This window comes from Phodopus roborovskii, unplaced genomic scaffold (genome assembly GCF_943737965.1).
Source record: "Phodopus roborovskii unplaced genomic scaffold, PHOROB, whole genome shotgun sequence".
NCBI lineage: Eukaryota > Metazoa > Chordata > Mammalia > Rodentia > Cricetidae > Phodopus > Phodopus roborovskii.
The window spans coordinates 31,363,920-31,435,357 of NW_026126571.1; the positions used below are offsets into that span (position 1 = coordinate 31,363,920).

The 71,438-nt window shown below is 44.9% G+C and overlaps 3 protein-coding genes and 1 pseudogene across 5 annotated transcripts; 1 reads left to right on the forward strand and 3 right to left on the reverse strand.

The window, feature by feature from the left end:
* Nucleotides 1-11,570: 11,570 nt before the first annotated feature.
* Nucleotides 11,571-12,541, reverse strand: LOC127235678 (transcriptional coactivator YAP1-like; annotated as a pseudogene).
* A 10,829-nt stretch (nt 12,542-23,370) lies between these two features.
* LOC127235677 (GTPase IMAP family member 3) lies at nt 23,371-29,759 on the forward strand. 3 transcript variants are annotated; one of them, XM_051203035.1, is made up of 4 exons: nt 23,371-23,567; nt 26,722-26,853; nt 26,953-27,833; nt 28,365-29,759. In XM_051203035.1, the coding sequence occupies exons 3-4, from the start codon at nt 27,791-27,793 to the stop codon at nt 29,237-29,239; spliced, it is 918 nt and encodes a 305-aa protein (XP_051058992.1). In that variant the 5' UTR covers nt 23,371-23,567; nt 26,722-26,853; nt 26,953-27,790; the 3' UTR covers nt 29,240-29,759. The 3 variants fall into 3 exon arrangements, with proteins under 3 accessions (XP_051058992.1, XP_051058994.1, XP_051058993.1); XM_051203037.1 differs by having other exon boundaries at nt 27,782-27,833; XM_051203036.1 differs by lacking the exon at nt 23,371-23,567 and adding an exon at nt 26,005-26,135.
* Nucleotides 29,760-31,102: 1,343 nt separating this feature from the next.
* LOC127235628 (uncharacterized) lies at nt 31,103-46,345 on the reverse strand. The gene is made up of 7 exons (XM_051202977.1): nt 45,980-46,345; nt 44,420-44,508; nt 42,514-43,372; nt 40,666-40,763; nt 39,716-39,921; nt 36,659-36,707; nt 31,103-35,670 (listed from the first exon to the last, which is right to left on the reverse strand). Exons 1-7 carry the CDS (start codon nt 45,982-45,984, stop codon nt 34,790-34,792), a joined length of 2,187 nt encoding a protein of 728 aa, XP_051058934.1. The 5' UTR covers nt 45,985-46,345; the 3' UTR covers nt 31,103-34,789.
* A 10,214-nt stretch (nt 46,346-56,559) lies between these two features.
* On the reverse strand, nt 56,560-57,880 carry LOC127235676 (GTPase IMAP family member 7). Its single transcript, XM_051203034.1, has one exon. The coding sequence runs from the start codon at nt 57,850-57,852 to the stop codon at nt 56,923-56,925; it is 930 nt and encodes a 309-aa protein (XP_051058991.1). The 5' UTR covers nt 57,853-57,880; the 3' UTR covers nt 56,560-56,922.
* Between the last annotated feature and the right edge of the window lie 13,558 nt (nt 57,881-71,438).

Here is a 71,438-nt window from a genome sequence, read left to right on the forward strand (position 1 = left end):
CCCCAAAGGGGTCATGACCCACAGGTAGAGAAATGAGTTAGAGCCAATGATACAAGGAAGGAGTTATGGAATCTCCATCCACAACTAAAGAAAGCTGTTGAGGCCAGGCATGTGGCAGGAGTGTCTGTTCATGGAGGTCCAAAGAAGCCAATGCATGAAGTTGAATAAACAAACTATTATTATTATTAAGTCTTTGAGAATCTCATACAAAGTATTCTGATCTTATTTACCCCACACTACTCCCCCTGACTGCTTCCAGATCTATCCACAGCTCCTACCCCTAGCTTTGTGTCCTCATTTTTAAAAAAGAAAAGAATCCTTTATCTCTCATAGGAGCTGCCCATGTACTGCCAGGTATGGGGCCACCAACTAGAGTATATTAAACCAACCAGGGCTGTACCCTTAAAGAAAACTAGCTCCTTCTGCAGAAGCTATCAACTATCCACAGCTCTTCAGCTAGGGGTTAGGGCACATGAGCCCCTCCCCCACCTGTGCTGGAATCCAGGTCTTATAAAGGTAGCCACAGATGCTGTGTGCAGCAATCTGGTCATGCCGAGTAGAAACTGTCAGAAACACGAAGCTATAGGTCCTGATAGAAATTAGGCTAGCTGAAAAGTGACACAAATGTTCAGCTAAACTGAGAACCACACACAATTGTGAGTTTCAACATAGAATTAACACATCAGTATACCATTTGATGCTAGTGCAGGAAATTTAAAATTATTTCCACTTTTTCTAATTCCGGGATTCTAATCAGGTTTGGTCAAACTTTGTCCTTCAGCCCTAAAGGAAGGTCATGCTTTGGGTAGAGAGGTCAATTTCTCATAGTAATGTACAATACAAGTCTGTCTATGCCCAAATATTGCTACATATAGCCTGTGTTCCATAGTGGATGGCCAGCAGTACTTACATTGAGCCCATGGGAAGGACAGCAAATACAACAGCGGCTACTCCTTCACCGGCTTTTGCAAGCCTGTCCTTCCATCAGACACTCTGACTCCCCACAACCTCCCACAGTGTCCTCATGCTCATGAGTCATTGACATGGGAGGCTGTCTGAATGCAAACACACAGTGGGGCTCCCTTAAAACGTCCTCCTGCCAGAAGTTTCATTTTCTGTCTCCAAGGACAGAGCCAGACAAATTCAGCCAAAGGTTTCAAGCTTTTCACAATTAATGGCTGAGCCTTACAACATTTTGAGTCTACACAGGATGTACAGTAGCCCCATGGCCAGATTGGCCAGAAGTCCCCTTGTTGGGTATCACTCATGCTTTACATTTGCCATCCCTTCATGAGAAACACTGGAAACCTGAGAGACTGCAGTTCCAGCACAGCGAAAGCACAGACTTGGCAGAGTACCGGATCAGAGCAGGGCTAACCGAGCCTGCCCACCGCTGCAGAACCTGCAAGCACAAGGAGACAAAGGGCTTGGCACATTTCCAGACAGCTTGATCATTTATGCACACAGTTCTTTGGGTGAAAGTTTAGCTGATAAAGGGCCAAGGAAAAGCAGGTGCTTCCAGGAGTCTCTGTACCTCACAGGGTGGGCTCTGCCTGCAACTCGATCTATTTTGATTCATCCATGCTGTATGTATTTATTCATTTTTTCATCTATGCATTTTTGTGCTGTTCATTATAAAACCCAGGGCCACAGGAATGCCAGGCAAGTACTAGCTAATAACCCACAACCCAACTCAAGCTAAAAGATTAATGATGCAGAGAGTTAAGGTATAAAATAAGATATAATGTTGGAGCCAGACAGAAAAGGCAGAAGATGGTACCCTACAGGCTGAGTGACAGCAATAAACCATGATGCCTATGGAGAATCTGTGATGATGAGGCAGAGTGTGAGTTCAGACACTAGAGCTGAGGAAGCAGCATTCTCAACTGTGTACCTTCTCTCAAGGGTGATGGTACCAGTGGGGAGATGGAGGGATGGCAGGGGATACCCATGGCTGATCCCCAGGGAAACGTCTCTGAAACACTTCTAGCTACTTCTCCAAAGCTAGGTGCTTCCAAGGATGCTTGCACATAGGTTGGTAAAGAACAAGGATAGGCCATGCTGGGACAGAACTGAGGCCTGGATGTCCTCTGTGATTCTCAGAATGAGGTGAGGTGAGGCCTCTGTGACCTCACGGGATAGATCAATGCCCTAGTAACAGTAGTAGTCTCGGCCTGAGGATAACTCAGTCCAGCAAGGAGGGCTGGAAGTTAGAGCAAGCCCATGTGTCTGGGTAGGATTTGACTGTTTTCTGGGATGGACACTACCTGAAATTAATCATGTGAGTGACTCACTCACTGTGAGGTCCTTCTTTATTGAGACCTTAAACAGGGACACTGAAACATAGTGAGAAACTTGAAATGTCCCAGCCTGAGGACAGCTTATCCTGAGAACTAGAAATAGCAGGAGTCAGAAGTCTCATAGCAGTGGGGACTGGCCACTCAAGACCACATGGAGAGAAACCCCTCCACTCACCAGGGAGAGAGGCCTTGGAATGAATCCACATAGGTGGACCTAGACCAGGACTCCAGCCTCTGACCTAGGTAAGAAGGATGGAGGGTTCCTGTTTGTATGCCCACATTTGACCATCACACGTAGCTTGTCCAGGGAAGGTGGGCAAAGCATCCCTGGCACCGATGTCTGATCTTCCCTGAGAACGCTAGTCCCTGGTGGTAACAACATTTTCATTTGTACTCAGATAGCTGCCACAATATGGGAACAAACACCAACATCACCACCATAGGGAAACCATGGCAGTACTCTCCTCTCTCATTCTGTGCTGATACACGTTTTCATTTGGATGCGTATGCTTCTGCCTGCAGGTTAATATCCATGTGTGAAAGTGCGTGCAGATGATACTGAGTAATATCACACATCTTCCTCTACCAACATGTAGGAGACGTTCATGCTCAGGCTTTGTTAATATGATGATATGACCACATGACAACACCCACTTTGCTGGGACTGTGCTCAGCACAGGTGGGAAAGCATGACTCCTCCTCATGCTACACTCAGGTACATAGGAAGAAACTGGACAGAGCTGTGCTCAGGCCTCTGTCACCTCATATAATAGGACATTGTCATGGTAAAGGCTGTGGCTTTGTTGCGAGAATAGGCTGGGATTCAGAAATAATTGGAGGTGTAGAGGGAGGTTTAGGCTCTGTGGAGGAAGAAATACAGGATTCCTAGGATGAAGGCCTAATTTAACCTCACTGTGCTATACTGGGAGGTGGGGGTGATAATGGACATGAGGCACAATGTGTCCTTGAAGTGACCTTTATCAGGACCTATGCTATAGCAGTAGAAAGAGCTTCAGTAAATACCAGTGAGATGTGCGGCAGAACTAGTCAAACAAGGACTCAGGGAGATGATAGCCACAAGTCAGCGGAATGAGGCCATGGATGTCCACACCCAGCCTGTATCACACGAAGACCACAGGCTCCAGACTGATGCAGGATGAAGCTCTGCTGTTGTGGCCATGTCAGCGGAGAAAGCCCACACTGCCAGGGGAGCTAGGGGAGGCGCCAGACTCCTGCTGCAGGTGTCTGAAGGAACTGTGCTTCTTCACAGCGCTATCCCTGTCTTTGCTGCCTAAGTTGTGCCCAGCATGGCTGAAGTCAGGGTACAATATGAAACAGAACTACAGCCATTTCCCTAACTTATCCACATTTAAATTTAAATCGTGTGTTAAAATTTGATGAAGAGAGGTCTCTGGAAGAAAGTGAGTGTCGAGTCAGTGCATGGCTTTAGCCTACAGAATGTTAAGGATGAGCTACTTACACTGCCCACATGTTTGTGACATCCCAACAGGAGGCACATGCTTCACAGGTAGGAGTCGTCTCTAGACACGAACCTTCCTGGGAATCTTTGTATTCAGCTCATAGGCCCTTCCCAGACCGGCCACAGATGCTGATGTCTGTCTCCACCTAATTTTCAAACTTTTACTTATGAAACCTATGTTAAAATATTTGTGGTTGAATCTCTCTCTCTCTCTCTCTCTCTCTCTCTCTCTCTCTCTCTCTCTCTGTGTGTGTGTGTGTGTGTGTGTGTGTGTGTTGTGTCAGTTTTCTTCTACTAACCTCCACCTGTGTTTGTGAGAAAAGATGACAGCAGCTGAGGCAGAGTCAACAGTTTCCAAACTGTGACCGGATGGAACTCTGAAATTTTGCTGTTCTCCAGAGTGACATTCTCAGAATGTCATTGACTGATATGGCAGGACCAGGTAGGGAAATTTCATGACATCCTGCTTTCTGGGCAATCCTCCTGAGAGCTATGTTTAATGGTGGTAATGGGAGGGTCGCACCCCAAAATTTTCAATCAGCTTACTACCCAAAATTCTGCAGATGGCACACTTAAAATCTCATGACAAGAAAAACTTGCTGATAAACTGAGCAGCACAAATGAGAGACCAACATGTGAACTTTTCACATTAGGGCTGAGTATGACCCATCCCCCCCAGGAGGAGGAAGACAGGATGTGAGCTTGTCCCCAAGAAATGATCTTAAGAAAAGCCTGCAGGCATTTCCCCTAAGTGTCAGTCCAAAAGACACCTGTGTGCATAGACAGACTTTGAGCTTTTTCAGACAGAGTGAGGCCTGACCTCTGTGACCTCACATGAGGGTCACTGTCATAGTTCTGAAAGCAGCAAAATCCATTATGGTGGGGTAGGATTTAACCAAGGAAAAGGTGGGCAGGAATCCATTTTAGGCAAATCAGTGCAGAAAATTCTTTTGTGTGAAGAAGTGATCTCATACCAGTATATGTATTTGGCAGGGAGCTCTCTTGAAAGGTTGACAAAGACACGATTCAGTGTCTGAGGGGTTTTTGATGGACAAGACAGATGTGATCTTGAGAAGGGTTGCATTAGCAAGGATCAGAGAAACACATACACTGAACATGGCCATGTGTGACATACAGAGAGAGGACACCATCCTCACACAGGAAAGAGTTCTTGGGAAGATCTGCATAGCTCCAACGCCTTAGCAAAGCACCCTCTAGATGTTGTTTCTCTTAAATATCAGACCACAGGAAGGAAATACACCATGGTGTCTTAGTGTGTGTCACAACTTAGAACAAGTCTTTCCGAATGATCTCATGGACGCCCCCTCTCCACCACAGACACAGCCAGCTGTGGGGCAGGAAGGGCTTTCCCAACCTACATATTTCATCTTTGTTTGTATATATATATATACATACATTATACAATAATATAATGTATATTATATACAGTAATAATATAATGTATATTATTTCATGTAAACTGTGGGCTGTATGTGTCTGTGTCTGTGCATGCTTCCCTGAGGACAGGTCAGTTATGTTCTGAGTACATTTAATTAAGATGCTAGTGTTTTCCACTGTCAAAGTTCACCTGACTTTTTTTTTTTTCACAAATGCTGACAGTAGACTAAGACTTAAGTCAAAGATTTTGACAAGCATGGACTCAAAAGGATTCACAAATTCTACCTTAAAGAAAAACAGGTATCCTGATCCTGAAAATGCCTGGGCCCAAAATCAGAAGAGATGTGAACCCAGGCAAATCCCTGACCCTAAAGAAGCTCGGACCCAATTAGAGAGGAAATGTGGGCCTGGGCCAATCAAATGAAAGAGGCCCAGGGCCAAACCAAGAAAATGAGTGTGCTCAGGCCAGTCCTGGTCCTGGAGAAGCCCGGGCCCAAAGCGAGAAGAGATGTGGGCCTGGGCCAATCAAATCAAAGGGGCCCAGGCCAAACTGGGAAAAATGAGTGTTCCCAGGCCAGTGCTGGCTCTGTAGAAGCCCAGGCCCAAAGCGAGAAGAGATGTGTGGGCTTGGGCCAATCCCTGACCCTAGAGAAGCCTGGCCCCCAAAGTGAAGATATGAGGGCCTCTGACAGTCCCTCTAGAGAAAGCAGCCAGGGCCAAAATAAGAAAATGAGTGTTCCCCAGCCTCACCCTGACCCTGAAGAGGCCCAGGCCCAAAGTGAGAAAAGATGAAGGCTTGGGCCTTCCCTGGACCAGAGAATCCCTGGTAGAAACCAGGAGAGAATTCCAGATGGTAAATAAGTCCAGGGCCAAACAGAGAAAATATGGGGGCCTGAAGCCCAGGCTCACAGCAAACAGAGATGTGACCCTGGGCCAGTCCTTCAACCCGAAGAAACCTGAGCCAAAACAAGAAGAGATGTGAGGCCTGGGCTAGTCCCTCAAAAGGAAACGGGCCCAGCTGTGACACTGAAGAAGTTTGGGCACAAAACTGAATGTGACATTAGCTTAGATTAACTCTCTCCCAAAGAGGCCTGAACCCAAATAAATAAGTTTGCCTGGGGCCAAACTAAAGTGAAACAATGCCATAGTTAGTTTGTACCACGAGGCCCTCTGATTAAGGCCTTAATTTCAATTCTTATTTTACAAATAACCAAGACCAGTGCAGACACATTCCATTGATAGACTTGAACTAACCCTTGATACTTCCTATACTGATTGATATAAGCTGACATCCTGAGTGCCAAATGTGTGGATCATTCGATCCAGACATCCTCAACATGTGAACAAGGATGGCACCATTGTCATAATGTGCCAAAGGCTCACCTAAATAATTCAATAAATGGCTGTACCTTATCAAAAATGCTGTTACACTGTACCCTGCACCTTATCTTGACTTACTTTTATTTTTTTTTAAGAATAAGCATTTCTCACACGTAACTCTAGCCATAGCCTGCTCACCAAGAATTTTGAATCTATGCCATGTTCACTAGAAATTTGTACTCACCCACAACCATTCTTGCACTGATGTTTGGCATCACATCATAGGCCATGAACTCTCATCAATGCTAATCTAGAATCTTCTTTGTGTTATCCCTATATATTGTGGAATGTACCTGCTATTCCTCCAACACAGGCAGCAGACATTCTCACATCAGGTGTGTTAAGACATCATTGCTTTCAAGTAATCTGGGCCCCACAGGAATGTCAACTAAGAACACAGCCTGGGATCAAGGGTGTGTGGGCCACACCCAGAAAGTCCTCTATGCCAAGGTCGTCTTGTGTGAGGATTTCCAGAGAGCAAGGAGAAAAAGTTGACTTCAAGTGTGAAGGTTGGACACACTGTAGTACCATGAGGTGGTCATCTGAAGAATGACATAAGAGATAAGGTCATAGAGTGACATCAATGGGGCCCTGCATTCTTTCTGAGTACCTAGTACTCTGGGTTTAGTTTAAATTCAGTGGTGTGTGGACCACACCCTCTTTCCATATGACCCATATGCTCACAGCAAGGGAGCAAGAACCACACAATGACCTTAAATGGGACAAGGATCCATGTTCCTTAAATCACCAAACATGTTGGTTATACCTTAATATCAAGAAGAATTAGATGGCCCAAGGCCTTATTGTGACTCACCTGATTTCCCCTCCAGGCTATATTCTGTTCATCAAAAATCTTGGATTTATAAGCAAGGCTTCTGAAGCTGATGACTGACAGACAATTGAGATTAGTATGAGCTGGGGACTAACTTACCACCAAGAAGCCAGGGTCAAATTTAACTTCAAGCATTGTGGACCTCACCCACTTTTCATCACACCTAGGAGATTTGCTCAACTTGGAGGACGCAGGACCACAAACCATGGCCTTCAGGATATCTGGGCCACACCAGAGAAACAATCCGGGCAGACATTGGCATGATGGGTGTGTGGGCCGCACCCAGGAGTCATCATATGCCCAGCTGCTACCTGGTCTTCAAGAGATCCAAGACAAGATGATCTCAGAGGAAGCTGGCATCACCACAAGGACCAGCATTAGTGGTCTGATATGTGACATCATCCTTACAAACTTCAAGACTGTGGTCCAAACCCCTAGCCACTTCGTTGACCGTGGCCCTCAACTTGGCCTTTCCATTAACCTTGACCCTCAACTTGATCTGATTAAAAACATCAAGTAACTTAAAATGTGATGACCCTGGAGTACAGACACAGTTTTAATGCAAATGTGTAGTAGAAAACCCTGAAACCAGAACCTACCTAGAAGAAACCAGACTTATACCCGGATTTCTATAGTTTTCTGCCTTTTTTTTTCATGTCAAGATTATAAAAATTGGTTTATTATAAAAGAAATTCAAGAATAACCAGTTAAATTCTTACCCGCATGCTACCCACTACAGCCAGGAAACATTAAACACTTTTACATCAGCAAGGACACAACAAGAAAGAGGACATTGAGGCCATGATTCGGGAAGGGAAGGGTGCTCATGTTCTCACAGTCAGCACAATGGGTGTGGTAAGGCCAGAGAGCTGTCAATATGCCCCAAGGGCTGCTGGACACTGAGGTATTACCAGGCAAACGATCTCCAGGGAAAGAAGATGGCACACCTCACTTTGTGGGAGAGCTTAAGCAACTCAGTTTAAGAACAACTTCTTTACTAATGGCAAGGTGTGAGCTAAGTCTTTACTGAAGAGAAAGAAGTTCATAAAAGCTAGCCTCAGCAGCCTACCTTCCCACCCTCCAATCACACCAGCGCCAGTCTGCACACACAGACGATGTAAGTCTTATTCCATGGCTTCCTGGCAAATTGTAGGTACTCACCAGTGCCCTATGGTCTGCACACTCACCACACACTATTAAATTAGAACAGAATTTCATTTTTGTTCCAAAGTAAATCCTCCTGGTGGCCATTTCCCCAGGCCCAATTCAAGGGTAAATACTCAGCTAGTTTCTTAGTAAAAGCCTTAGGGTTGATGGCTAAAATGACCAGGAATGTATAACTGAATCTGGCTATGAAACATGTAGGATACACTGATTGTATTTTCTGAGCACCCAAAGTACTAAATAAAACTTTGCTACTTCCATTCCTGTGCTACACTAAAAGCGCCAACAGATTTCCACCTTCTTAAGCTGAGGCTTTCCATGGCAGTTTATGCCAGGGAAATATTTTTTTTTTTTTTTTTTTTTTTGCTCATTAAAACCACTTGAAAATAAGGGATTCTTCTAAAAGCATTCAAAGACTCTTAAATGACAGAGGTGCTAGCTGGTGCCACTACAATTCATAACCAACTATTACATGTCATAGCTTATATTGAAAAAGTTAATTCATGCTTATTTTGTTCCTTTAAAACATACTCTTTGGAAGCCATCATTACTCTTGAAGACAAATACTCCAGTAATCTCTCTTGCAAAAATAAAAGCATACTCATGCTAATTTCTAGCTCTTTGCTAAGTTCAACTACCTCCACACATTTACTAGTCTGATCACTTTACCAGCCAACCCATGACTTCACAGTCTTCTACACACTCCCCCAGGGTCCATTCAGCAGAAAGGTGTGAGCAGGTTTTGTAAGAATGACCTTGTAGGTGATACCCAATCTGCTCTTCACTGTGATCATGACAAATGAGAACTAAAGTACCTGAGTTCACGCCCGAAACTGAGGTGAAGGTAAAAGGAAGGGTTGCTTCGAAAGCTCACTCCTGCTCAGGGTCTGCCCAGTCGAAAGCTCACTCCTGCTCAGGGTCTGCCCAGTGCGAACTCGTCCCAGGGGGAGTGAGGCCACTGGTTTGCCTCAATCCCAGTCACCAAAGTATACAGAGGGCAAGAGAGCTGCTCTAGGCTTCACCACAAGAGCCCTTTCTAGAACAATGCCCTACCTTGAACACCTACAGGTTGCCAACAAGAACTTAAACTATTTGTGAAACATGAACTACTAGTCATAAAAAAAAAAAAAAAAAAAAAAAAAAAAAACTGGATAGGCTCAGGAGATCTTGTTCCTTTCCCCTTCTGTGAGGGACCTTGTATAAATCTCTTAGGTTCCTTCTTGTATCCTAGTTTCTCTGGCAGTGTGAATTATAGGCTGGTGATCCTTTGCTCTATGCCTAAAATCCATATATGAGTGAGTACATACCATATTGGGGGTGGGGGGCAGTGAGTGGAGAGGGAGTTAGGAGAAAGAGGAAGGGGAGGAGAGGAGAACATGTGGGACTAGGAAGATTGAGTCGGGGGATGAATAGATGAGAGAGAGGGAGGGAGAAAGAGAGAGAGAGACAGAGACAGAGAGACAGAGAGAGAGAGAATAAAAGAGGGAGCCATTAGAGGTTTGAAGAGAAAACTGACTCTAGAGAAATGTCCAGAGACCTACAAGACTGACCCCAACTAACAATCTGAGCAACAGTGGAAAAGCTACCTTAAATGTCATTCCCTGATAATGAGATTGATGACTAACTTATCCATCATAGAGCCTTCATCTAGTAGCTGATGAAAACAGAAGCAGACACCCACAGCTAAGCACTGAGCCAAACTGGAATCCAGATGTAGAGAGGGAGGACAAGACCAGGCTACAGAAACACATAGACAGCGGACCTGAACAAGGGGGAGCTAATGGATCCCCAGACTGATAGCTGGGACACCAGCATTGGACTGACTCAGACCCCCTGAACATGGGTCTCAGAAGGCCTGGGCAGTCTAAGGGACCTCTGACAGTGGAACCAGGATGGATCCCTGGTGTGCAAAAGGACTTTGGGAGCACATTCCCCATGGAGGGATACTCCCTTAGCCTAGAGGCAAGAGGGGGGCCTAGTCCATACTCCAAATGACAGATTTTGTTGATCCCTCCTAGAAGGCATTACTCTCCCTGTGGAGTGGGGGGGGGATGGGGGAGGACGGTGGGGGGCATGGGAGGGAGGGGAGGAAGAGACAGATGGAGGGAGGGAGGGAGGGAGGGAGGGGGAACTGCGATCGATATGTAAAATAAAAAAAAAAAAACTGGGAAGGAGGGAAACCTTTAAAAAGATACATTGTGCTACCAGACTACCATAGATTAAGTGTGTGTGCATATGTAGAAATGAGATAACCAAGATTTAAATAACATGCTAAAAAGCCAGGAAATAGATTTCCTGCCCCCCAAAAGAACAGTATTACCCACCCAAGCTATAGCCATAAACAACTTTGTTAATTTGCCTACATTCCAACAAAACTAATCACCTAAGAAAGAAAATATGAAAGAAAGGAAGACCCACAAGCACCCACAAAAATACCCACTCAAACCTAGCCTAGAGTATGTGGCAACAATTAAAATATTTCTATGGAAACTGCCTCATGCCTTATAAGCTTCTAAAATAAAATCCAGGTCTAATGGTGTCACTAAAGAAGAAATAACAAGTCTACCAGTTTTCCAGATCTCCCGATCGGCACTGAGTACTTGACATCAGATGCCGTCCATGTTTTTGAATTGTTGGACCAGAGGACCAAAGGCAGTGGAAGAAACCACCTCTTGAACAAATGCTCTGACACGAAGCATTTCAGTTCCCAGTCTGAGTGTTCAGTTAAAATGATGGGTGAAGACACCACCAGGTAAAAGGAAGAACATCCATCACCTAAACAGGATATCCCCCAGCAACCCTAGAGAGCAGTAGTAATTAGAGCAAAAGAAACCAAAGGGGTTTTGTTTTGTGTGGTTCTGCTTCTTTAGGAAGGCTGTGAACAGGTCAGCAACATTAACAGCAGTGATGGGCAGAGAAGAGCAGAACAGTGGATGGGAGATCCCTGCTGGGCATTTGTTCATCTGTTTTCTGTGTTAGCCAGAGACTCCACCACTGGCTTATCTCAGTTTCAGGGATGCCCATCTTAGGCGCTGTGGATCCTTCACAGACTTGGAGAGTGGCTTCCTGGCAGCTCTATAACCATGTGAGAAAGCTTTCTTTATCTAGCTTGGTGGCAGGCAACACAGACTCCATGTCATTGAGGATGCAGGAACTCAGTGCTACCTGTAGGCTGGGCATCTGCTTCTCCCCTTCTGTGTTCATCGCATCTCCTTCCAGTGTCCCAAGGTCCACATTTGTCCCAGGGATGGCTTCAAGGTAGTCTGGGAAATGACTCTGCTGTGAAGGCAGGGGCTATGGTTGATAGTGTCACCTGTTTTATCCATTTCATCAACACTGTTCAGGAAGTCATCCGGGGTCCGAGGGACACTGTAGCTACTCATGCTGAGGTCACTGTCTGTGCTCTCATCTCTAGAGTGATAGGTGCCACTGTTAAGAAAGGGGTCTGAACTATTGGTTGTCATTGTCCTCAGTTCCTGAGACATGGGAGAAGACACGGCATTCTGAGTTCCTCTGTCCTGCTCCAGTGTGGGCAACTGGCTTTGGAGAGCTAATTCCTGCCGCAGTAATTATTGCTATTTCAACCGCAGTCTCTCCTCCTCCATCTGCAGCTGCTGCGGTTGCATCTGCTGGTGCTAGCTGGAGTTGCCACCACCCAGGACACCTTGGCTCTGGGGAGCCAAGGGTGGCAGCTGCTTCACTGGAGCACTCTGTGTGATTCTCTGGTTCATGGCAAAAGAAGGATCAAGCCAGGGTGTGGTCTTGTTCTTATGTTTTATGTAGTAAACGTCTCCATCCTGAGTCATGGCTTGCTCCCATCCACCAGGAAGAGGTCCTGAGGTTGGAGTTCATCAGGGTCTGGGGCACTGCTGTGTTGGCAGGTGTAGGGACACTCAGCTGGGAGAGCATGGAATTCCTGGGATCCTGCCATGTTGTCTGATAGATGTGATTTAAGAAGTATCTCTGACCAGACGATGTCTTGGCCATCATCAGGGATCTCAAAGGAAGATTGTGAGATGCTGTGCTGCAGGGGTAGTGGCTGGACCAGAGGCCACAGTGGGGGGGGGTGAGAGTCCCAGGAGAAACAGCCCCCAGCTGCAGGGAAGCTGGAGAGCAGTGAGCCCAGACATGCTGCGGGAGTCGGACCTCCTGCAGTGCCTGCATCAGTACTAGCCTTTAATCACAGTTGAGCCAGGCAGGACTCTGCCTAAGAGTCACTGCAACACACTATCAAAGGCGGGCGTCAGTTCTCTGCCTTTATCTTATGTACATAACACAGTTCTGAAGCCTTGTAATCTTACATTATTCTTTATCAAGTATTTCATGCCCTACCATTGTATATATTGTCTTCAATAAATATAAAGTTCATTTGTGTCTTTTGGTTTCTATTGCTGTGAAGGGACACCATGGCCATGGCAACTCTTACAAATGGAAGTATGTAATTAGCGTGATTCACTTAACAGTTTCAGAGGGTCAGTCCACTATCATCATGGCAGGAAGCATGGCAGCATGCAGGCAGATGTGCTGGAGGAGCAGCTAAGGGTCCTGCATCTTTCAGGCAATAGGAAGTCGACTGACACTGGGTGGGGTCCTGAGCATAGTAAACCTCAAAGTCCACCTCTACAATGACACACTCCTTCCAACAAGGCCATACCCACTCCACCAAAGCCACCTAATAGTAGCACTCCCTATGAAATTATGGGGACTAATAACACTTAAACTACCACAATCTTCTACCATGGTTTATCTGGAAATCTGCATTTTGGCCCTTTCCCTCTGTTTTTGACTGATGGTTTTCAATCATTGAATTGATAAGATCAGGCTGTGACGTGGGTAGCTAGCACATCTTTCTAACTTGTCTCTATGTGTATGGCATCTATCTGTATGCTCAGATCTCATGAAGATCAGTGCACTCTGTCCACTGTTGGTATATTTGCCATTAGTTGGATTCTCCCACAGAAAACTAAACCATGGGTCTTAGTAGCCAGGATCCCTCGCCCAGTCATGAAATCACAGGGTTAAAATTTCTAACAAGCTCTTCCAGTGCCCAAATCAGATTAGCACCAATTTCTAGAGAGTTACTGATAAAGATCTGGGAGGCAGGGGAGGAACAGGTTCAGTGTGGATCACAGGGCACCAGGTGTCCAGAGTTTTCCAGAAGACTCCACATGAAGATGAATGGACCACCAGGGACATCCCATGCATGGAATCTAAATAGAGGCACAGATTCATGTTACAGTATATGGGTGTGACATTGGAACTTGAGGCTCTGGTGGATGTGCTGGGGGTACCTGAGGTACAGGGAGAACATTATTACAGCCTTTAGGCTTCAGTATTTCTGACTGAACATATCTTCTCTGGATTGTCCCTGAGTTCATGCATTGCAAAGGGGAAGGGACAGTTAGGGACAGTTGCAGCGGGTTTTATCTCACCATATCACATAAGACAATGACACACAACTGTAATCTCCGCACTCAGGTGGTTTTCTAGCATTCTACTGCCCTAAGTCTTTTTTCTAAAAATGCTCTGACACGTGGACTTGTAATGGTTTCTTCAAAGCACTGACTGATCTATATAGCTTCTATGCATTTACTAAAGCAATTGTTAAATCTAATTTTTTTCACCAAGAACATTTGCAAAGGATACAATTTCTAAAGCATTCTGTAGATGTTAACATATTAAAAATATATTTTAAAACATATTTTCCAAATACTACAAATGCATAGAAATTTAAAACTCTCTGCTATTTAAAAACACCATGAGCATGTTGTCTTATAGTAGGATTTTACGCTGTCTTTCCTTTTTCTCCCTTTCACACCCTAGAGTCTTGCCACAGCTCCTGCCCCTTTTCTCTTTGGTTGCACATTTAGTTTCCCACAGAATTTTATCTGGTTGTAATGGGATTTTATATTTGGAAGTCTGATTACCTTACTACACAACTGTACAATAAAAAATATATTAACATTAAAACATTTTCCGTGACCTTATGTCTTTAACTGTGAATTTTTCCTCATATTATTAGTTAATACCCAATTGATCAAAATGACAAAATTTATGAGAACATTTGTAAAATAATTTGTCAAAAACTTTCAAGTATCTATCAATGGCTTCTTCAACACACGAATTCATACTATTCTGGAATGAGACAATGTTTGGCATTAACGCTATTCCTGTTTTTTCCTCTTGGTTTGATCAGTGCTGGCACTGAGCAATCTTTTCCACATAAATAAATCAGCAGGAATGGGAACAATCTTGCTATGGTGATGCCAGTCAGTTCTTTGCACTCCTTTAAGATAAGATAAATGCCCCAGACAGTATGGAGGCCTACCATTAATTTTTAATGGTCCATTAGTGGATATACCTGACTTCCTTTTTGTTGAAAATAAGATGGTGGAAACTGCTTGGCTTGCAGAAGGATTCATTAGACAGCCATTAGAGCCTGTCTATCAGTATCTGGGCTGTATACCAAAATCATTATCTTAAGCTAAACACTCTAAAATGCCTGGGAAATTTGAAGTACTGTGTTTTAATAGTTGCTATGAATCTGTCTAGAAAATTCCCTGGTTAGTTGTCAATTTGATTCAACCAAGAGTGACCTGGGAAGAGGGGCCCTCAACTGAAGAACTGTCTTCACTTGATTAGATTGGCCTTTGAGTATATCTGTGGCAATCTTCTAGATGGATAAGGATGTATGGGAGACCAGCCCACTGTTGGGGGGGGGCACCACCCTGGGGTGTATGATAAAGCTAGCAGAGCAGAAGTCAGAGAGTAAGCTAGCATTTTGTAGTTCCCAGGACAATTGGATCCTTAACTTTACAGCTTCACACAATGGCCTCTCTACTAGGCCTCCATTCAGGCACAACCCTGACATGTGCCTGGCTTTAGCAGCTTCTTCCTTCTATTCTTAACTCTAAACCCAGAAGCATGTAACCAAAGCTGCCAAGTTCTGCTGCTTGCTGAGCCTGGAAGATGGTCCCCTCATTCAATTACATCTTCACCAGCTTTCTGTCTTTCACTGCATAAGCTTGGCTGTCCTGAAACTTGCTCTGTAGATCAGGCTGACCTCAAACTCAGAGATCTTCCAACCTTTGCCTTCCCAGTGTTGGGATTAAACCACACCCAGTTCTAAATTTTTTCTTTAGTTTCTTTCCACAAGTTGGAAACTTAGCTGGGTGGGATCCTGCCCTGAGGTCACCACTCTCTTTATTCCATTTCTTTTTTTTAAAGATTTATTTATTTATATATTTAATATGCATTGAGGTTTTGCCTGTGTGTATGTATGAGGGTATCAGATCCCCTGGAACTGGAGTTGCAGAGAGCTGTGAGCTGCTATGTGGGTGCTGGGAATTGAACCCAGGTCTTTTGGAAGAACAACCAGTACTTTTAATCACTGAGCCACCTCTCCAGCTCCCTTTATTCCATTTCTTAATCTGTTTATCTCTTTGAACACAGGATTTGGCTCCATTCTACTTGCTGGTACTCTTTTTCTCCTCCAAATTTACTTTTTTTTTTTTTGTAATTTACCCAGCTCAGTTCACTCCTTCTCATTATCAGTCTTCTTTAGAGTTACCACTAGTACCTACACAACAGAGTGTATAGATAATGGGCTGTTTTGAGATTTATTCTACCAATGGAATTAATCCAAAACTCTCTACTTTAGTCTCAGGTGAGTTCTTTAAACAAGGGTAAAAGGCAGCTACTCTCTTCACCAAAATATCACAAGAATGACCTCTAGGTAACACACTAAATTTCTTCTCCTCTGGAACCTGAATTAAGAACCCACAAAAGTGTGATAACCAATTTATTAAGTGCAATGAAAAGACAACTCACAGATGCAGAGTAAAGCAGATGCCACAGTTGATCCTGCCCCACCAAGCCAAGCTTGAGCCAGAGCAGGAGAGTGGGTGCACTTCCCTCCAGCTTACCAGTTGTCAGGTAGCAGACAGCTGCTATCCCAAGGCTGTTGGTGGAATGAGTCCCCCAACCTCTGACTTTCATTCTCCTAATAGTCTGGCCCATTAAGCAGTGCTTAAAGCCTTTCATTGCTGCCATAACACAAAGTACTAAAATCCAAATTCCTTCAAACACACACATGGTGGAGCCTATCACAGCAATGACCCAGTCACTGGACCCAACTTCAGTGTCATTTAGGGTTTTCTACTGATGTGAAAAGAAACCATGATCACGACTCTGACAAAGAAAATATTAAATTGGGGTGGCTCACTTAGTTTCAGAGGTTCAGGCCATGATGGTCATGACAGGGAGGCAGTGCAGGCAGACATGTGCTGGAATGGAGAGAGACTGCTACATTCTGCAGGCAACAGGAAGTCAACTTAGACATTGGACAGTATCCTGAGCATAGGAACCCTCAAAGCCCATCCCCGCAGCGACACACTCCCTCAGACAAGGGCCATAATCATTCCAACAAAGACACACCTCCCAATAGTGCTACTCCCTATGAGACTATGGGAGCCAATTACGTTCAAACAACTGCCACACTTGTCTTACCACATTTTCACAGATCACTACTTTCCATCCAAGCCAGTATTCATGTATTGATGCTGACTGCTCTAAGTCTTCAGTTCCTCAGGAAGGTACACTCTGGATAAAACTACATTGACTACATTTGCATCATTTCCCTCTTCTTAGCTATCTTATGTCAATTTAATTCAGGTCCTGCTGTGGGAGGGAGGACTGAGTTAAAGATTTGCCTTTCTTTATAAGTTCTTTTGACACATCCCCTTCCTTTTCAGGCTGTTGTTTTTGTTTACAATCTGCAAAGTAATCAATTCTACAGTTGTTGTGTATTGGTTTTTCCTCATCTATCCTTGGAATCATCCCATGCCTTTAGTTCTTTAGGGATGTTAAGTACCAAGTGTGGACTGTACTCACTGCTACAGGGCCTTTGTTTCTGGAGTCAGTAGACCGAGCTAGAAAATGCATGAGTATGTGCTGACAGCTACACATACAAACACTGTATTGCTTTCTCTCCAGGGCAACAGAACCAAGAGAATATGATCATATGATCAAAACAGTGGATTTGTTAAGTTGATCAGAGAAAGAATTCCATAGAAGCTGCCTGAAGGCTACACATAGACAAAACCAGAATAACTGGGGCCAACAATGTAGCCCCAGAATCCAAGTTAAGAGTTTGCAATCTCCTGGAAAAAGAAGGCGCAAGGTCAATGGCTAAGGAATCTGGAGTCTGATACCCATGGGTCATAACAGCATCAAAACACACTTCTGTCCAAAGACCCCATTTGTGTCTATGCCAACTTTTTGCTTCTACTTTTTCATTTCATTGTGGTCCTGCCCTGCTGGATGCTCTGCTAACGTTCAGTTTGTTGTCTACCTGCCAATGACCCTCTGGAAAACCTTCACTGGCATGCCTAGAAAGAGGGCTTAACTCCTTTCCAGGTGTCCCTTGGTCCAATCAAGATGACAATCAAATTGCTCTAGTCCAATACCAGAATTTATTATAGCATTAGCCCTTTGCTTATCTATAACTTCTTTCTCTGGCAGCTATCATCTGCATTATGCTAGCTTACCTGTTGTGATAGTTTTGTAAGTTTGTGGAAACCAATCTACCTACTAGAATTTGGTATTTTATATAAAGTTAATCTAGTCTCCAGCCATATAATCAATTTCCAAATTTGGGAGAATTGACCTGGATTAGTCCTCCCTCTTCACTATAAACTTATTCAATTTTTACATTCCCATTGACAGTGGGTGGCAATTCCACTTATCGCCTCATCTGTGTTAGCCTTCCATCACTAAAACAAAATGCCTGAGGTAATCAACTTAAGAAGGGGACAGGCTTATTTTATTTTGTTTTTTTACTCACCATTTAGGAAGTTCTGATCTATAGCCATTGCCTTTGAACCAGTTGGGGCAGGACAGACAGCATGGCAGGGACATATGGTCAAGGAAATCTATTTCCGCATGGACAATATGAAGAGAGAAGAAGGGTTGGGACCCACAATCCACTTCAAAGGAATGTCCTAATGACCTGCTGATATCTCACAAGGCCTTGCCTCTTAGAGGGTCTGCCATCTCTGCTGTAGTTTGCAAACATATGACACAATTTCTGTTCTCTCATATTTGTGAAAGCTTATTTTATCACCCAGAGTATGATCTGTTGGAAATTCCATGGGAATAGAGTGTTCTGCTGACAGTGGTTGGGGTGATGGGGTGTCTCATAAACAGCAATAAGTCATATTGGTCACTAGTAATGTTCAAGCCATTTACATACAAACTTGATTTCCTGCCTGCTTGCTCTACCCATTACTGAGAAAAGTGTTCCCATATTTTTAACCTTTAAAGTGGAAGTTCAGAGGCATCATATAAATGGGTCCTGTTTTCTAATACTCTAACAAACTATGTTTTAAAATATTCTGACTATTCATTTAATGAAACTATTGCTACTGTTAAAATCATCTTCCTGTAGCTATTTTTAATCTTTCTAGGTTTTTCTACCTAGAAAGATTTTGCCTTGATTGAGCAATTTTGTGATTCCATTTTACCATTTCTATTGAATTATTATTAATCATTGTTATTATCATTTTATTTAGTCAGAATCTCACTTTTCAGCTCTGGCTGACATAGAGCTCAATCTGTAGAATAGGCTGGCAACAAGCTCATAGATGTCTGCCTCTCAGGTGCTAGGAATAAAGGCCCAGTATGTTGACTTACTATTTTTATCTCTTAAAAATTTTTTATACATCATTAGTATAGGAGCTAAACATTTTGATTAGTAGGTAAATTATTAAATAATACTGTGCACACAATCTAAGGCTTCGAAACATCAAAGGCCCACTTGCCTGTTGCTATGTATGCTACATTTATTTCCATGAAATGTATCTCTCATTATACATCTAACCTATTCATATATGATCTGTTATCTTCTGCCTATGAATTAAACAGGAGATCAGAGAAGCTAGAGGCAGCTTTTGCAAGCAACAAACCCATGTAACCAGGTGAAGAGCACAGCGTTAGGCAAGTCATGGTGGGATAAAAGCCTTTCCTTTGACATAAGCCACAGTGGGCAGCAATGGGAAGAAGCATCAGTGTCTCGTGTTAGAATCAGGCCTTCATGGTCATTTACGACTAATGAATGGAGCTGGAGAGATGGCTGCTTGGTTAAGAGTGCTTTCTGCTCTTCCTGAGGAAACTCCAGATCAGCTCACAACATCCTGCAAGTCCAGCTCCAGGTGATCTGGTGCCTTCCTCTGGCTTCCTCTGTCACCTTTAGTCACATACACATACGCTCACAGATGTACATTGTGGTGGTTTGAAAGAAAATGTCCCCCAAAGGAGTGACACTTTTAGGAGGCATGGCCTTGTTGGAGTAGGTGTGGCCTTGCTGGAGGAAATGTGACGCCATGGAGCTGGGCTTTGAAGTCTCATATGTGTTCAAGCCATACTCCACGAGGCCGACCACTTCCTCTTGCCTTTGGGTCAAGATGTAGACTTCTCAGCTACCTCTTCAACACCATGTCTACCTCTATGCCGCCATGTCTACCTGTATGCCTCCACGTCCCTCCATGGTGATAATGGACTGAACCTCCAAACTGTAAGCCAGCCCAACTAAATGCTTTCCTTTGTAAGAGTTGCCATGATCACAGCAATAGAAACCCCAATTAAGGCACATATACACGTAAATTATTAAACCTTTTTATGAGAGCTCTCTCCACCTTTCCCATCACCTAGAGCATGGTCAGCTGGTGGCAGCTTGCTTATCTTGTCACATGCAAATGGCAACTGTTGTCATCCCACTCTCCTGTCTTTATTTTCCTCTTCTCTCTCATTCTCATCCCTTCTCAACTCCACGTTCTCACCATTTCATCTCCTTTACCCTGCTCCTTGCCTTCTTGCCCTAACTCATCTCTTTTAATTGACTTTATTAAAAGTCAGTTTTTACAAATATTCTTTTTAAGCCTATATTTTGTTTTTCTTTTTTAATGTGTATGGATGGTATTGTCTACATGTATGTCTGTGTGCCACGTGCATGCAGTGCTCTCAGAGGCCAGAAGAGGGCACTGTGACTAGAGTTCCAGATGGTTGTGAGCAGCCATAAGGGTGCTGGGAATTGAATCCAGATTTTTCTGAAAGAGCAGCCAGTGCTTTTAACTGCAGAGCCATCTCTCCAGCTGCAACAGTTTGGATTTACAGAAAATGTGAGGAGAAAGTAGAAAGGCACTATGACCTCCTCACCTTGGCCTCCAGTTTCTCCTGTCAGCAACGTTGCATTAGTGTAGCATTGTTGCTGTCAATAAAATTGTATTCATGTGTTTTATTAACTAAAGTCTACAACTTTACACCAGGGGTCACTCGAGGTGTTTTACATTCTGTGGGCCCTGATCAGCATGGATATAGGCTTCCTCTGGGGCTCTGTGCATCTGAATAACTCATTTCCTTTTAGTTCTATTATCTAGATGTGTCCCTTTATCCAGCATCCATCCACCTACTAGAATGTATCTGTGTGGCTTCTGCATTTGTACATTGTGAACAAAACTGACAGGCATTCCTGTTTGGATTCTTGTGTAGGCACAGTAATAGGTTTTTAAACAAGGAATGAGAAAGAAGGACTCTCTAGAATAACAAGTCATGAAGAAAACATTTGTTGGGGCTTGGGAGATAAGTATTAGCTCTCAGTGGGTAAGAGCAGTTGCTGTGCAAACGTGGGGACCTGAGTTCAAATCCTCAGCACCTAAATAAAAATCTGGTGAGACTGCTTGTGCCTGTAATGCCAGCACCAGGCAGCAGAGACTGGCAGATCCTGGAGCTCCTGGCAGCCAGGCTAACAGAGAACAATTCAGTAAAAGACCCTGTCTCAAGGGCAAAGGGTGGAACAGTATAGAAGATGCCTTCAGTCAGCTTTCTTCTGGCCTCCCTGTGTTCACTCAGAAGCACACAAATGACCATGTGTGCACTTACACACACACACACACACTCACACACACCAAAACCAAACAGACCAAAAAAAAAAAGCCCAAAACATTGTTCAACATTTTCAGACTAGGCAAAAAGCAACACAGCAAACTCAAGAGCTAACCAGCAGAGGGCAGTGTTTGCAAGACATGGACAACAGTAACAAAGTAGTTTCCAATTCTTTAATTCCTTCACTATACTGCTCATTTTTTTAAATTTTCTCTCTCTCTCTCCCCCTTTCTCCCTACCTGCCTCTGTGCATCTCTCTCTCTCTCTCTGTCCCTCTCTCTCTCTCTCTCTCTCTCTCTCTCTCTCTGTGTGTGTGTGTGTGTATGTCTGAAATGTGTGCAGGTACAGGACACTAGCAGTAGGTATTGGAGTTTCTGGGACTGCCCCCGGGTCCTATATACTTGCTGAAGGTCAGCAAGTATTCTTGACCACTACAGCATCTCTTAAGTCCTATTTTTTCTTAATTATTTCACAGGCATGTTCTCTTGGGATTTGTCTAGAAATCTCTTATATTAAACTTGCCACAACAGCCACAACAGCGTGGTTGGGGGAAGAGCTGCTTCCGTGTCATAGAGTTACAGTTTTGAGCTCCAGGCTCTCATAGAAGTAATTTGTGCTGATTTTCCTCATTGGATGCAGGGGCCTGGTTTCTGTTGCACATTGCAGACAGCCCCTTCGCAGCAGAATATATACCTTTGCTTTGAAGGCCGGCACCAGAATTCTACAGTGAACATTGACCAAGTAAGAGTTCGAAACAGCCACAGGCTCTGACTGCAAGGAAGAAAGGGAGCTGGGTGGGCACGACCTGGGGTAGATAATATTTACACCTATAAAACACAGGACTTTCAGGAACCAATTGGAAAATACCTGTAATTTAATAGGGGGAGGAACCCAGCTCTGAACTTGAACATGCTCTAGGAAAGGCATCCATTCATCTGCCCCAAATAGATGTCATTTCCTGTGTGCCCAGAGAGCAGCGAAAGCCTGGACTAGAGACAGCATCATCGTGTTTCCTTTAGGTTGCCTTTTAACTGATGTACAGACAGCTGTGGCTCAAGGTCCATGGACTTCTCTCTGTGGCTCAGACACATAAGGATTAGCCTGCAGGTGTTGGAAGGCTGCTGAACTTACCTCCTCTGTGGAGGTCCAGTGGAAGCTCCAACACCTTCAAAGCTTTCTCTACTTCTACGAAGTATTTATAAAATACATTCAGAGGAACGTGTTCATGATAAACCCATGCATATTATTTCTATTTTAGAGCTGATCTTTGTGGATTGACACAAATAAGAGACTAGAAGATGTTCTGCAGTTTGTTGTGGGTTATTTTGATCTCACTCTGACACTCCTTGAGACTAACAATGAAGTTTGCTTAGAATCAGAGGGTAGAGCTAGCTACTAACTGACCGAAATGAGCTATAGAGATTTTGGAGTATGGTGGACTACTGCTTGGGTAGCTAGCTCTGTGGTTCTATGGAGGTGAGACCTGCCCAGGTGAGAAAATCTAAGCCTTGACCTTCCACATTCTCCCCATCGCCTGGCTCAAGCATGGTGCCTGTTGGTTTACCCAGTGAGCCCTGGAGAGCCACTTTAGTCTCCACTGAAGGGCAGACTGGAATAGTGGGGGCAGGGAGATGCAAGCTGTCTGCCTGGCCCAGAGCGGAGAAGCTAGAGGGTTGGGGTGCTGTGCCTCGAGGCTTCTCTGTTCTCTTAGTCCTTTAGAGAACGTGTTCTTCACAAAATCATCTCAGTAGTTTGAGCAGTGAGGGTGGGGCAGGAAAGCGAACTGGTTTTTATTTTTTAAAAAGGAAACAACGTCTTCCTCTGGCTGCCCTCTTCAGTCGTCCTCTGAGCACTGCTTTGCCGAGGAACCCGTACACATCGCTCTTTTCTGTGTCCCCAGGGACACCATCTTCTAGCCCCTGGCAGACTGCTTTTGTGAGCTGTTTTTCTCATCTTGTAACTCTTATTTTCATGAAGAGATTAAAAACCAATGTAAGAGGCTGCCTAGGACAGGAAGGTGCTCCACAGTGCATGTAGACCTTGAGTTGAAAGATCCTCCACCAGCGTCCACCAGGTAACGGTGTGTGTGCGCGCGCGCGCGTGTGTGTGTGTGTGTGTGTGTGTGTGTGAGAGAGAGAGAGAGAGAGAGAGAGAGAGAGAGAGGAGAGAGAGAGCGTGCTCCTTTTCACTTTTCACCCTTGAATGTACTAGTAACAATTAGTATCAACTTGAAGGGCAGGACCCTTGATCTCTGTATTTAGGAAGAGTTGTAGAGGTCATAGCTTCTTGTGTCCCAAGGATTCTCTCCGAGGCTGCTAGCCTGACTGTGGAACATCAGTGACAACCTGACAAGTCTAATAACCAACTCAGAACTCAGGGGAGGGGGACTCTTAGAGATTCTGTTTCCTGCCAGGAATTTCCAAGGAGGGAGAGGAATCAGCAAACTTTCTAAAGTAACCCCCCCCACACTGCCCAGCCAGGCTGTGTTCAGTGTCTGGAGGCTAGAGAGGAGCCAGCGGGAGGGAGGCCATTCTTCAGGGTGGGGTATCCATACTTCCTGTGGCCTGAGAAATTAGTGTTGGGGCATGAAGATGGAGCACTGGCCTCATGAGTGATTTCAAGTTCCCACACTACCCATCATCCAGAAGGAACCCCAGCCTCCCTTAGGACCATTTACTTCAGCCAGTCAGATTCAGAAGCCCATCCATGGGTAAGAACTGTCCTGAGGCTTCTGCTCCATAGCCTTGGGTCCTCACCACAAGAGAGCAAGGGGGCATCTCATATCTTCCTCCATCAATCACTCTCTACCTGAATTTTTGGCACAGACTCACTTGGTCGGCTGCACTCGCTGACTGGCTAGATTGGCTAGTGGGATCTAGATGAGCCCCAGGGATTTGCCTGCCTCTATGCCACCCCATTCCTCCAGTGCCAGGGCTATAGATGAACCCAATTACACTCATCTCCTCTGTGGGTTCTGAGAATACAAACTCTACTCCTCAGTCTTTCTGTAGTATCTATTGAAACAAGGTCTCACTAAATCCAGTACTCACCAATCAGCTGGGCTGGCTCTCCCAACTCCCTATCCCCTAGAGTTTTAATCTTATTTCTTTCCCATTACTTTTCTGTGTCTATTCACAGTGCTGGACAGGAGGGAAATTGCTTTCATTTTAAAGATGGAAATGGATGTCAGGGTACCACTCGGGTTGATCTGTTCACAACACATTTGCTTTTTTGTGTTTTGGATAAAGTAATACATTTTAAAAAAAACCGGCCAAAGCAAACAGAATGAAGTTATAAGCAGTAAAGACTGTTGCTGGAAATGACCCCCATGACATAGTAGTTTATCTTCATGGCAGCATGTCATGTTTTTTTTTTGACCAGGGACCATTTGTGTTTAAGATACTATGGTAAAGGATAAGGGAAAGAATGGTATAATTACTTTTGTCAGATGAGACTAAGATAATCTACTCAAGACCATGAAGGGCTTAAGACCACTTCACGATTGTTTCTGTGCATGTCCTGCACTGGCTTTCTCCTCCAGTCTCTTCCAATCCTGCACAACAACGGGCTGTACAACCTAGGAGTGGAATGAGGAAGCTCTTTCACTTTTTCTAGCCCTGAGGTCCAACCAGGGGCAGGAAATACCTGATGCACACCCACCGATCCTTCCACTGAATACTTTAAAATGAGTGGAAGAATTGATGGCTGTGAGGTGGGTGGGGCTGGTTGATGATTGACTCCCAGTGGGCTGGAAGAGGACACAGTGCTGTCCCAAGAGGGTGGTGGCTAAAATAAGATACCCCAAAGGGGACAGGATGCAAAAGGGGTGCAACCTGGAAACAGAAAATGTGACAATCATTTTACTGGGAGTGTGTGGGTTCCAACTAGAGAAAGCACAGGAGAGGGAAATGTCTAAACATTTGAGACATTCTCAAACCTAAAGAAGGCTTGAGAAATGAGAAAGCCCCGATGCCCCCAGCCTTGCTTTCATCCCTCTTTCTGACCAGGCTGGATCCTGAGATAGCAGCAGTTTAAGGCACTCACTTTGGGGGAATGGCCTGCCACCTGTTGCTTGGCCAAAGGCATCCTGTGAGTAGTCCTGCCTGAGAGACCATTTGTCTCTAGGAACAAAAGACAGTATGGAGGGAGAGCTGGCCCTATCAGCGTAAGTTGGGGGCACACTGCCTGGGAAGCTGCGATGGTGTTTCCCTTGCTCTTCCATGCAGTGCTGTGCAGCCTGGTTCCGCCTATCCTCCAGAGTCCTGGTCTCCTCACAGGAGGGTAAAGCAGCAGGGGCCTCCAGAAACATGGACACCCTCTCCCTCCACTGCTTTCTGCAGCCTCTTACCCAGTCTCGAACTACCAGACACTGCTGTACTGTGAAGTGCATACAGTTCCTGTGGTGGCACTCCATTTCTATGCGATCAAACTGGTGGCCCAGAGGGCAGGAGACAGACTGTCCTCAGGACCAGGTCTCCACGTGAAAGCCCAAGCCTGAGATAGCCAGCAATTTTTGTGAGAATTGTGAATGTTCTGGGCATCTGTGTGGACCAGATTAGTTTGGTTTCTGTGGGACTGGTTACAGAGCAGAGTCTAAGAGACAGGGAGTTACTGACCCAAAGGAAAAAGATCCAAGAAATGGGTAAGTGTGATGTAATCATAAGGACAGACACAGAGTCACCACAGCTTGTCTTCTGGAGCTAAAAGCATCTCCAGTGTGAAAAGACAAAGAAGTTACTGGGACAAATGCTGGGTGGTGACATTTGGTATCAAAACTTAAGGACTCCAATATTTGTTTATTAATTTGTGTTTTTTGCTAAGTTGCTTTCTGGACAGTTTCATATGTAGAGGAGCATCTAGGAAATCCATTTGTTCACAAGTGCTCAAGTGGTTTGTTCCCAAAAAGTGTTTTGACTCACCAGAGACCCTGAGATTCTGTAATTAGACATTCATTTTGAGGCCTATGTTGATTAGTCTTGGTTGTCAACTTGACTACATGTGGAATTAAATAAAATCCAAATTGCTGGGCACACATGTGAGGGATTTTTTTCTTAATTAAATTCTTTAATTTATATCTAATCTGGATCTTTGAGGTGGAAAGATCACCTTTAATCTGGGCTATGCTTTCTGCTGGCATGTCCTGTATAAAGGACATGGAAGGAGGAAACATTCTCTTTGCCTGTTAGACCTGTCCTCAACTAACAAATCTATTCTTTCTTTGGCATTAGAGCCTGCTTCTTCTGGATTCCAGTGTATACTGAAGACCAACTGAGAAATTCAGCCTCAAGACTGAAGAACTATTAGATTCTTGGACTTTCCACTGGTAGACAGTTATTGTTGGACTAGCTGGACTATAGCCTGTAAGCTATTCTAATAAGTTCCCTTCTTCTCTCCCCCCCCACACACAGTAGAATATATGTGTCTAATATGTATATGTTTTATCATTTCTGCTCCTCTAGAGAACCCTGACTAATACAAGGCCTGCTCCTGGGCCATGCATTGCCTTTGAAGGTCTGTGCAGCTAGCTATCTTCCAGTAAGGAAACTGGGAAGTAATTGGTGGGTAGAGTGGGCAGGACAAGGATCAAAAGAAAGGCTGTGAGAAACAGGGCATAAGGAAAGAAAGGCCCCTGGAAGAGAGATACTCTCAAGGTGTCTGCAATCCAGGACTGAGATGGAAACAGGGATGCTGTGAGCTCAGGAGCACAGCACATTGACTATGTCCCCTCAGGACTTAGGCTTTCTTTCCCTCTGCTTCCCAGGTACATCCAACCACTCCCCAAACTGGTCCTGCAACAGACCCTTACTCCTGGGTGAGCAGCTGGTCCTGGTTTGCCCAGAGCTTTCCCAGTTTGGGCAGAGCAAGTCCTGTGGTCTGGACCCAGCTAAGCCCCAGGCAGAGCAGGAGGGACCATTGCCAGAAAACAAGGAAAGAATTGTGTCTCTTGGTGATGCTGGGGGTTGGGAGCATCCTCTAGTACTAGGTTCCCAAAGAACCTCAGACAGCCATTCAGTAGGAAATAACTGACCCGCTTAGTTAACTGTTCTTGTGGGTACACAGCCCACTTTCATTCTGCCTGTGGGCTGAAGGAATTGGTGGCAGTGTCCATGTGATCACATTACATGTACTCAGGGTCTTTCTTCTTTGGGTCATTTAGAACTATCTGAAGTATGTATGTGTGACTCCAGCAGCTCTTTCTCTTAGGCTTAGTGTTCCTTTCTACAAGATGCTGTGTTTGGTGTTGCATGTTATATTCAAATCCAACTCTTTGTATATTTTCCCTTCTAGAAACAAAAAATGGAAATCCTTCAGACAGGTGTGAAAGGTATCTTCCCCACAGGTAAGAAGACTACTGTGGGTGGGACTCTTTTCACCAGTCAAGGACCACTGCTCAGTGCCTAGAAAGGGACAAACTTCCCTCCAGGCACCTACAGTAAGGCAAATGTACCACCAGATAATTGAATATATTAGGCCATTAACTGTCAGAGTCTCCAAAGCAAGGGCAAGTTCTGCAAGATAATAACCTTCCATTGTGTAAAACAGAGGCCAGGGAGGGTGGGAGGAGATGAAGATAAAGAGATAGATGGACAGAATGGCCTGCCCGAGACTACCTGAGCATTCTACATTGACTTACCACTTCAGACTTGGACAGAAAGTAGGTTCTGGGAGAATGGAAAAATTGGATCGATGAATCCCCAGGGAAAAGATGCCTTGGGCTCTGACCATCGGGGCACTTTATCCCACAACCCTGGCAGTTGTGTGGTGATTAAAGCAGAGGGGTGAATCCTAATTGGTTTGCACCAATTCCTGTCAGTTTTAATCCTCCTCTTCATAAATATTTCTTACACCTGAGCCTCCCTTACTCCCAAAGACAGAAAGAAAGATGGCTGCATCCCAGGGTCACCACCACTGAGGATCCTCCTGGTGGGCAAATCTGGCTGCGGGAAAAGCGCCACAGGGAACAGCATCCTCTGCCGACAAGCATTCGAGTCCAGGCTCGGAGCCCAGTCAGTGACCAGGACCAGCCAGGCAGAGGTGGGCACATGGAAGGGAAGGAGCTTCCTAGTGGTGGACACGCCTCCCATCTTTGAGTCAAAGGCCCAGAACCAAGACAAGGACATTGGAGACTGCTACCTGCTGTGTGCCCCAGGCCCCCATGTACTGCTGTTGGTGACCCAGCTGGGACGCTTCACAGCCCAGGACACCACAGCCGTGAGGAGGGTGAAGGAGATCTTCGGGGCGGGAGTCATGAGGCACATGATCATCCTCTTCACACACAAGGAAGACCTGGCCAATGAGACCTTGGATGAGTTTGTGACCCACACTGACAACCACAGCCTGCGCAGCCTGGTCCAGGAGTGTGGGAGGAGGTACTGTGCCTTTAATAACAGGGCCTCTGGGGAAGAGCAGCAGGGACAGCTGGCAGAGCTCATGGCCCTGGTGAGGGGGCTGGAGCAGGAGTGTGAGGGCTCCTTCCACAGCAATGACCTCTTCTTTCATGCCCAGGAGTTCCTTAGTGGTGGCAACATTGAGCGCCAGGAAGCCTACAGGTGCTACCTGGTCAAAGTGAGGCAGGAGGTAGAGAGGCAGAGGCGGGAGCTGGAGGAGCAGGAGGGCAGCTGGGCCCTCAAGGTGCTTCTCAGGGGCTCAGAGTGTATGGCTGCACACTTTTGGACCTGTGCTGCTTTTGCATTGTCAATACTAATCTTCCTTGTTATTATTTTGCTCATAATTTTTAATGTTTGATGCTCTGTACTTCATAGATATTTCTAAAGTGTCATGTCAGGATGCTTTGCCATAAACATCACCTTCAGAAAACCACTCTCTTGTTCTGTGAGGCACTGCGGCTCTGAGCCTCTTCTGTTTCCCCTTTAGGATTCTGGTTTGGATTATGCAGAGCTCAGGGAGCCTGCAGAGTAGGAGCAGGAAGGATCAGAGGAACCAGAGGGGTCAGGGACACCAACAGAGAGAACATAGCCCACATAATCAACTGACCAGGATTCATGGGGGCTCACAGAGATCAGGGAGCCAGTAGGGGTCTGACCTAGGTTCCCTGCATGTATGTTATGGCCCAGTAGTTTGGTGTTCTGTGGGACCCCTAACAGTGGGGGTGGGGGGGCTGTCTCTGACTCTTTTACCTACTGGGTTACCTCATCCAGCCTTAATAGGATAGTATGTGTCTTGTCTTATTTCAGCTTGTTATGCAGTGTTTGGTTGATGCCCCTAGGAGGCCTGCTCTTTTCTGAGGGAGGCGGGAGGGTGGATCTAGAGTAGAGGGAAGGTGTGGGGGGGACAGACAATACGGGGAGGGGAGGGACAGGAAACTGCGGTTGGCATGTAATTATGAGAGAAGAATTTAAAAAAATAAATTAATTTTAAAAAAGAAGGAAAGCATTCTGGTTTAGTACCGGCTTCTATCCCCAGTTCTGGTAGAAACTTTCCCATTCTCTACTGATGGATTCAGAAGAGAGCTTGCAGCCCATGCCAACCAATGAAAAGTGACTAAAGGTCTCGGGGGTGGGGGGGAGGAAAGGCAGGGAAAGCCACAGGAAGAGACAAACCCTTGCTCTGAACATTGATGAGATGGAGGAAACCGAGCTCCCCTAGGGTCCGGCTCTAAAGCTGCCTGGTTTCTATATTGTCAATATGTTGGCCAATAACCTCCCCATTGTGTAAGTGATTTGAATTTCAAATCTCTTTACAAACATCTAAAAACATTTTAAATAATGAAGTCTTCATATTGCCTTTATTTCTATCAATTTTAAAAATAACATTTAAAGTTTGTAAATTTATCATACGTAACACTGGTTTTGGAAAGACGATTTTGTTTTTTTATACATTTTTAAAATTTAAATTAGAAACACTCTTATTTTACATATCAACCCCAGTCCCTCTCCCTCCCATCCTCCCATGCCCCCCACCAACCCCTTATCCCCTCTCCTTTCTGCTCTCCTGGGAGGGTGAGGTCTTCCATGGGGGACCATCAAAGTCTGTCAAATCATTTGGGACAGGGCCTAGGCCCTCCGCCATGTGTCTAGGCTGAGAGAGTATCCCTCCATGGGGAATGGGCTCTCAAAGGCCATTCATACTGCACGAAGTCCAAAGCCTGCACGAGCGTCCCAGCTGACCACCTACATTCAGGGTGTTGGTTTAGTCCTAGAAAGAATATTTTCATGTGTCTACAATGTACTTTTAGCACGTCCCCCCATTCCCTACCTGTCTTCCTCCTCTTATTAGTCCCTCTGTTCCCCTAGACAATTTCACTTCTTCCATGTCAGATATCCATACATACATGCATACATACATAGTTTTCATTTATCTATATGAAATCTAGAATCTGCAAAAGATATGCAATATTTGTCTGAAGCTGACTAAATTTGCTTAGTGTAATTAACTCCAGTAGCATCTATTTCCTGACATAGTTTCATTGCTTTTCATAGTAAATAAAATCCTATTGTGATGTGCACAGGTGTTGTGTCCTGTATGGTTTAGGCAACCATATTTACCAAGAGAGAGAGTCAGTCTTCTTCAAGGACAAACTTCCCAATAGGTTCTACAATCCCATGTAGTCATCACTAGACACATATACATATTGGCCACACTAGATGGACTCAGCAGGTAGTATTTATTTGTACACTAGGACACATATGTATAATAACGAAAGGATTAGAGGCCATGGAGCTGAGAGGGAATAAGAAAGACCTAGGAGACATTGGAGGGGTAGAAATGATGTAACTATAGTTGTCATGCTTGAAGAATGAAATAAGCAGAAAAAGGTTCCATTGTCACCACACTTTACTTTTCATTTTCCGATTTTAGATCATTTAGGTTCAATAATTGAGCTGTTGTTAGCAATGCTTAGTGCCGCCATAGACACTGATGTGTGGTTGTCTCTGTGGTGTGAATATGGATGAATATGCATGAACATAGCAACCTGTGTACTTCCCCTATATCAGGGCACAGAGTAAACATTCCCATTTCCAAAGGAAGAACAGGAGGACAGTATGGAAACACTGGACCAAAACCGAGGAAATCAGATGCCTTGTCATTCTATATGCTATAGCTGGGTTACATGGTCTATCTATTTTTAGTTTCCTAAAGATGCTAATTTCCATGGTAGCTGAACTAGTTTACATCCACACCCGCAGTGTATAAGTATCCTCCTTTTCCCTGCATCCTCTCCAGAAGAGGGTTCCAGGCCCCTTAGACCTGGAGTTACAGGCAGTTGAGAATTGCTTGATGTGATTTCTGGGAAACCAACTCTGGTCCTCTGAAACACACTCACTCTTAACTGCTGAGCCATCCTTCCAACCCCTCAAGAAATTTGCATTTTTCTAATGGTTAGTAATGCAGACATTTTTTTCTTATGCTTTTTGGTCATTTGCAGTCCATCTTTTGAGAAATGTCTGAGTGTTTGAGTGTGATCAATCCTTTCATCTCCTGTTTCTTCCTCTGTCTTACACTTTTCATTGTAGAGTTTTTCATTTTCTTGGAAGCTTTACTCCAAAGCATTTCTCTCACTCATCCTGGAGCTGCCTTTTCCACTAGACTGGCTGGCCAGAGAGACCCTGGGATCCGCTTGCATCCCTTTCCCTCCAGTTCTGGAATCACAGATGTGCACCACTGAGCTTTGGTTTTATATGGACACATGTTTGGTGTTGGGCAAGTACTTTACCCACCACCCCAAATCCATCTTCCTAATCTGATTTTCACACACACACACACACACACACACACACACACACACACACAGACTAATTTTATTTCTATTTGTGTGTGTGCATGTGTGTCTGTATGGAAATGTGCACGTGTGAGTGCAGCGCCGCTGGAGGCCACAAAAGGGCATAGGACTACCTCGAGCTGCAGTCACAGGCTATTGTGAGCTGCCTGGTGTGGCTGCTGGGATTCAAACTCTGGTTTTGGAGAAGAGCAATATGCGATCTTATCCCTTGAGCCGGTTCTCCAACTCATTTTCACCGTTTTCTTTTTGTATTTTAAGACAGGGCTTCTCTGTGTAGCTTTGTAGACCAGGCTGGCCTCAAACTCACAGAGATCTGCCTGCCTCTGCCTCTGCCTCCTGAATTCTGGGATTAAAGGCATGTGCCACCACCACCCAGCCCACCTTTTGTTTATTTTTTTAAAATGGCTGAAGAATTAAGGAGAATAATGTTATAGCTTCACACATGGAAATTATATGTGATTTAAAATTCAGTGCTCATCAAATTTTATGAATATGTAGCCTCTTGATCATAGTGGCTTTTGTGTCTATGCTGTCTACTATACAATCTTCCAAGCCCAAGATACGCATCTTCAGGCCTTTTAATCACTGACCTTAGATTCTCTTCTTCCTGTGTTTCTTGACTGCTCACATTGTGTTCCTTGGGGTGAGACCCACGCTGCTCTTATGACCTCTTCACCCAGTTCCCACTCATGCCCAAGCCTCTTGACTTCATTCTCTTCTATACTCAGAGCCCCCTGCTTCAGACACACTGCCCTTATCCTTTCTTGGGGTTGGAGAGATGATGGAGACATATATAAATTATATATATATATATATATAATTTAAATTAGAAACAATTAATTTACCTATCAGTCCCAGTTCCCTCTCCCTCCCATCCTCCCATGCCCCACACCAACACACCAACCTCCCATCCACTCCCCAGGGAGGGTGAGACCTTCCATGGGGGATCATCAAAGTCTGTCATATCATTTGTGGAAGGGCCTAGTCGCCACCCCCCCAAGGCTCTAGGCTAAGGGAGGAAGTCCATTCATGAGAAATTGGCTTCCAAAATCCATTTGTGTACTAGGGATAAATACTGATTCCACTGCCAGAGACCTCGTAGACTGCCCAGGTCTCCTAACTGACACCCACATTCAGGGGCCTGGTTCCATTCTATGCTGGTTCCCCAGCTGTCAGACTGGGGTTCATGAGCTTCCACTTGCTCAGGGGACCTGACTTTCACAGCCTCTTTATTCTCTTGCTTTTATTCTGATCCTCCTGTCTTACTTCTTATGTCTTACTTCTAGCTTTTTCCAGATTCTTCTCTATCTAGTTTCAAAACTGTCTTTCTCTCAGGAGACTTGAAGCAATAAAGAAAATACAAAAGTTGTTTCTCATTGCTCAAAAGAACATTCCTAGGGCAAGGGACAAGGAGTTAAGCCATTACCATGGCAACACAAGGGCCCAAGGTTACCATGACATTGGGGGGGGGGGCATACAGTGAGATAAGCTTTGAGACATAAATAAGCCTTTTGTTAACACACTGGCAAGGGAAGAATTGGCATGATTTTCCTGATAGCCTTGGTTGGACATCTATGACTCTGACTTTGCGAAAGCTGTAAAGTTTTAAATTTATGTTCTACTTAGTCTAGTTTGAATGTGCTTTGAGGAAAAGGTGAGCTAATTGTGTGTTGTTAGTCTAAGCCAAAAGGAACAGAGCAGGCTTTTAAGCATCTATAGCCCTCATGGGACAAAAAGATCTAATTATGAAGCATGCCCTAGTATACATTCTATATGTAAAAACCATACAGCTAAATGAAAAGTCACCTAACTACCCACAGACATACGTGCCCATAAGACTGAGATGCAATCATGAGATTACATACTACAATGCAGGTATTGGGGAGACACCAAACTGCTTTAGCAAAGTGAGCAACAGTTTCCAGAGTTGATGGTTCTGCAGATCTTGTTTGGACAGGATTAACTGTTGCCAGGACTTCTCTTGTCCTGCAAGGTCCTGCTGCTGCTTCAGCCCCAAATAAACACAGAGACACTATATTAGTTATAAAATGGTTGGCTGATGGGCTAGGGCTTCTTATTGGCTAGCTCTGTCTTAATTATTAACCCATTACTACTAATCTATGTACTTCTACATGGTCTTATCTTACCAGAGAATGTTTGGTGTGTCCTTTCTTCCCAGTCCCTACATGGCCTCTTCTCCCAGTCTCTCTCTGCCTACCTTTCCCAGAATTCTCATCTTCTAGTTGTGCCTATCTTCCTGCCTCTATTGGCCAAACTATTTTATTAATCAACCAATAAGAAAAAACATATATACAGAAGGACATCCCTCATCATTTACCCTCCATCAGATAACCATTCCTCTGCTGGGTTGACATCTGAACACGAGTTGTCACCTACTGTAACTCTCACAGCCCCTGGCAATTTACATAATGTTATTAATAAGAAAACTGGTTTATCTGATTCCAGGGAGTCAATGAGAGTGCAACTGAGGTCCCCAGCATAGTCAGAGATGGGGGGAAGGGGAAGGGCTGATGGCAGAAATCCCCTGAAGAGGCTCAGTGCCCCTGGGTAATATACAAGTTAATTAAAATAGCTATAATAATCAAACCACACATAATCAGAACGGTGACTGCTACGATGTGGGAACACGTGCACGCTTTGACTCTGCAAAGCTTCTTAGCCGCCCAGCTGCCCTCCTGCTCCTCCAGCTCCCGCCTCTGCCTCTCTACCTCCTGCCTCACTTTGACCAGGTAGCACCTGTAGGCTTCCTGGCGCTCACTGTTGCCACCACTGAGGAACACATGGGCATGCAAGAAGAGGTCATTGCTGTGGAAGGAGCCCTCACACTCCTGCTCCAGCCCCCTCACCAGGGCCATGAGCTCTGCCAGCTGTCCCTGCTGCTCTTCCCCAGAGGCCCTGTTATTAAAGGCACAGTACCTCCTCCCACACTCCTGGACCAGGCTGCGCAGGCTGTGGTTGTCAGTGTGGGTCACAAACTCATCCAAGGTCTCATTGGCCAGGTCTTCCTTGTGTGTGAAGAGGATGATCATGTGCCTCATGACTCCCGCCCCGAAGATCTCCTTCACCCTCCTCACGGCTGTGGTGTCCTGGGCTGTGAAGCGTCCCAGCTGGGTCACCAACAGCAGTACATGGGGGCCTGGGGCACACAGCAGGTAGCAGTCTCCAATGTCCTTGTCTTGGTTCTGGGCCTTTGACTCAAAGATGGGAGGCGTGTCCACCACTAGGAAGCTCCTTCCCTTCCATGTGCCCACTTCTGCCTGGCTGGTCCTGGTCACTGACTGGGCTCCGAGCCTGGACTCGAATGCTTGTCGGCAGAGGATGCTGTTCCCTGTGGCGCTTTTCCCGCAGCCAGATTTGCCCACCAGGAGGATCCTCAGCCAGCAGGATTCTGCTACATAGCAGGCTTCCCTGCTCCCTGTGGGCAAGAGATGGTTTGTGCCTCACTTAGTAATTCTTCAGGCTGTGATGGTTGTGGGTCCTTGCAGATAGCTCCCCGTTCCCAGAAAAATAGGTGTCATTCAAATGTTCCCAACTCTGCCTATAATTTTAGGTGGTTCTTGACTTTGAAGTCCCTGTTGGGAGCCCATCCTAGGACACACAGGCAGGGGGTGGGACTGCCCGGGAAGAAGAGGTTCCATCTGAACCACAAAAATTTGTAATTTCTGAAGATAAGGTCCTTGTGCTCTCCTCAGGAGGAGAGCACTGGGATTTGAGATGTCTGGGAAATGCTACAGAGTGGGCTGCTGAAGAAGGGTGGAAGAGATGATGGCTGGAAACACTTAGAACTAGACATGCTAGAGAGGCCGTCTATCTGCCGGGTGTGGCCCAGGGCCTATAACAAAAGCAGTGCTGGAGGACCCCATGAAGCCAGAGTTCAAATCTCCAGCATGGAAGGGCTCAGGATCTGGGACTGGCTTATGAGTCCAAATGAATTTTAAGTGCACTATAGACGCCGTTTGGGGGAAGCTGAGGGTGTGGCTCAGTTGTAGAATGCCCATTCAGCAGGTGTGAGGCTAAGTATTCTCAGTGTCACAGAAAATAAAATCTGTTAAAATTTATTTTACTCCTTTTACTCTGTCTCTCCCTTAGTGTTTTGAAGCATTTTGTAAGAAATAGTAGCTTTAGGGACTCTTTCTTTCTTCCTTTTTTTTTCTTTTGCACAGCTGAGAGGGGATGAGGGAAGAAAGAGAAACTATGTGAGCACATGTGTATGTATGTGTACATATATGTACATTAAAACAACAGTGGCTTGGACACAAGAGATTTGGTGACAAGGGAAACAGCAGTGGCCTTTTTCTTCTTGATCTTAACAGAGTGTCTGACCCTGGTCCCCCAAGAGGTGGGATAAGGGACAGTGGCTCCTTCCCATTCTTAATTTCTTCAGGGCCTTGGTGCTTTCTTACCTTCAGCTATGGTTCCATACGTGCCCTTCTTAAGGCCTTCCATTCTTTTCTGGAACCAAAATAGGAAATGAAGTAAAGTCAGGTCCATGTGGGAACTGGTAAGACACTTTGACCCAGATCCTTGTGTGACCATTTCCATTGCTAACTCTCCCACCTGTGCTAGATGAGGCAGGGTCACCCCTGTACAATGTGCTTTTGTGGGAAAGCAGATGTTTTACAATAGATGAACTGATGATCTCACCAAGCTAGAAGTATGGAATGTGGGAACTGTTCTTCTATGAGCAAGAACTGGACTTTAAAAAACTGAACCAAAGTAGATGAGTCTGCCAGGATAGAGAAAACAATTGCTGTGCTATGAATACATTGGTTTGTTGGAAGCACCAGGCATTTCCAGCATTGTAAAATGTTCCAGAGGCAAAGAGGCAAACACAACATGCTTCCCCTGAGTGGATAGAATGGAGGATGGCAACTCCTCCAGGAACTGCCCTGAGAGGAAGGAGGACAGGAGGTCTGGCAAGACTTCCTCCCCACAGAGGATGAGGAGGAGACTGTGGTGCCATCATAGAAAGTGTCAGCGTTCAGGACAAGATAGAATTCCCATGGGGGAGTTCACCAAGTATCTTCCCTGCTTGGTTCAGAGGCTCTGCTCTACCAAATAATCACCATTTTTGTATTTTAGCACATTCAGCCACAGACTGCAGCAACCATGCATAAATATCCTGTTCAAAGTGGTATAATGCTGTGTCACTGGCTTGGGTGTGATGGAAAGGGAAGCCTTTGGTAAGAAGGGCTAGCCTGTGACACCAGCCACCCCTGCATGAAGTCTTAGCTCATGTTAGTAAGTTTGTTTTTAAAAGCTTGTAGTTTTAAAACACATTTGTGCTTTCATTTGCACATGAAAAAACAGAGTTAAAAAGATAAACAATAAAAACAAAATTAAAAACCATGGAATGAAAACAACTAACTACCATTTGCAACAAGGAAACAAATGGTTTGCTGCTCTCCTGCAGGTGCTCCACCCGATTAAAACATACAACATCACAAGTGTGCTTCATGATTGTTCATTTTCTCCCTCAGTCTCCTGTCTCATTCTTCATTCTAACCTTCATAGCAATCAGTATTTTCATGGTTTTATGTGTTTGAGTATTTGCATATGTATTTAGATATTTAGACAATTCTCAGTCCTGTTTTTGCATGTATTTCTACATAAATGCTATTTTTGCAACAGCTTTTTTTTTATTAATAGACATCCAAGTTGTTCTGTAATCATTTCTTTTCACTACAAAAAATACTGTAAGATAATCCTCACAGGCACCTCTTGGCACTCCTGTTGAAAATCTAGGGTACACATTTTATTCTAGCTGGATATGGCCAGGTTTAACTCTTGAGTGGGTCCAGTCAGCTCTTGCTTACCCCAGCATCCCAGGAGAAGCTCCAAATCTCCATAGGTGTTCCATGGTGACACACTGCGTTTTTTATCACACTTGTGAACACAGGGCTGACCATTACTGAATTTAAGATATGGCATGGCTTGTGTGCTACTTATAGTTGCTTCTCTTATTTTGTCTTTCACAATTTTATTTTGCAAAGACAAATGGCTTTTCTTGGACTTCTTCATAAGAATCCATCAATTCTTTTCCCATTTCCGGAATGTCTTAAGGCACCCGTCTCCTCCTCTGCCCTGTCTCCTCCTCTTCCCTGTTCTGATTGCCCACCTCCACATCCCCCGTCTTCCCTACGCCACTCTTCTTCCCCTCCTTTCCTTGCGCCCAGAGAAGAGCAGCTGCCTCACAGCCATCTCTTACATACTGCTCTTATCACTGTAGGCACATCTGGTTCTTAGGAAAATTCTTCAAGTCATAGAGCACTGTTTCTACTAATAGTTCGAGATTTGAATGTGAAAGATACAGTGTCAGTTTCAACAAAGCTGAACTTCCCCACCATGACTGTCCTGTGTAGACACTAATCATGTCCAGGATTTTTACATGCTTTTTTTCTTCTGTGCCCCCTATGCTGTTATTTATAGGCCACTTTAAAGTTACATGACCTGCCCAGAGTCAGACAATTGCCTTATAGCTAACTCTCCTTTTCTCTGAGTTATCTCTTGAGATTTCTCAGCCAGTGGGAAGTTGGGGGGAGACCATTCCCAATAAATCAACAATTTTCCCTTCATGGAAACCTATGTATGATGCTGCTGTCCCGTGCTTTGAACACAAACTAGTATTGACTGTTGGAAATCTCCCCAAAACTAACACAGAGAATTGTACTTATATGTCTAAGTTCATGTTTTCACAAAATAAAAATACCACCATGTCAGCCAAAAGAATTACTCAAAGATAAGATCACTTAGGAGTGTCTGTTCTATTTTGAAGAATTTCATTTAGAGCCTGACTTGGTTCTCAGTGTCACTTGCATGTATGCAATGTGGCTGTCACAACCAAATTCAGCACCATTAGCAGGGAAGGTTCTGAATCAGTTTCTGAAAAATCAGACAAGAGATGTATGTCCCACTCAGGGAGAAGAACAAATGCCCAGAGATGAGACAGAGAGCTTGCGATAGAGACACTAAATGAGTCCCAGACCACGAAGGAGAGAGACTGACAACAGCCTCGGAAAAGGAAGGGGAAAGAAGGGGTCGTATGATGGGTGTGAAGAGATGTTGTGGCTGTTAGCCTGCAGAGCACACTGCGGTGGGGAGACTGAGAATGATCATAGATCTCTTCTCCAAAAAGGAAACTGCTGCTTATTTTCCACAGTGTGGATGCAGACAGGCAGTGTGTGAGTGGAGGCAGATGACAAGGGGCAGGTATCACTCAGGGGAAAAGCAAATACACAAAATGAGCATTCTTGTCTGAAACCAGCCAGGCTGATTTATCACGGCACTTTATTTTACCGAGCAATGAGAACACAGTGCAGGGAGTTACTTTATGAGAGATGGCCTTTTTGTCTTCCCTATTCTTAAGTACCAGGCTGGCAGCTATGATGCAGGGCAAAGCAAGGGCTGCCCAAGCTTGACTTTGAGGGCCAGGACACCAGTGAAGAGCTGAAGATGCTCACCTCCACCTGCAATCCCAGCATCGCACACAGTGAAGCAGCCGGTGGAGGTAGGAGAATTGGCTGGAAGCTGTCAGGCCAGCTAGCCCATGGTATAGCAGACACAAGAAAGATGCTGTTTGCACCAAGGATAAGGGTAGATGTTACTTCAGAAAGTTGTCCTCTGACTTCCACAAGTGTCCTGTGGCACCAGAGTGTGCCTGGACTCTCTCACACAACTAAAAGTAGACACAAACATTTTTACTGATTCTGCCCCTCCCCTATTCTTTTATATCCAGGTACTGGAGTCACAGGGCAGGTTAGTGACTAAGAGTCCAGGAAACAGCACCCTCTCCTTAGTAAGGTTCAGCTGACAAGGGGTGTTCATGTGAGCCTTGAACTCAAGGTTGTTGACCTACCACAGTGTTGAGGTGTGTATGGGAAAGGTATGGGCTACCCGGGCTGGTTTTCAGAATACGATCTATTGTAAGGTGGAGTTCAATGACTGGTCTTCTAAGGAAAGACTGGATCACGAGGGAGAGAATATAAAGATTCCACCCTGGCCTGTAGAACCTTAACCACCTATCCCAACATCCTTGATGTGAGGCCAGTCTAGTCTGAGTGGACCTTTGAAGTGTCTGGGGTAAAATGGAGAGGTGTGCGCCACCTGCTGGGGAGTTTGGGAAAGCCTGTGGACAGGGGAACTGTTTCCCATCTGTCAAAGTCAAGAGCATTCTTTTAGCTGTTGAATTGAGGGTTTCAGAGAAGACACAGGCAATGGGTTGGAAAGCCCCAGCATCCCCATGGGCTGGGATCTGTCCCAGAATATGTTGTCACTGATGCTCACTTCACTGTCCAGGGGATCCAAAGTGCTAGAGCTCCCATGAGGGCCCGGGTAGAGAGAAGCAGAGAGGCTCCCCAGTGGTCCTCCCAGCCCCCAGTGGCTGTCAGAGCCATGGTGTTTTCCTCCTTACCCGGGGCTCGGCCTCCGTCACCAGCATGAGTCCCTTGCAGGCAGGAGGAGCGATTGTGCCTGATGAATGGTGCTCTCACAGGATGGCCACTTGCCGAGCTGTGAATCCAGAGTCAGGGAGAGAAGAAAAACCACTGTGATACAGCACACACCACTGCCCAGCAGACTGTCCCCTTCAGTCGGTGGAAAGGCTGTGAATGCCGACCCAACATCCGCCAGAACACAGCAGAAGAGCTGTGGTGAACGGCCTCTTCCTGTGGAAAGCGGCTGGGCTGCCCTGCCCTACTCATTTCCCCTTCAGGAAGGTATGCGCACACCCCATAATGGGGGCCAGAAAGTGGGGGACAGCCCCCTCCCCTGGGTTCAAGAAAGCCCTTTTATGACTGGAAAGTGCTGAAACCCAGATTTCCCCCATTAGTACTCAAGGTGAGCATCTGTACTCCCCCAAGACCTGGGTCCTACATGACCTCTGTGTCTTTAGAACCGTCCCCTAAAGAGGAGCAGAAATGCACTGGTGGTGCCAGAGGGCCTAGATAAGCCCTCAAAGGACAGCTGAGCTCACACATGAGACTGGGTGCTGGCTGCCTCTTTGCTATGTGACAGAGCCTTAGGTGGCTCAGCTATGGGAAGTTCCGGTGGACTGGGAGCAGAAGGGAGTTTTGTTTATTTGTTTTTGGTTTTGTTTTTACTTGATTGCATTTGTTAAGTTTGAGCCTTGAACATATAACACAGCTTTGGCTTATGCAGGTGGTTTTCATCTCAGAAAATTCCCCTATGATGTTTTCTGTTGGCAAGGAAGTGTGGTTGGCTTTAGATTATGAACACTAGGATTTAAAGGGATCTGGAGGTGACATGCTAAGACGCTGCAGGAAGGAGGGGGTGGTTAGTTTGAAACCATATAGATACATCCCTCTGTATCCATTTTCAAGAGAAGACATAACTCAAGCTGAGCATGGTGGCTTATTCTTATCCCTGTTTGTCGGGGGGCTGAAGCAGGAGGATTGCCTTGAGTTAGAAGGCAGCCTAAGCCACTGAGTGAGACTGTCTAACAAGAAGCTATAGCTCTTCTTCAAGAGGATGTGGTAGCAACCTTTATTGGTGCCACAAATTATAACTCCCAGGAAAAGGAAAATCGATTTTCTTCAATGAAGTGACACTGGGTACCAACCACACCCTAGGGCAGGACTCATGCTCAGGAGCATCGGCTAACAAATCCAAATTCATGTTGTTAAGACATAAAACAAAACAAAAAAAAGCATGAGGTTCTGAGAGGTGGGAGGTGGGGAGGATTTGGGAGGACTTGGAGAATGTGAGAGAATATGACCAGAATATATTATATGAAATTATCAAAGAATAAATTTTAAAAGGAAAAGAAAATGCTTGTTTTCTGTGTGGTATGACTTTGTCCCCATTTGTAAGCTACCAGGTGTATTCACCATTTTAAGGGAAGAATGGCCCACAGGAATGATGAAAATGTATAAAGGAAGCTTTAGTTAGACAAATTTAATTTTTTAAAACTCTGAATGAAAATAGTTAAAGATGAGACTCATCACCTCAAAGCCTTTGTAAAGCTGATGCGCTGATGCCATGTTTTCCATACTGCGGGCTCTGAGCCGAGTTCTAAGTATTCAATTTTTAAAAGATTTCCTTCGTAGTTAAAACACCTAAGACCAGCAGGGCGGTGGTAGTGCACGCCTTTAATCTAGCACTTGGGAGGCAGAGGCAGGCTCATCTCTGAGTTCGAGACCAGACTTGTCTACAAGAGCTAGTTCCAGGACAGCCTCCAAAGCCACAGAGAAACCCTATCTTGAAAAAACAAACAAACAAACAAAAAATCTAAGACCAGAGCTATCTGCTATTCTGGTCCCCAATGCCCATCTTTTTGTAGACCAGCAGGTATATGAGGAAGGCCACACCCAGGAAGATAGTCACGCCCTTCTTGTAGGATTTCTGCCATTCCCACAACCTAGTTAGAAGCCTGGTGTGCAGGGGTCTGTGCATGCGTGTTGCCACCATCTCTGCCACCTTGGTGAGTTGGTCCTGGGGATCAGCGCTCCGCATGGTCTTCACCAGATCATACACTTCATTGGAGTAGTACGTGCCGCCGTGCTCCCTCACCAGGCGAGCGACCAAGTTTAGCAGCTGCTCAGCTTGTGCCTCACGCTCATGGCCAGTAGCGAGGTTGTTCAGGGCGCACACACGACCCCCGCACTCTGTTACCAGCTTCCGCAGCGCGTGGTTATCAGTGCAGCGCACATAATCCTGGATCGACTCTCCAGCTAGGTCTTCCTTTCTAGTGAACACCACAACAGTCCGCGCCATCACCTGTTCCCCGAACACCCGCTTCACCCCAGCCAGCGCCTGGCAGTCCTGGGTGGTGAAGCGACCTAGCTGGGTGACCAGCAGCAGCACATGCGGCCCGGGTGATGACAGTAGGAAACAGCGGGCTGTCTCCATGCACCCAGGGTCGGTCTGCAGAACCTCAGAGCTGAAGATATCTGGGGTGTCCACCACCTCCACGTAGCAGGTGGCCCATCTCCTGTTGGCGCGGGAGCAGGCTCTGGTGACAGGCACAGCCCCCAGCTTGGACAGAAAGCACTTCTGGCCCAGGATGCTGTTACCAGTGGCACTCTTGCCAGTCCCGGTTCTACCTACCAGGATGAGCCTCAGCAGGGGCACCCTTGGGGCCGGTGAATCCTCCTCCAAGCCTGAGGACCAGATATGGCAGCATTAAGTCATAGTCATGGCTTTCCCCTGGAACTCACCTGTGTTCTAGCCTTCAGCACAAATGGGAAGAACCCACATGCCATGCTCCCCTTGGGAGCCTGGTGCTCTCATCTGTTTGGGCTCTCTGAGCTCAGGCTCCTCCCTATCTTTCCTCTCCGCCTTTGGATTTCCTGCACCCGCAAATGCTCCTGCGTTTCTGAAAGTGGTCATTATAACTCCTGGGTCTACCAGGGCCTCTGGTCCTGCATACAAAGGCCAACCTGATGCTGATTTGACTCTGATGTACCCCCAGATGCTGGCCATCAAGCACAGGGGAGCCCCTCAGTCCCAGACACAGGTTGAATCTCAGCCAACCAAAATGTTCCTTGCGTAAGAGCAGAAAGTGCTCAGTCTAGGACACATCTCTCTCTTTTGCAACAGTGGAGATAATGTGGGGCTTTCTCCCGGGTTGTGAGAAAGTTAGAGAGGACTCACTCACCACCTTTCATGTTTCTTGTCGTAAGCTGACTCCCTAAAGAGAATGTCTCCCCTTTTACATAATATTTTGTTATATTTTATTTATGGGGGGGTTATACCACTGTGTCCTATGGAGGCTAAAGGTCAAGTTTCAAGAGTCATTTCCCTCCTTCCATCATGTGTGCTCAGGAGCTGAAATCAGCTTATCAGGCTTGGCTGCTTATGCCTTTAGTCAGCTTCCTGACCCCCAAACTCCAAATACCCAGTTAATCTTTTGTTCTGATACTGGAGACTTGATGAGTGAGGCTCACTCTAGTACTGGATTTCCCATCCTCTGTGTAATTTTTGTGGAGACCAGAGTAGGTTTAGGATGCACCTTCATGCTAGGAACCAGTGACAGGCTAGACAAAGCTGTGAGCGCCTCTCAGCAGGGCAAGGCCAGAGACACAGCCAAATACAGGACCCAGGTCCTGCTGGTTCATCCCAGGACCTTCCAGACCTGAGGAAGCTCCACCTAATTCTTACCCTTAGCCCCCACCCCAGCCAGGATGCACTGAGAGAAGGGCTCTTACCATAGATGCTTTCCTCGTCTCTTGCCATCTTCCTTCCTCCCATGCTTCTTAGATGACTCTCAGTTATTTTCTCATTCATGTGCTCATTCCTGCAAATGGACAAAACCCAAACACAATGCCAGGCAAAGTCTAAAGAGCAGGGTCCCTGGAGTGGCAAAGCAAGGCCTTAAGGGACAGGCATGTGTCCAGACAAGATGGGTGCCTTTTGTCCACTGTAGCAAAATCTGCTATTCCTTCTTAGATATGGCATCTGGATTTTGAAGATGAACATCTGGTTGCAGTGCTAGCTTGACACCCCGAGCTTGCTCTACTGATGCTGGTATAGGTATACAAAGTTGTCTGATGAGTTTCTAAGCCCCTGTTTTTAGTAACGTCCCTTCCACCACTGATGCTCTGACTATAACATCATCTGATACAACCAAGCATTCTCTGGTCATGTGTGCATGATCCCAGGAGTTCCTCAGCACAAAAGCACAACGTCTGCTGCTCCAGCCTCATTTCCACCTGACAGCCTCAGCCTGTGGCTGCACAGACACCAGACTCAGCCTGTGCAACCCACTCTGGCTTTTCTCTTGTGAGAGCTTTGCTCCCACATTCCTGTCTGAGTCCTTATCTGCATTTCTCTATAATTTCAGAATCTATCTCTTTGTCTCCACTATGGGTGACATGGTTCCTCCCACCCTCCCTCCTGTGGGCAATGCACACAGAGAAAAGGAAAATGCTAACTCAGCAGCCTATCTCCCAAGAGGAGCTTTGGGAACAGGTTGGGTAAACCTCGCTTCTCCATCTCCAAAGCCTTTAGTAGAAGTCACTGTTTGGTTCTGTGTCACTGCTCTGGGTACAGAAATCAACAAATTGCCATAAATGATGCAGAAATAAGAAACAGCTGTAAGACTGAGAGCAATGAACAAGACCTCGGCAGGAGCTTGAAGACCTTATCCAGGAGGAAAATGAGAGTGTGTGGACAGGCCACTAGAACTCCCCAGAGTTCAGAGCGGAAGCTGACATTGTTTTCAAGAGAAAAATAACATCTTGAGTGAAATTTTGGGTTACAAATGGTTTTATGGTCTGGGCTTATAAAACATGACAATTCTATGTGCTTCAGAGAGCTCAGCAGTCACCCAGCTCCTTGCCTCCAGGCTTGATGTTTAAGTGTTCCCCCCAACATCCCATTTCTTGGACCTATCCTCAGTGGCTCTGACACAAGTGGGACATTTGTCATGAGCCTAATCCACACTCAGCTTTTGAAAACGAGCTATTTCTCAAACTCAGGAGTGGGACAAAGTTGAATCAGGAAGTGAAGGTTTAAATGACAGGTGGGACTAGGCTTGATGACCAAGTTCCACTCCTCTGAGGTCTGCTAGAGGCTCCCCTTCACACACAGGTAGTGAGAAGGGGCTTCAGAGGGGTGCAGACTTGGTACAACGAGACTGGCCTTACAAGCATGGTGTATGGGAGCACAGGAGTTCTTTTGCTTTTGCTGAATGTTCAGTTTGAAGAATGGTGTCTTCTAAACTGCATTTTGTTTCTGGAAGGTGATCTAGAATAAATTTCTCTTACCGCATGAAAGTAGTATGGGAAGAGACGAGTTTTGTTCATCAAGAATATGTGTACTCCTAAAACTTCCTCTGAACTTGCTCAAGTTGAAATCCAGACCATCGCTCAAGCATCTGGAAGCCTGCACTTGCCTGTGCCGCATGCACTGCACAGTGCTTTGCAAAATGCAGGTGTGGAGGCAGCAGACACATTGGTCTCACAGCCAAGACCCCTCTTAACCCCAGCTCACAGGCTCAGGCTCACCTTTCTTGGTAACAGACTCTGAAGTGGCCCAGAGAAGCCCCGGCCTCCTGCCTTCCCTTCAGCGGTGAATACAGAGGTCTCTGGGTGTTGAGGGCGGAGCAGAAAGGAAGTCACTGGGCGGCCTGGGTCTCAGAGATCAGGAAACTGAGAGAATGGCCGGATGATGATGGTTTAAAGAGACAGAAACATGGGAGGGAAGAGGGAGTTAGGAGAAAGAGAAGGGGAGAAGAGGAGGGGAGAGGAGGACATGAGGGACCAGGAAGATTGAGTCAGGGGAAGAATAGAGGAGAGCAAGAAAAGAGATACCATAATGGATTTAAAGAGAAATCTGGCACTAGGGAAATGTCCAGAGATCTACAAGGATGACCCTAAACTAACAATCTAAGCAATAGTGGAGAGGCTACCTTAAATGCCCTTCCCCTGTAATGAGATTGATGACTACCTTATATTCCATCCTAGAGCCTTCACCCAATAGCTGATGGAAGCAGAAGCAGACACCCACAGCTAAACACTGAGCTGAACTCCTGGAATCCAGTTACGTGGAGGAAAGAGTGATGAACAAAGGGGTCAAGACCAGGCTGGAGAAGCCCACAGAAACAGCTGACCTGTACAAGGATCCCAGTCTGATAGGACTGACCCAGACCCCTTGAAAGTGGATGTTAGTTAGGAGGCCTGGGCAATCTATGAGGCCTCTAGTAGTGGACTTATCCCTAGTATACAAATGAACATTGGGAGCCCATTCCACATAGAGGGATACTCCCTCAGCCTAGACACATGGGGGAAGGCCTGGGCCCTGCTCCAAATGATATGACAGACTTTAAAGACTCCCCATGGAAGGACTCACCCTCCCTGGGGAGCAGAGAGGGACTGGATGGGGGCTAGGGGAAACAGGGGAGGAGGAGAGGGATCTGGGATTGACATGTAAAACAAGCTTGTTTCAAATTTAAATTTAAAAAGAAAAGAGCAGAAACATTTGCCATACAGTTGTGTTCTTGGCATTTTCCCCATGAAATCAGTCACTGTGACCAAGGGGTGTCTATGTCCAGCAGGGACAGTAGCATCAATCAGGTTGCCTTAGCCAAGGATGGAAAGGAAGATCTAGGACCCCGAGTTCTCACTCTACCCCAGAACTGGTTACTGCTAATCTTCAGTTCCTTTCTGCTCTTTAAGGATTTCTCTTACTATAAATTAGTCTCCAGGCTGAGACAGGAGGATGAAAAATTTAAGAGCATTCTAGGGCACTTAAGAAAACCCTGTCTCGCTGGAGGTGCACAGCTTTAGTCCAACACTTGGGAATCAGAGGCAGGTGGATCTCTGTGAGTCCATAGCTAGCTTGGTCTACAAAGTAAGTTCCAGGACAACCAGAACTGCAGAACTGCTAGAAACAGAAACACTGTCTCAAAAACAACAACAACAAAACAAAACCCAAAAAACAAAACAAAACCACCACCAACAACAACAACAAAAACTCAACCTTTATCTCCAAAAATGACAAAGCACCAAAGGCTAGGGGTGTAACTCATTGAAAATACACAAGGCCCTGAGTTCTATGCCCAGTACCGAAGTAACAAAAAAGAAAAATTTACAAGAGTAGAATAACTAATATCACTAAGGCTGATAGTAGTTACTAGTGATTAATTTTTTTAATCAGTGCATACATACTTCATTCCCACTTCACTAAATAAAGGCTTTTTATCAGAGAAGTGAGCTATTTTTAAATGTCTTTTAATGGTGATTGGAGTAATCACAGATGTTTTTCTTTTAATCTATCAATATTTTAAATTATGTTGTTCTTATATGTATATTAATGTGTGTGTTGTGTGTGTGTGCACATGTGTGTGTATGTGTATGTGTACACATGCATGTGTGTGTGTATTTGTGTGTGTGTGTGTGTGTGTGTGTGTGTTTTGTGAAGACTTGGTTCTAAGACTTGTGGGCTATTGATGTGGGAGATAGAGTGATGATGAAAGGAGCCACTAGGGAGTCACCGTGAGATTTATGGTTGAGGAAGGAAGGAAAAAACAGGATTGGATAAAGACAAGTTAGACTGAGACATGGTCACAACAAATGTTGACTCCACATGGCATTCTACAATTTGCATAGACCTTGAGATTGAAGAAGAGGCGACTGGACTTTTAAATCTATCAGCTGGTTATTGGATGCAAACTTCTGGAGAAAATGCTTAACTTAGAGGCATCTCTCTTTAGCAGAAGCCAACCTCTGGGCAAAGGTGGTAGCCAGATAGTGGGGACTGCCAGCTGCTCAGCTGGAGGGAAAGACTGTTCCTGGGCTGTTCCTATAGGTTGGGCATGCTGATATAATTTCTCTTTTTCTACCCTTTGAGCCTGTCTCAGCATAGCTTTAAAGAGGTCCCCAACAAGCACAGACATGTCCAACTCTAGGGAGATTGAGGCAGGAAGTATCATGTGATTAAGGCCAGCCTAGGCAACTTAGTAAGTCCCTGTCTCAAAATAAAAACTAAAAAGGGGTCTGAGAATATAGTACAGTGGCATAATTCTTACTTAACATGTGTGAGGCCCTAGGTTCAGTCCTCACTAGAGAGGGTGGGAAGTGCCTCAAGAAAGTGTCTTCTTGGCCGACCCTTTGTGCTCTTGCCCTTGTAACCCCAAACTCAGAAGGAACACTGTCCCTGTGTCCTATGCTGTCTAGCCATGTGACCATAGACAAGACAGAAGTGCGAAAGAAGGAACAGACCATGGAATGAGCAGGGCTTACTGCACTACTGAATTCATAATAGCTCATTTTATTCCTGCGGTTTAAAGCAATTCTGGGAAATGATTCAGACCACAGACATATTAAGACATTATTGACAACTGTTTTGTGGTTTCTTGCACAACCCTTGTTTGTGAAGAATTTCTGCTTAACCATGCATTCTGCAATGATGGCAACGTCCCCAGGGCTCATGAGGCTATTGTGTTTTGCAGTGTGGCTGGAGTGATAGGGAGGCTGTGCTGTATTTTAGTTCATATGATTAAATATTGCATTCATGTGGTCTATAGCTACCATTTGAGTAGCAGTAATCATATTTGTTTTCTTCTCCGTTTTATTTTTCTGTTCGGGGATTTAACCCTGGGCCTAGGCAAGTGCTGTAGCATTAAACTATCTCTGGTCCTCTTTTTGCCTCTCATTACATGGTAACGTCTCACTAAGTTGCCCAAGCTAGCCTTGAACTTTCTCTGTAGCTAAAGCAACTTGCCATTTTCCTGCCTCAGCCTTTCCAGATAACTGACATTACACACCTGCATCACCAGGCTTGGTTAAGACATACTTTTTAGCAAGATGATATAGAATACTGCCTGTGGTATGGGAAGAGGTACAGGTAAAGATGTGATAAAAATTGCAAAACAAAAATAACAAATGGATTTAGTATTTTTAAAATCCCAAGCTGTGGTGGAGAGGTGCATTCCTGGCAAGTTTTACAGTGCTTTCTTGTAAGTTTAATTAGACTGCTGTTCTTTGGGGAAGTATCCGAACATACCCTCGAAATGTCCTAACTCTCATAATAAGATCATTTGCTATAAATTGCTTGCATACAGTTCCCCCACCCCGCCCATTATTTCAGATGAAATGCCACAGACTATGGCTGTGTTCTCCAGCAAAGGCGTTTCTGTTGCCTGTGATCAGGGTAGGAGGACACAGAATGAACAGTCATCCCCTTGCGTCTTTCTTTTGACTAAAATTGCTTTGAATCCTGAGATTTTGCACATTGGGACGTAAAGTGTTTTTTTTTTCTATGAACAGATGGGGATAGCTTACTGCTGGCTGTCAAGGTTTCACAGAAGAGATGGGTTGCAAAGCCAAAAAGCCCCCAGAGGCGATTGTGAGAATGCTGTGACATTACAGAGCGGTGGGTATGGCTAGCACAGGAAGCACAAAGGTGTGTCTCTTGTGAGTTTCCCATCTGTGATGCCAAGTATAAGTCACTGTCTCTTCTTGAAGGTCAAGGGTCATGCTGTAAAGACAGTGGCTACTTGGATCAGTGCACGGACCAAGCTTGGGCAGGGTGGCGCCATGTGCTGCTTCAATGAAGCATCCTTACACTCCAGAGACAGTCATCTCCTTCTCACTCAAAACCTCTTTTAAATACATGCCAAGGAGTAGACGAGCACATATTAAGTGACTTTCTTTTTTGTGAATTAGGGGGAGGTGGCTCATCAATTAAGAGCACTTGTTACTCCTGCAGCAAAGCTGGTTCAATTCCCACATGATGGCTCATTAGCATTCATAACTGACTATTCATAACTCCAGTTCCATGAGGCCAGAAAAGGGCATCAGGTCCCCAGAACTGGAGTTATATATGGTTGTGAGCTGCTATGTGGGTGCTAGGAATTGAACCCCGTCCTTCACAAGAGCCCTGGTTCAGGAACGCAGAAATGCCATCTCACTTCCAGACATCTCAACTGTAGTCTTTTCTGACTGTTCTACCCTGGAGGGTTCTTCTGTCTTTTCAGAAAGACTTTCTCACCACAACCTCCTCCCTATGACCACTCATTTCTCCACTAGGCACACCACTGAAGAGACTCTATCATGCTGAACATTATTAAGATTTCTGTGAGCTCCCACTAGCTTGGGTTTCCCTATTATTGGTTTTCCCTATTATTCCCTAGCCCCCTTTGTTCCCAGTCCCCCCTCCCTCTCTTCAACTGAACTCCAGGAGCTCAGCCCAGTGCTTGGCTGTGGTCACTGCATCTGCCTCCATCAGTTACTGGATGTAGGTTCTATGATGACAATTAGGGCGGTCACTAATCTGATTACAGGGAAAGGCCCATTCAGACACCCTGTCCACTATTGCTACGAGTCTTAGCTGAGGTCATCCTTGTGGACTCCTGAGAATTTCCTTAGCACCAGGTTTCTCCCTAACCTCATAATGACTCTTTCTATCAATGAATATGGACTGACAGCTGGGGAGCCTGCACGGAATCGAACTAGACCCTCTGAATGTGGGTGACGGTTATGTGGCTTGATCTGATGGAGGAGGTACCAGGGCCTATCCCAGGTGCACAAACTGGCTTTTTGGATCCCATTCTCTACTGTGGGTTACCTTGCTCAGCCTTGATAAAGGGGAGAGGGGCCCGACCCTGCCTCAACTTGGTATGCCAGACCTTGTTGACTCCCCAAGGAAGGCCTTACCCCTCTGAGGAGTAGATGGGGAGTGGGAGATGGGGGGGGGAAGAGAGGGAACTGGGGTTGGTATGTAAAATGAAAAATAAAATTTTAAATTAAAAATAAATGAAATAAATAATAAATTTGAAATTATCAAAAAGAAGAAGAATTCTGGGGTGCTGTGGGAGTTGCAGGGGTGGTGGCAGTCTGAAAACAACGATACTCTCAGGCTGTCAAAGGAACCAAAGGACTAGATCTACAGATGGATGTCAGGACATGGGGCTGGGTTCGGGCAGATGGGTCCTGACATTTTTCTTATGTAAAATAAAAAGTCACCGCAGGGTTTGTCACATCCCTTCCACTCACTGTGTTTTGCAGAAACTGGACTCTGGTCCTCTCACTGGAACTCTCCTCCACCCACCTCCTTAGTGCGTGTGAACAGGTGACTGTGGTCAAAGTGAGCAGAGGCGCTTTAGTTGAGACCGCTGAGGGTGCTCTCGGGGCTCTCGCCTGCCCTTTCTCCTCCGTCAGAAGCTCCCCAGCAACCACCATTTCCTCCCCAAACAGGCTGTGAAAGCCCCTTCTATTTTGACTTCTTATCTTTCCTGGGTTCAACTATACTGCAAGATGAACTCCATGGTTAGGTGGTTGGCCATTTGTGAAAAATAGTTGCTTCAAGTTCAATGTGTGAAGAAAACCATGAGATGGCTGCTGCAGAGTACTTGCGGATGGCAGAGAACAGTCCTTTGCTGTGTGAGCAGAGGGTCAAAAATCCTCCTGTGATGAAGCATGCACCAGCCACCCAGACAAAACAGAATTGAGCTCAGGTAGAGCCTGGGATAAAGCTCAAAGCAGCTGAATAAAGTAAAAATGAACTAACTGAAGCTTCAAGGACTCAAGTCCCTAAATGCTGGCTGTTTGCTGGCAGTTCTGTTGGTACAGCCCTTGGCCTGTTACTCTTGAATACACAGAGTGCATGAGATGAGCTCTGCACTCCTGACACTAAGAGTGAAGGCTTGGAAACCACCTATTTAAGATGCAGGGATCAAATAGCACAGTCTAAAGTAAAAGCAGTTTCAGAAATGGTAGCTACACATCAAAATAAATTTAACTTAGGAAGTGAAAGGCCTCTGCATAGAAAATTATAAAACAGCAATTAAATAAATTGAAAAAGAGACATTACAGAGATACACACACAGACACAGCTGTACACATATGTGTGCATGCACACACACACTTGGAAAGATTGGCTATGTTCATGAATTGGAGAAAATATAGCTTGAACCTTGGTATTATCCAAATTACTTTACACAGACACACAGTCCTCATCAAAATTCCAACAATATTCTTCAGATAACTAGAAAAACCTCAAAATGCATATGCAAACACAAAAGATCCCCACATGGACAAAGACATCATGCACAAAAAGCCATGTTGTAAGTGCCATGTACCTGGCTTCAAAAAAAATTACAACATAGCCATTGGCACAGAAGAGTATAATGTTGACATAAAAACAAACATATAGACTAGTAGAACACAAGTGACGATCCAGAAATAAATTCACACATTTTCAGCCTAATTCTTGACAGAAGTACCAAAACTATACATTGGGGAAAGGACAGCCTGTTGTTGTTGTTGGTAACCCTCCTCTTTTTTTTTTTTTTTTTTTTTTTTTAACTCTTTGTTCTTTTGGCTCTTTACGTCTTCTGGGGGTCAGCCAAACCCTGTTTGTCCAGACAGAGTATTTCTGTAGTTTGGAGTCCGATCTATAGACCAGGCTGGCCTCAAACTCACAGAGATCCACCTGCCTCTGCCTCCCGAGTGCTGGGATTAAAGGTGTGTACCACCACTGCCTGGAGGAGGCTTATTCTTTATAAATCTCCAGTCTTAGCTTGGCTTGTTTCTAGCCAACTTTACTTAAATTATCCAACCTATCTTTACCTCTGGGCTTTTATCTTTCTCTGTTCCTGTATACCTGTCCTTATTTCTTACCCCATGCCTGGCTATGCAGGTGGGTGGCTGGCCCCTAATGTCCTCCTTCTCTTGCTCCTAGATCTTCTCTTTCCAGGTTTCTCCTCCTACTTATTCTCCCTGCCTCCCAGCCCTGCCTATCCTTTCTCCTACCTTGCTACTGGCCTTTGAGCTCTTTATTAGACCAATCAGGTGTTTTAGACAGCAAAGTAACACAGCTTTTACAGAGTTAAACAAATGCAACATAAAAGAATGCAACATATCTGTGCATCATTAAGCAAATGTTCCACAGCAAAACAAATGTAACATATCTTAAAATAACATTCCACAACAGCCTTTTTAACAAATAGCACCCCAAAAACTGGACATTTGCACATGGAAGATTGGAACAAAGGAGAGGGACACAAGCCCTGACACTTCACTCTTCTTCCTTGAAGCACAGGGACTTCTCCAGTCATCTGTTTCCCTTGCTATGAATTCCCACAGGTAAACCATCATGGCTCATTTAGACTTCTCTGGTGGCCCATGACATCAGTTTTCTATGGGGAACCCATAGAAACTTCCCGTAAGAGTGGAACCAAGGACCTAGGACCAGGGGTGCAGCTGTGGGCCTGATGCTTGCTTGCAGTTTATGCTCTTTGGCAAGGTTATTATTAAACCTTTGAGCCTAGCTTGCTGAGGGGGATTGCAGCAGATCATGTTAGATTTCCTCCTTCCCTGACACCTAAAACTTTCAACTTCTAGGTATACTCAAGTAAGCGAGCAACTCATCTATGACATGGCCCAGCTCACTGGCCCATCCACTGTGACCCCAATCTCCAGGTTGAACATGGTTCAAACTCCACAATGCTGCTTCTCAGGACTAGCAATCCCTCTTGGAGACCAGAGATACTGAGTGCAGAAGGTTCTGTGACACTAGGGTGAGGAGTCTGTCAGGGAGCAGCAGTTTAGAACTCTGACTGTCAAGGTTCCTCACAGCCTTGCTGCATTGGAGACACTGATGAATGATTAGCACTGGCATCAGCACCCCGCCCAGCCCCTTGCACAAAATATTAATATCCCAGGGGCAGATCCCACTGTGAGACACACGTTCAGTTCTTCCTCCTGTCCCTCCAAGCCCCTGTCTTGCCTCAGCATATACTGTACTCTGTTCTTGCACAGCCTCTGGCTTCTACTCAGTTCCCACTATCATGGAGGAAGCCAAGTCTCAAGGGAGAGAGTAAAGAGGAAGAAAGCAGGGGGCATGTTCACCCCGCATCTGCACACGAGGTCAGCACAGCACTCTGCTTTCAAGCCTTCCTGTCTTTTGTGACTTCGCAACTTTCCTGATACACGGTGGCTCACGGTGGCTCACGGTGGCTCCACTCACAGAACTCTGCTCTCACCTCATTATGTAGAATGCAGGGTTGTTTATCTTGATCTCTACACATCTCTGGGAGCTGTGCCTCCATTTCTCAGAAAACCCTCAAATTATGAAAACAAGGTTGTCTGCTGCCGTTTTGCCTGTGTGTGAAGCAGTACCACACCTGCTGTCTCCACCGAGGCATTTCCTGTTTCTCCATCTCCACCTCTTTCATATAACAGCATGGTCACCCCACAGGGCGGTTAGAACAGGACTGACATCTCCCCCCTTACAAGGGATTCCTTGGACAGTCTACCCAGTCAATGCTTGGGATGAGTCGTGGGGGTAAATGGAACATGGGGAAGCCTCATCAGAGGGATTCCATTGAGATGTTTAAGGCTTCTCTACAGAGCCTTCTTCAGATGCCTCGGACTCTCCTGGGCACTGGACCAGAGTGAAATAAGAGATGTTTCCTGCCAAATTTTTCACTCAGAAAAGAGCAGCAGGGCATGCTTCTCCCAGAAGCAGACTTCATAGCTGTGGAATGTTCTTTCACCCTTACTTGAGAAATTGGGTGACATGGTTCTCACAGTGTAAGCTGCTACCCTCTTTCCTTGGTTGAGTGTATATTTTGAAGCCACAAAACCTTGAAATTACTTTTAAATTTAAAATTATATGTATCCTATTTGCTTTAAGAGTATATAATTAATATTATTTACTTGATAATTTTTTGTGCGTACTCTACTGGGTTCTGCTAACTACATGTTCACGGATAGCTTCTGGCTGCAAGAAAGCTCCCACCCCAGTGGGACAGGTGTTTGGAAGTGGACTATTCCTGCCCTAGTGGTAGTTTCTCAGGCTCATGGGCCCTATGGAAGACTCGGGAATTAGCTAGAAGGAGCCAGAGACCACAATGACTACACCAGTGTCAGTTGGCATTGGGAATATTGGGAATTGTACAGGGAGGGTTAAGCTTAGGAGAAAGGAGATCGGATGTCAGGCATGGGCAAGCAGGCCCCACAGCTGGAGTTTGGGAGGAATCCGCTGGTCTGATTCTCCGCCATTCCTGCTGCCTGGGTGCTCAGGAGATGATTGTTTCTTTGGAATGTGTGTGATTCTATTTTTGTTTCTGGTCACCAATTAAACATTACTGATGGGCGTGTCCCCATACCCTAATCAGTCTTCACAAAAGAGAGAAACTGGGCAAATACTGAAAGAAAATTCTGAACAAAACTGAGCCACCCCATCTGGAAGACCAAAAATTTGAACTCACAGAACAGCAGATACCGAACACCTTATACTGAAATGGGATACAGTACTCATTCGAGCATGGACCCTCAGGCAGTTTCTCACAGCTGCAGGAGCCCTGGGAAACAATGAAGAGGTGTGGGGTACAAGGACCATTCTCTATTTACTGGGACTCAGTTTTACATAAAATAGAAACACAAGCAGTTGTTAAACTTCTAACATTTGGAGTTGTGTTTTCTGGATCTGGGTATAGAGTTTTATAGCTTTCGAAACCATATGAGAAACTGCCCTAGATGCTTTCTCCTCTCTCTTTATCCCTATCCCCAGCCCAAAGCTATGTTCTGTGTGTCAGTAAATCATTTCCAGTGGTGGCAGAAGCTTTATGGAGTTAGGATTAACCAACTCTGGATGAGTGATTCCAAAGAGTTACAAAGGAAAACATGGAGATGATTTCTAGAGGAAACTGGTGTGTGACATCATAGTGGTTCAAAATTTGACTCTGAAATCCAGAACAAACACTTCTGCATTGTCCTAACACTATAGATCACCTTTAACCTATAAAGTTACAGTTATAAACTGATAAAGGACTATGTTTTAACTTTTCTGTTAGCGTGACAAATACCACACAGGAGCAACTTAAAGGAGCAGTGTTTATTTGGGCTCATGGTGACAGAGGCATTCTGGTCCATCAGCCATCAGCATAGGGAGGGCAGGGCAGGCTAGCATAGGCAGCTGAGTGTGGGGTGCATGACCTGGGCTTGGAGCCTCACGCTGGGTCTTGACTCTGGTTCAGTGAATTTCTGGTTCTGCTGTCTTTCAAGTTTGTTGGTGGCTGAAGGAAGGGCCAGCAGGGAGAATGGTAGGGAATAAGATGCAAACTACTTATGAAAAAACACAATGTTTTCTTTATTTCTTTTCTTTTTTGTATTTATTTATTTATTTACTTTTGAGACAGGGTTTCTCTGTAGCCTTGGAGCCTGTCCTGGCACTCACTCTATAGACCAGGCTGGCCTCGAACTCACAGAAATCCTCCTGCCTCTGTCTCCCGAGTGCTGGGATTAAAGGCATGTGCAACCACCCGTTTAAAATGCCATATTTTTGAAAGAATTTTCTTGACTGCTTCAAAAATCTGGCTGAATATGTTATCCTCTGCTTCTTGTCTTATCTTTTTGTCATATTTTTCCTTAATTGCTTGGATTATGCCCTCTTTTTCCTGAGTGCCAAGTTTCCCAAGAGCATGCTCTTCCTCTACTACTCTAATTTCATTCTGTCTTTGGTGGGTGTAGAGTTTCCTGAGGATCGCTTCCTCTTCTTTCAGCCGCTGCTCCGCATCCTTGTATATGGCGTCAGAGAAGTAGATGCCCCCGTTTCTCTGCACCGTCGCTTCCACCAACCCCACCAGCTCCTGTACCTGCGCTTCCCTCTCAGCCGTCTCTGCTTTGTTGTTGATGGCCAGGCAGCGGCCATCACACTCTCTGATGATACTTTTAAGGTTTGTATCTGAGTCTGCTATGAAGTCACTTAGGCTCTGGTCCTCCAGCTCATCTTTGCGGGTGAACAAGACAATCATGTACTTCATGGCTGCCTCCCCAAAGATAGCCTTGATCCTAATAACAGTTTCTTGCTCTTCCTCTGTGTAGCGACCCAGTTGCAGTACCAGGATGATGGCATGAGGCCCAGGGCAGGAGTAGAGGACACACCGGCTGACTTCAATGCAGGTGGTTTCCAGCTTTACCCTGGTGTCAAAGAGCCCTGGGGTGTCAACAACCAGGAGCTCTTTCTCTTTCCACTTCCGGGATGCTCTCTGACAGGTCTTGGTGACAGCATGGGATGCAATTCTAGAAGCAAATGTCTTTTGCCCCAGGATAGTGTTTGCTGTGGCACTCTTCCCACTTCCTGTTTTCCCTACCAGAACAATCCTCAGAGAATTGTCACTGGATTCAGCCATGATCTTTTCAGGAAGCTTTGGACTCCAGGTGCCTGAGGACATGTCAAAGGGAAGACAGTGGTTTAGATAAACTGGAAACTACAGTGACCCTTCCGACCTTTCTACCTTTCCATTCTGCAAAGATTCTCACACTAAGGGTAAGGGGCAGTCATAGAAAAACTGTGAGGTGTAGCAGCACAAAGTATTTGGAGGCTGACTGGTTCAGACATGTAGGAGACCCTCCCACTCCAAGGAGAAAACAGAGAAGCTAATGTCTCGATTTTAAGTCACAATGTAACTGTGCACAAATATGCCCTTTCAGTTTTAACCAAGTGTCTGCAGGCAGTGAGATAACCCGGGGAACCATGAAAGAGATTACAAATTACTTCTTAAGCTCCTCATCAAAATGCACGGCTCCCCATAGCTTCTCAGAGCAATCTCATTATATTAAACCCCAGGAGACTGGAGAGTTCCAACACTGTTCTCCCTCCCCACCCCCAGAACCCAGGGAAAGAAAGGAAGCCTCCACATGCCTTCTAAGAGGCAAATGAAACTCATAGGTCGAAGGTAACAATGACAGAAGAAAAACACAAGTAAATCTTACATACAGTTATCAATACCAAACCCTAATGAAACATTAGCAAGATGGCATCCAATAGAACAAGGTGCCTTATGACTAAACGGGGCTTCTGCAGAGTGCTGCGCTCACGAGGAGGAAGGCATAAGGTACCCACCAGCCAGTGTTCACATAAGAACTCTGCAGAAAAATGTGGCCTGATGCAGGCTTACCACATGTTTATCTTCTGTCTTTGTCTCCATCTCATTTATCCAGTCCCTAAGCTAGCTAGCAAGTTATTGGTAGGGAAAATCTCTTCTACTAAAACCTAGGTGTTTCCTCCTCACTTTCCCTAAGTATTTGAAGAATTAGACAACTCAAATAGAGAGAACAAGAAACAGACATTTTCACTATCCACAGAAAAACTGCAGATAAAACATTCTATCAAATATTGGGCTCTCTCCAGCAATCTGTTCCTTGAAGGCATATGGATCAGCATATGAATGGTAGCATTGAACAAATGCCTAAATAATTTGCAAATATAATGGGTAGTGGCATCATAGGGAAAGTGCAACCTTGAACATTAGAAATTACATAAATACAGTACTCAGATATGAAATTCTCAAAAATTAAACACACATGCACATACAAAGAGTATAGATAGGTAAAGTGAGAGGTTGGCAAGATAGTTAGGTGTCTTTCCTGACTCTACCTGCTAAGTGAGGTAGTAAAAACAAGCCCTTCCTGAGCTCTGATCTTGGTATCTAAATTCCACCACTTAAGGAAGGGTCTCTAGACAAGTGGTAAATCCTGAATATATTTCTCATCCATGTATTGAGCAGAAGTCTGAATGTACAGCAGCACATTCTATTGACACAAGTATGAGAAAACACAGACTCATAAGCAGCAGGTGGGAAAGCTAAGTCTCACAGGTCTGTGAAAGGTCATCACTAAACTATTTGCCCTGGACACCACAATATCAAATCTAAGGATATACCCAAAGACACACTGAGAACAATATAAAGAGAAGTGTGCAGAACTTTGCACACTTTGTGATAGTTATAAAAGGCAAAGCAAAGGAGGATCCCATGTGCCATGACTAGTAGACTGGTGGAGTAACTCACATGCACACACCCCATGTGATGTCACAGGAGCAACTGCTCAGGACAAGGAAGTGGGGAAGTGGCCACCTCACCCTCTCCGTAATGTGAAGTCTTTTCTGTAGTATGAGTTATGGTTTTTATATGCATTTTCTAAGTACAACTCACTATGCATTGTGTCCACAAATGTGGACAAATCATGGGAGTGGTTTCCCCTCATAAAGGCTCAAGGATGGAGAATCAGTTTCTCTCCTAATGTTATAGATAAGAAAACAATGGTTCCAGCATCCCCAAACACCTGACCTAGGTCCCTGTCCTCATACAGTCCAGTGCAGGGACTGAAGGCCAAGACCCTCTGACTCCACCAAACCCCTCATAACCAGACTCGAAGCATCTCTTCCTGGTTCATCCTCAGGTCATGATTCTAAAGGCTAGTGGACATCAATTCAGATGTGCCACCAGGAACAAGAGGGGAGAGAACAGCTCTGCCTCTAGGAATTAGAGGGTACCAGGTGAGACCACCCATCTCTCAGCTGGCTTTTTCTTTTTTTCATATTGACAAGCCATGCTTGGGAGACAGAAACACTCATCCCAAAACTTTCTGATGTGGTTCTAGAAAGACCCAGAGAACCTGCAACTCAGAATCAAACAGAGAAAGTGCCTCAGAAGACTACAGATATAGATGAGGACCTAGACCACTCTTGAGAATTCCTAAAAGCCTGTGAGATGCAGTTCCTTCCACTGTGAAAAGGGACCATGCAACCAACCCAGCAGAGTGGTTCTGGGACTCCACAGGGCAACTTCATAGCTTGCAAGATTAAGGTATTTGCTATGCAAGCCCATTTATATGAAGAAAATTGACAAAGGGCAGAAGCCATAGTTCAATGGCAAAGCATTGGCACCTCGTATGCAAGGCCCTTTGTTAGAGTCCCTAGCACCATGAAAGAATCCCCATACTGCAAGCACTGCAGCTCACAGGCTCAGCCAGAATTACAGATGCACTGGTCCTTCAGCATAGCCTGTCCTATTCCTAGAGCTCACATCCTCCACTCCAGCCCCTGCACTTTTAGAGCCATGGGTTCTTTCCTGAGAAGCACAAGGTAGAGCTAGCCATGGAGTCAACAACAGGGTTTCAATCTTGTTGATGCCCCTCTGACAGTCATTGGTGCTCTGAAACTTTATGTGGGGAATTGAAGGGAGTTAGGGCACATTTACACTTGGTGACCTGCCTCCTAGTTCTGAAGATCTGCCTCAGGGACAGCAGTGACATTTTCAGAAAAGGTGATGGGTTTTTAGGTAACAGCATCTAATGACATGGGTAGAAGCCACCCATCAAGCAAATCTTTCTTATTAGTCTTGAGATGATGGACCTCATACTAAGAAGTCTCAGCATCCTCCCAGGACCTCTCAACCTCTTGCACTGAATGCCTAGGGTACACCGTGTTCATCACCTCCAGCCCCTATTCTACATGTTCTGTGTCCTCCTTCCCACTCAGCTCACCTTCTCCTGCAGGACTGACGAGTTCTCAACGTTCTCAAGGAAGCTGGCTACACCACCACTCCTGCTGCAAGCCTTGAGCATAAAAACTGGAGGGGTGGAGCCAGTGCAGAAGGTTTCAGTCTGAAGAACAGAGGAAACAGTCCTGTGTTGTGGCTTAGCCCTAGGTGAATCTCTTCCTTTCCTACTTGCTGTGATGTCCAGTCACAGCCAGTGATTATGTTTGATGGTGTTGGTTCTGAAGACCCCGTTCTGTGAGCCGCATGCAGCATAGGACACTCCATCATCTGCTACAGGATTGTATGTTGCTCTTCCCAGGAATGTGGCCCTAATATCCAAACTGAGAGGACTGCTAACAACTGACAAGGCTCAGATGAATGTGCACCAGCCCTTGGCACCTTTGAGGATCACTATTAGCTGAATAGTAACCCCATGCCTACCTAGCTCTTAATCAATGATTGGTCAGCATGGAGATATAAAGGCCCATCTTTTAGTGCCAATTTGTGATATGGCCAGAGTTCCACCTAAGCTCCCATGGACTCTCTGGGTATTCTTGGCACTAACCACAGCCCTGTGTCTTCCTTCTGTTTGCTTCAGTGTCTTAGAAGTGTTGGCCCCAGAAGCCATCTTATTCTACACCTACATATCACCATGTCACAATCTACTGTTACCTGTGTACTCATCCTAGGAGCTCCAGAAAGTTCCATCTAACCATCTCATCTGCGTTAATGGAAAGCTGTGGGAGAGGGCCCAGGTTTAGCTTTACTCAGGTTGTGGTACTTGAGGCAGTCTAGGGTGATGCCATGCAATTATTTTAGTCTTTTGACTAAATTAGTGCGTGCTCTAAATTGCTACATAACAACTAGCTTGCTGTCCTTGTGTATTTATGGTGAGTGTGTACCCAGAAGTAGAGCCGCCAGTAGGCTCTGCGTGGGCATCATCCCAGATAAGGCACCAATGAACGATCACAGAAAGAATTCCAACCTATTTAGCTTAGTGAGCCAGTGAGTTTATTAGGGTCCCTTACAGGAGGGTGGGCAGGAATTAATGACGTGAGTACAGATGACTTAAAGGCCTCACTAAAAAGACCATTCCAGGGTTGAGTGTCCTTCATGATTCATGGAAGCTGCATCCCTAGGGCTCGCTGGAAAACTTGCAATCAACCCCACAGAAAAGTTTGCTCTTTCCAGTGAGTACTGTGGCAAGCACAACTTTGAGTAGGATCTCTGGAAGTTTTGTAAGTTTCAGGCTCTTCCTATGTTCTGTAAGGTTTTGTTGTAGTGGTAGGGTTTTGTTGTTGTTTTGTTTTGTTTTGTTTACTTGCTAGGTCTTATGAACTCCCCTCATTCCACCCTATGGAAATGTTTCAATTCAGAGGAAATTGTTACACCACAGAGGTAAAAACTCATAGACAAGACCAGAACCCAGACTAGGGAAAAGGAGAACTCACTCTTTAATGCAGCAGCTCACTCTTGGAAGGACATTCTCAGGTCCCAGAACTACCTTAATACTCTCTGGGGACACATTCCCAATGACTTTAAAGCCCTCCGTGAGGATCTACCTACATGTCTCCCCTTTATTAACAGTTTACACACACAGTCACACATACACACACACACACACACACACACACTCACACTCACACATACACACACAGTCTCTCTCTCACTGTGTCTCTCTTTCTCTCTCTCTGTCTCTCTCTCACACACACATTCACACATACACACACATTCACACACTGTCTCTTTTCTCTCTCTGTCTCTCTCACACACACACACTCACACACACACATTCACACACTGTCTCTTCTCTCTCTCTCTGTCACACACACACACACACACACACACACACACACACTCCTCTTACCCTCTCTTACTGCTTCCTATTCTCAATGGAACCTTTCTACTTCTGAGTTTCCCTCTAGTTTCACATCTTCTTATTGTGTGTGATACAGAGTTTTATTATAGTTGCTTACATGGGCATGTGTTATTTCCTGGAGCTTTGTCAACTTATCAGTGGCTATACTGTTGTGCCTACGGGTTTCCTCAACCTCCAAGGAAGTGACTCCCGACTGCAAAAGCAAAAGGTTTTTATTGCTAAGAACCAAACCGGCTGGGACCTCTCTCTAGTGGAAGAGTAAGGCGCCTGCTTACAATTGTGAAGCGTTTTTAAAATTGAAAAGGGAAAGGGAGGCTTGAGACCGCTAGTCTCAGATCAAGGTCTCCAAGGTTCAGACATCTCACAGAGTACACAGTTTCTTTACAAGGTCATTATGGATAGGCAAGCTTGATTAGCACACCTGCAAGGTTGGGGGGTTCTTATTTTTGTTCTTTATCTCCTGAGAACAGCATGTGGCTCTGTACTCTGTAGTTGGGGAATTATCTACTGACAGAAATTCTTGTTCTCTCTAGTTTTCCTGTCTTGCCATAGTTTTTAATTTTTCCACCACAATACCACTGAGGAAAATGATGTCCTCTTTTCTAGCAACCACTTAGTTCTTCAGAGAGAGGTGGGGTTGAAATGTTGATGAGCCCAACCTTGTTCAGGTTTTGTGCAGGAATACACACATGCAGTGAATTCATGGGTTCCAAGACCATATCATGTCCAAAGGCTTTATTTAAATCATCCTCTGGTGCTTACATTCTTTCTGCCTCATTTCATGAGCCTTGGAAGAGATGATGTAGGTCCATTTAGGACCACAAATCCCATTATCATTCATCCTTGATGACCAGTAAAGAATTTATGTATTAACTGTTGTCACTGAAAATAGAAACTTATCTGACTGAGGCTGAGATAAATATAAATATTAATCAGTGGGTATAAGCATGGGAATTTAGAAGACAACTGGACAACATGACCATGTAGAAACCCGATAGTGGAGAGTCCCCCTAAGGCCTGTGACCTTGTCTGCCACAGTACCTGGCGTGAGTTCCCTCAGCTGGAGTGGGCCTCAGATCCAAGTAGAAAATGTTTGGTTACCCTGATAACAATCATTCCACTTTTGCATCTAAAGGCACACTTTGCCTGGCAGGTCATTATTGTAGATTGCAGGATCCATAGATAGCTTTATCTCTTAAATGTACCATTACCTAATAGCATCCTCGCACCAAGGACCAAAATTCCAATGAAGAAAATCTTTTGGGGGTATTTAAACCATATCCAAGCCATAGAAGCATCTAAATAGATGCCCAAACTATATTTCTTTTGGCTGAATAACCATTATAAAATTTATTTGTACTTGTCCTAACATTTAACTGAGGTAGCATTCTTACCTAGCAATGAAGGGCTATTCAGTTAAAGAATTGTGCTGATATTAAGTTATTATCTCCGTGTGTTTGTGAGCCTGCCATTGCCAACTCAGAGCAATTAGTGTATTTCATAATTTTATCTTCTGCTGGCCTTCATATTGGGACCACAGCTTAATATAAAATGTTTATCAAGATCTTTTTATGAGCCGGGCAGTGGTGGCACATGCCTATAATCCCAGCAGAGGCAGGTGGATCTGCGAATTCGAGACCAGCCTGGTTTACAAGAGCTAGTTCCAGGACAGCCAGCTTCCAAAGCTACAGAGAAATGCTGTCTCAAAAAACAACAAAAAAAATCTTTTTAGGAGAAGATACTTTTCTTAATACATATTTGATAGCAGTTTTCCCATTTTTAGTGACGAGAAGTCATGAAATGATTGAGAAACTGAAATAATTTTAACCAGGACACAAAACCAACATAAAGATCTCAATCACCTTCTGTGTAATAATAGCAAACAAGTACAGTGTGAGCCAGCAGTCCATCTGGTACAGCCAGAAACAAACAAAAACTGGAATAAACACAACAGAGTTACACTAAATCTTTAAACAAAAGGTGAAAGAACTTGCCAAAAAAACCTTTAAGACAGTGAAGATATTGAAGGAGATCCCCCAACCCCTGCACATGAGTGCATACATATGCACAGAGGGGGCTTCCTCAAGGATTCTGGATCAGGCACAAACCATAGCAAACACCAGTTTTCACAGAGAAATTCCTTTATTAAATGGGGAAGAAAAGTTAAAGTGGCTGCTTTCTGACTTAGGCAGAAAAACAGCAGCAAATAACCCCGCAGCTACAGTTTTTAAGAAGAGAAACGGGAGGTCTTGGTTAAAATGGGCTAGGATGTAGTGGTAAAGGAGATGGGGGGCAAGGGACGGAGAAAGGACAAAGGATGTGTGTTCCAGAGGGACAAAGGACTGCTTCTGGATAGAGGAGAGACAGACATAAGAAAATGGTGGCTTATAAAGGTAAAGGGTAAACCCTGTGTTAGTATGAGGCGTTTAATTTTGATTGGCCAAGTTCAATAGGTGAATCAAAGAGGGCTTCTGATTGGTGGACTTTAATACTTTGATAGCCAGATATTGGTAGTCAGCCTCATGAGGAGGAAGAGGCCAAATAAGAGAATAGACCTTGGTGGCCAGCTTAGGAATGTAATCTAAGGATTTTGTTTTTAGCTTTAGGAATGTAATCTAATATTTTCAGGTTGTTAAAAAACAGACAAACAAAAAACCAATGCAGAGGGAATGGAGAGAAGGGCAAGGCCTGAAGTGGGATATCACTAAAGACAGAAATGTCTCCCATGCACTTAGGTTGTCAGAATTAATACTCTAAAAACAGCAACATTATTGAAAAAATCTACAAAAACACAATCCCCATCAAAATTCTGATGATGTTGAATAGAAGTGGCCCATGCCTTTAATCCCAGAACTGTGCAGGCAGAAGCAGGCAGATCTCTGCATTTGAGGCCAGCCTGGCCTACAGAGTGAATTCCAGGACTGCTAGGGCTGTACAGAGAAACCCTGTCTTGAAACACCAAACAACAACAAAATGGCCTAATGACATCCTTCACAGAACTAGGAAAAAGGAAAAAGTTACATGGGAGCAGAAAAGATGATGAAGCTGAAAGCAATGTTGGAGATAGTAGCACAATACATGATTTCAAACCATACGACAGAGCCATAATTATGAAGACAGCATGGTACTGTCACAAAAAACAGGACCTAGAAATAAACTACACAGCTATGGACACCCAATACTTAGAAAAAGGTGTCAAACCACAAGTTAGCAAAAAGTCACCTCAGCAAATAGTAATATCTGACTGCATATCCACATGCAGAAGAATGGTGTGAGACCCTTAACTCTCATCCCATAAAATAAAAATGGATCAAAGACTGTGAGAGAGCTGAAGCTGTTAGCCTGTAGGGGAAGCTCAGCTTCAAGGTGTGGTATGGACAAGGGTGCCATGAAAAGGAGTCTGGCAGAACCTCAGGGACTGACCAGTAGGACTGCAGGAAATGCATAGCCCCTGTAAGTTCAAGGAGTAATTAAGAGTTAAGAGGCAGCATACAGAATGGGAAATAAGGTTGAACTACAATCAGACAGTGGTTAATATCTAGGATAGGTAGAGAACTGGAAGATGTGATTATCTTCTAATCCACACACCAATGTAAACCACATAGATGGATTGGTGATGTTTGGTATTTTTTGCCACACAGTGTCACATCATAAACTGCTTCCAAACCCTGGGGCTTAATCCTGAGTTTATTGCACTGGTGTCTGGTTTGGTTGGGTTTTAGCAGAGTGAGCTGGGCCCAGCTCAGCAGCTCTAGGCTTCTGTGGGTCTGTGGAGCATGATAAGAGAATCAAGAGCATCTGTACCTGTATCTATAACTCTACACTCGGACTCTGTTTGCTACATCTGATCTATACTGAATATCCATGGGTTCGGCACCCATGGATTCAGCCAAATGAAGATAAAAATGTGGTCAGGCCTACAAGGCTTGATCTGTACTGAGCATGCATGACCATTGCTTCTTGTAGTTATTGTCTGGCCAGCACAGTATGGGCAACTATTTACATAGCCATTGCTCTGTGTTAGGTACAGTGAGTGATCTAGAGATGATCTGAAGTACAGGGAAGCTGTTTGCAGGTTACATGCAAATTCAGGGCAGGTTTATAACAGACTTGAATATCCCCAGAAATTCCCCACAGGGACCAAAGGGCAACTGTATCTGTACTTTATCTTTATTGAGATAGAGAGAAGAAAATAGATAGATAGATAGATAGATAGATAGATAGATAGATAGATAGATAGATAGATCTGATTTATTTTACAGAGCCATTTTGTACAACTGTAGGAACTCAAAAGGCCAAAATGCAGAGGATAGGCCAGCACGATGGATCTAAGTCAGAGGTGGGGATGGGGTGGTAGGGGTGGGAATGGGGAGCAGGGTAGAGGAGTGAGGGGTGGGGGTATTTAACTTCACAGTTCAAAATCCACTGACCAAACCAGGCAGGCTGGGAGCTGAGAGAGTTTTCTGTTTCCTATTTCTCTCTTTTAATTAATATTTTTAGTCAGTGTACAGACAAATGGGTTTCATTATGACATTTTCATGGCTGTCATTGTACTTTGGTCATCTCCCACAGGTTTTCTGTCCTAACCTTGAGGCCAAACTTCTTTTGGAGAAAGTTTTGGTCTACTTCATTAAAGTCTTCAACTGACTGGACAAGGTCCACTCACACCATAGAGGGTATCTGACCTGTGTAAAATCTACTGACTTAAAATGTCAGGCACACGGTTGGCAGCTTCTATAGAGGGACAGTCAATTTTCTTTAAGGATATGACAGAAATCACCATTTGGAAGAAGGCCACACATTCAGGAATATGTGGGCAGCATAAATTGGATGTGATGAGTTTTATTTTTAAAAAAATAGGGGAAGACATGAAGTTGGGAAGGAGTAGAGGTTAGTGGGGGATAAGTGTAATCAAAACACATTGTGTGTATGTATGAAATTCTAAAAAAAAAAAAAGATATTTTATTTTCTTTGGAAAAGAAAAACAACATCAGACACAGCCAACTAACTTCCTCACAGCTGCACCAGCCCATCACTGGGCTCTGTAGCCTAGTTCTGGTGATGTTTTTGTTAGCCTGTCACAGGTAGATTGGCAGGGGCAGCTCTGCTCCATGTCAACTGCCCTCCATTGAGACTTGCAGACTAGTCAGAGTCAGAACGCATTTCCACATGAGTTGTGAGTTTGTGAAAAGGAGACGGTCAACTTTCCTTCCTAAGTGCTGGCCCAAGGAGCAGGGTATTTATGGCAGCTCGGATACAAAATGGTGTCTATAATGAACAGAGAGCATATGAAGACACACAAGCTCTCCATCAGCCCCACAAATGTTCTGGCCATGAAAATAAAATTGCTAGAAAGAAAGAGAATCTGTTTTCTTTCTTTTTTCTTTTTTTTTTTTTTTTTTTTTTTTTTTTTTTTTTTTTTTTTTTTTTTTTTTTTTGTCCACTTGGATCACATGGTACTTCAAGAGCTGTCTTATGAAATTATGCTTGATATTTAATAACATGGGAGGCTACCCATGAGGACTACAAGTTCAAGGCTAGCTTGAAAAGCTTAATGAAAGTCTGCCTCAAAAAAGTGGGGTTGGGAACTAGGGACATAAGTGACAGAGCACCCTGGTAGTATGGTAGTATATGTAAAACCATGGCTTTACATATATATGTACACACACACACACATACACAAACATACATACATACATACAGGAGACGGATTGACCATCCAAATCCTAGGGTGACCACTCCATGATCTGTGCCTTGGCAAAATGCTTGTGATCAATCATCAGCTTGACTTCAGAATCATATAGGCAATAAATAGTAAGGGATTCTTCTGGGTCTATATGTGGGAATGTTTTCAGGGCAGATGACCAACCCTGATTACAGTGGCATCATCCCACAGTCTGGGAGCCCAGACATAATATGGATTGCTTTTTGGCTCTGATGGACTGGACCTGTGGGAAGGGCCCTCTAAAGAGAAAAGAGAAGAAAAAAGGGAGCATGCTTTAGTCAGGGCCTTCCTTCTCTCCTCCCTGCCACCTGGGTGCTGCAGTGTCACAGTGATGCCATCGCACCCACGGAGGCTTAGAGTCACAAATGCCCCATGAGAATGCATATTGCTACATAAGGGGACAAAGGGTTAAAAATGTATACAAGGCAAAGCCTTGCATGCAGGGCTCAGCCTTTAGCCATGAATCTGCCGAACATGTGCCAGCACAAATAAATCCGTTTCCTAGCAGAAAAGCCTCCATGTCCTGTGTCCCTTTCTGAGAATCCCATTCCAAACCCTTTTCTGCCATGAGACAAACTTGAAAGGTCTTGGATTCAGGTCCAGTACAGATGATAAGTTGTTGGGTGCTAAAGTGTTTATTAGAGGACTCATTAACACGTGGACACAGATAACAGCGTGGATGCAGAGGCTCTGCACAAGTGGGAATCTTTTATAGCTTTCTGAACATGAGGGGTTTTTTTCTCAGCAGGACCCTGAAGTCTGGCTCTGATTCCCAGTCAGGGAAGTGGGTGGAGGGCAGAATGTGAGGCCATTAAAAGCCCCTTTGGTGTAGACTCACCTCCCCAAGTGAGAAAGTCTGTTAAATGGAGATTCCTGGACAAGGCTTCAGTGGTGCCTCAGGCAGCACCTGGGAGGAGACTTGTTGTGGTTACCTGTGGCTGAACAGCAGTCTGCCTAGATTCTAACATTACATTCTGACAAGAATAACTACTTCCTTCTTTTAGTTATTTCTGCTAGGTTCTTAGTCATAGCAATCCAAGGGAGTTAACAGAAAACTCAGCCCTCTGTGTCTGCTTGTTCATCTGTTAGGCTGAGAACAGAACAGTTTCTTCCTCGACAGACACTGAAGGTGAAATGAGCTAACCCAAATAAAGTCCTTAAAGATGGCTCAGGGCACAGTAAATGCTATGAAATGTTAGGGTTATGTTTATAGTCATTATTCTTCCGATTAAACCACACACACTTTCTTAAGAGCCATTTATTTGTGACTGTGACTTTTTCTCCAAAAACCCCAGAGTTGAATGGAATGTTTAGCTGACCACCAGCAGCCATATGGTCCCTTTGTCTTCCAGGGATAGTCAGAAAATAAGCGTCTAGGCTCCAAAACAGAGATGGGTTCAGAAAGACCATGAACCATCTGCTGCTCAGACGTGCTGTGTTTAAGAGAATTGAACAAAGAAGTATCTATTTGGTTTTAACTAACACAGTAGTTAAAAACTTAAAGACAAATCCTGGGAATAGTGGTGCATGTCTGTGATCCCAGGATCCAAGAGGCTAGGACAGGAGGATGGCAAGTTCAAGGCCAGCTTGGGTCATATGAAGAAACCATGGCTCAGGAGAGGAAAGAGAGAGATGGACAGAGGGAGGTAGGGAGGGAGGGAGAGAGAGAAAGGAAGAGAGAGAAAGGAGAAGGAGAGAGAATGGAAGTACATTAAGTTATGATGGGAACTGTGAGCTAAAAACTCAAAGGGGAAGGTTCATTTCCCAGATGATGACTGGAGGTGTCAGCGGACTCCCTGGGCTTACATTTTCTTTGTTGTGAGTGAGTCCGGAGATTCAGTAAGGAGACTAAAGTTTTCCTGTTCAGTAGCACTAGTTCCTCAATCCCTGGTAAAATGCAAACTTTGGAATAAAAGCACCTGACTTCAGTCCCTAGGGAACTCACTCCAGAAAAAATGAGCCCATCACAAGTGAGAGACTGGAGGTGAAGGCTGGAGAGAACACAGTGTCAGAATTTCCCATTTATACCCTTCATCTGTCAGGTCAGGCCCAATCATACTACAGAAACAAATTATGTTATTCCAGATAAATACCATGTGGGCCCCTGGCCTCATCTGCCACAGGTCTGAGACTCACAGAAGTCTTGCAGAAAACAGTACCTATCAGAATTGAAAGTAGATGCCTCAATTTGACCATAGGAAAAGCCACAGTGATGGAAGGCATGAGGGAGAGCAATGATGACGAGCCACCTGCTGAATAAATCAAACGACAACACTGGGTGACAGACGCAGGTGTCTAACACATAGCCCACAAGAACTATAAGTGTGGCCCAAGACAAAAAAAAATCTATGAACTTACTTAAGAGTGACGATTATTTATTTAATTATTTACTGGGAATGAGTATTTTCCTACATGTGTGTATGTGCCCCGTGTGCATGCCTGGTGCCTGCAGAGGTCAGAAAAGGGCACAGCTCCCCTCAAACCAGAGTTACTGATGGGAACTGAATTCAGGGTCTCCCCAAGAGTAGCCAGTGATCTAACCTACTGAGCATGACATCACCAGAGCATGACATTTGTGTGTGCAGGGGAGTTTTTGGTAACATGTTTGTGTGGACCTCAAACATGAACTTTGTAGAGAACAAGATTTTTTTCACAGTGTCACACAAAACAAATTCATGTGCGCCCTCACCATTTACATGCATGCATGGCCTCAGATAAACCGTGTGCAGTTTCCAAGCACAGCGGGTCAGATTGGCACTACCAGACAGTACATATGTTCATGGTTACATGTGCTCATGGTGACTTGACACGTGAAACTGGGCAGTTAGCCATACTGTTGTAACCCTCCAC

Excerpts from the sequence above, each read along its gene's own strand:
- LOC127235677 (XM_051203035.1), top strand. The coding sequence starts at position 27,791 with ATGGAAATCCTTCAGACAGGTGTGAAAGGTATCTTCCCCACAG. Across the intron at positions 27,834-28,364 it reads GAAAGGTATCTTCCCCACAG|ACAGAAAGAAAGATGGCTGC; the intron begins GTAAGAAGACTA and ends TTACTCCCAAAG.
- LOC127235628 (XM_051202977.1), bottom strand. Across the intron at positions 40,764-42,513 it reads GGGGACCAGAATAGCAGATA|CTCGGCAAGTGGCCATCCTG; the intron begins GCTCTGGTCTTA and ends CTGGATTCACAG. Across the intron at positions 36,708-39,715 it reads TGCTGGGATTGCAGGTGGAG|AAAAGAATGGAAGGCCTTAA; the intron begins GTGAGCATCTTC and ends TTTTGGTTCCAG.
- LOC127235676 (XM_051203034.1), bottom strand. The coding sequence starts at position 57,852 with ATGGCTGAATCCAGTGACAATTCTCTGAGGATTGTTCTGGTAGGGAAA.